This window comes from Papio anubis, chromosome 4, assembly GCF_008728515.1.
Source record: "Papio anubis isolate 15944 chromosome 4, Panubis1.0, whole genome shotgun sequence".
Taxonomy (NCBI): Eukaryota; Metazoa; Chordata; class Mammalia; order Primates; family Cercopithecidae; genus Papio; species Papio anubis.
The window spans coordinates 166108153-166166757 of NC_044979.1; the positions used below are offsets into that span (position 1 = coordinate 166108153).

Genomic DNA, 58605 nt, shown 5'->3' on the forward strand with positions numbered 1-58605 from the left:
GCTCAACAGGAACCAAGTAACAAGAACACACACACACACACACACACACACACACGATGATTATCATAATCTATATACAGGTAAAATGAAAACATTTTATAAAATGTTTAGCTTCTTGAGTAATCAACCGTAATCAAAAGAATAAACATGATTTATGGAGTTTATGACATATAAAAGTAAAATTTATAACAACGATAGCAAAGGATGGTGGGAAGTAAGCATACTGCTACAAGGTTAATATGTCACGCATGAAATGGCAGTGTGTTAATTGAGATGCATATCACAGTCCTTAAAGCAGATGTTTCTATAATAAATGTAGTCATGTCTAATAAACAAATAGTGGCAAAAACAAAATGCTAAAACATCAATTAATCTAAATAAAAACAGGAAAAAGAGGAAAAAGGAAAGAATAGATGAGCCACAAACTTAGAAAATAATCTATACTTATTTTATGGCTCATCTGTTCTTTCCTTTTTTCCCCCTTATTTTAAGCTTTTATAACCAAATAATCAGAAGAAAACCAATTCAACAAAAAGGGCAAAAGATTTGAACAAGTGCTTCACAAAAGAGGACATGTGGGTGGCCAATGTTCATATGAAATGATGCACAACATTTTGAGTCTTCAACTTAAAACCAAAATGAAAAACCACTAAACACTTTACAAAATGACTGAAATGCAAAAGCATGACAATGCAAAGTGCTGGTGAGAATGTGGAGGAATTAGAATGCTCATGCATTGAATACGGAATGCAAATTGTACATCCTCAGAATAAAAATGCAGCAAATAAAGTTAAGCATACTTTTACCATATGACCCACCCCTATATGTCCATCATATTCATATTAACTCCAACCTTTAAAAAAAGTCAGAAACAGGTGAATGGATAAATAAATTATTTAATCCATTCAATGGGATGCTTCTCAACCATAATAAGGAAGGGAATACTGACACACACCAAAATAAGAATAAATCATAGAAGTACTCTGCATTATATCATTGTTATGTACATTTAGAAACGACCAAAGTAACCTATCGTGGTACAAATCATATCAGTGGCTACTTGGGGACTGGTTTAGGGTAAGGATTTACTTCTAAGATGTATCAGAGAAAGTTTGGGATTATGGAAAATTTTGATATCTTCATTGTGGTGGTGGTGACAGTTTTACAGTTATATATTTGTCTATGTTCAGAAAAATCTGATCTTAAAGTGCATTTTATTTTATATAAACCATATTCCAATAAAGTTTATTTTCAAATTTCTGGTATTTTCCTAAATGAATAAGCCATACATATGCATTTATAGACATATATATGGTGTATAATGTGTCTATATAATATGTGTTATATATGTATATATTATATATATATGTGTTCATATTTAATATTTATTCTTTTGTTAATGCTCCTCTAGAAGGTCTTCCTAAAATGTTTATTTAAAATAGGTACAATTGCCAGGCATGGTGGCTTATGCCTGTAACTGCAGCTACTCAGGAGTCAGAGGCAGGAGGATCTCCAGAGACTAAAAGTTAGATGTTGTGGTGAGTTGCGATTGCATCAGAGCACTCAGCCTGGGCAACAGAGAGAGGCACCTGTTTCAAAATAAATAAATAAGTAAGCAACAAATAAAATAGCTATAATTATTGAAAACTGGCTCCACATGTTTATAAAATTCTATATCCTAAAAATACAATAAAACACTCATTTTCCCCATCTGTGCTTTTATATATTATCAGTCATTTTAATTTTTAACCAGTCAGTAGAAAAAAATTTGTACTGTGATTCAATATCAGTATATTTTATTACTAGATAGAGTAAAAACCTTTGCATATAATTGTTGGCTATTCGCATCTTTTCCTTTTGTAAATTGTATGTATTATAGAGTTTTTTTTAACTTTTATGTTATGCTTGGGGGTACAAATGCAGGTTTGTTACATAGGTAAATTTGTGTCATGGGGGTTTGTAGTACAGATTATTTTATCACCCAGGTATTAAGCCTAGTACCCATTACTTATTTTTCCTGGTCCTCTTTCTTCTCCCACCTTCCACCCTCCAAAAGGTCCCAGTGTGTGTTGTTCCCCTTTTAAAAATAGCTGATACATAATAATTAACTTTTTACAATCCAGGATTTTCTTTTAGTCTTGTGTAATTGACTTTGGCAATCGAGGAAAGAGTTAGTATTTTTATAAAATAAAGTCAATTAATAACTTACAGTAATTGGAGTTTACATTTTCAGTAGGCAGGTCACTCCTAGAATTTTAGCAATGTTAATATTTATTTTCTTATGTTTAGATATTTATTACCCCTGAAAATCATGGTTGTTACTGGAAGAAAAAAATATTTTTTCACACACACACAAACATATACATAAACACACACACACACGTATACACACTTTCTCAAAATGCCGGACAGTTCTTACATTATTTACCAAACTGTCCATTTTTTTTCCCCTGGAATTTCTATATTAATTAATTTAATTTTCTGTCCTATGATAGTGCCATAGTTTTAAATATCTCATTTCATTTCACTGTTTCAGTTTTTAATTCATTCCTAATATGCATATGGTAAAGGGCACTAATCTTATATATACAGCTTAATGGATTTTTATATATGTATACACCCATATAACCATTAACTAGATCAAAATACAAAACATTTCCTCCACCCAGGAGATTCCGCTGTGCCCTTTCTTATCCAATACCCTCCTGCCCAGAGGTACCGCTATTCTCACTTTTATTACTGATTAGTTTGTTCTTTTTTTGAACTTCCCATAACTCTAAATAAATAACAACATATGATGTGTATATTTAGTACCAATATGCATGTTGTATCATTTTTTATATATAATGTTTTATTGATTTTAAATCTGGTGTTCCAAACTACCAGAATGAATGTATTGATACCCATTTGTACAATAAGTTAATAATTACGAAATACCATACAAAGTATAGTGGCCTCCATCAGTCTTGATACGAGAGCACTAACTTGTATCAAGAATTGTGTACAGGAATAAACACAAATTTTCAATCCTGCACAATTTCACCAACTGTCTTTCAGTTTTACCTTTCTAAAAGTTGATTTAATTTAGCATGACTGCAATAGAAATTAAAATGTTTAACATTTAAGTTTGCTAGTCCATTAAATGGGATAATTTATGCAAATAATGAGCAGAGGCCCAAGCTATATCTTAGTTAAAATGGAATCACTTCCCTCTTATTTTCTTTTTTTACCAGAGGAATGATCACCAACCTCTCTATCCAGTCACTGATGGGGCAGGTCGGGTTGGAACTGCTAATGGATTGACTTTCTCACTCCAGGAAGGAAGGAATGGACAGCAATACAGTGTTTTTACTTCTGTTTGCTTTCAGAAAGCCTGCACTTGGGGGCCGGGGAGATACTTCGCTCGACTCATATTGATCACAAAGTGTGATCCCTACGTTGATCATTGGTAGTTCTGCTACATGTAAGAGTAGCAAATGAATGAATATCTACTATTATTTGTTTATATTTTATTCTCATTGCTTTATCATAATTAATGACTCATAATTCATTAATAATATTTAATAAGTGGATGGAATAAACATGATAAATTATCACAGGGAGCTTCACAGAAAGTCAACTCTCATAATTAAGGGTATCACCAGAACGCATTTGGGCCAGAAATGTGGTTTTCAAGATGTTATTCTATCCAAGTCACCACTTTAAAAAATAGTAACAGGAATTCTGCTAGAAGATGATCAGAGTTAGAAGAACTCAAAAGAATCATTTAGACCTATAAATGAGGTAATCTTTGCTGTGGAAACACAGGATTATCAGGCATACCAATCAGCTTCATATAGAGGATTCTCATCTACAAGAGTGAGTGAAAAGAGGTCAGAGTACCCAATGCAGGGCTGGAGTTATATCAGTACAGAAGCACATGTTTAAATGTAGACTATTAGGAGAGAGAAAATTGCAATAGAAAATAGCTTGGTGGGTAATAGTGCTACTGGTTTTGCCAATTACCTAGGTCAAACATTGAATTTTTCTAAAATGAAACTTGCATTAGATCAATATAGAGGACAGTATTCTTGAAACTGCACTTGAAAATACTTTTATACAAACATTGTTGGAAAAACATCAGTCATGCCTTGCCTGTTTTGTCACGTCACTAACTAAAATAGCCACAGGTAGCAATTTCACTCTCTCTGTTTCTCCCTTTTTCTCTCTCTCTTTCCCACACACACACACACACAGATACACAAATGATAAAGAGAAATGAATAAATGTGATAAGCAATACATATTGTGAAAGTGATTATATTCATTAAAATGCAAATTTATAAGTTTTCCTGCATGGAAATTGTTAATATTATAATAGATATAAACAAACACATAAAAGTAACAACATATCAGAGGATTTTCCTACTAACCGGTGGGAAATTTCACCAATTCAATGCAAATATGACCTCTGGTAATCAATACTTAAGATTTAGTTAAAATTGGACAGACAATAATTAATCCATAAACAACCCTGTTGATGCAATTAGTGCATCACAAGAAAATGACTCAAAGTGACTGGCAATTGGAATTTCTTTGTAGGAGCCAGTAGGAACCTTCCATAGGAGCTTGGAAAGTTGCAGGCATAACCAGAGTCACCATATTCAGAGCCATAGCTGCAGCCATAGTCCAGGCTACCATAATAGTTGTGGTAGTAGCACATGGTGTCAGAAGTTGGAAGTTCAATTGAGCAGACAGTAGTTTCTGAAATTTGACTCCCCTGATTTGCACAAATTAGTTTATCCAACCTGAGTTATATGTGAAGCAAACCACAGTCTACATTAGACTCATTCTCACAACTAATTTGCATTAAGATTAAAAAAAAACTCAAGAATCTCTTAGCCATATGTCCAAGAAAATATTAATATTGCTATGTGTCAGGATGCTAACAAGTAAAATCATGAGCCTTAAGGAGATATTCTCTTAATTTTGTGGCTTTTGCTTACTGAAAATCCCAACTTAAACTTGATGATTAGCTTCCGCGTGATCACATAAAGCTTGTATTTCCTGCCTCTTGAAACATTTCTTTTTTATTTTCCAATATCCTCCTCTACCTCCATAAATGCAGTCTTCAAACCACAGAGTGGCCAGGCCCAAGCCTCCATAGCCACAGCCACAGAAGGAGCCATAGCCTTCTGTGGCAACCTTAGGGAAGATTGGCTATGTAGTGAGGAAGCTGATGAAAATGTCTAGATTTACTTGCAAATATGTCTGTATGTTTTGATTAATTTATTTCTTAATCAATAGGACTAAAAATTTTCTTCCAAGTTCATACTTAGTTTATGTTCTTGGAGTAGTAAAGTTTTTCCTCTTCCATCATCCTCACTTTGGTTATATTAGTAGTTGTGGTGTTCTCTTTGCATCTGAGAAGGCAATTACAAACAATTACCCACCGTGTCTCAATATTCATGTTTTACTCTCCTGACACATAATATTCACATATTTTAACTTCTTTTTATATTGAATGAATTTGCTTATTTTAAAATATATTAATTCCAAATTTCCAAAAGTATTGTAAAGATACTTTTCATCTTCTAGCAGAATTCCTGTTACTATTTTTTAAAGTGGTGACTTGGATAGAATAACATCTTGAAAACCACATTTCTGGCCCAAATGCATTCTAGTGATAGCCTTAATTATGAGAGTTGACTTTCTATGAAGCTCCCTGTGATAATTTATCATGTCTATTCCATCTACTTATTAAATATTATTAATGAATTACGAGTCATTAATTGTGATAAAGCAATGAGAATAAAATATAAACAAATAATAGTAGATATTCATTCATTTGCTACTCTTAAATGTAGCAGAACTACCAATGATCAACATAGGGATCACACTTTGTAGATCAATATGAGACTAGCGAAGTATCGTATCAATAAGAGGCAAGTAGAGCATATAGTCAGAGCTGTGGAATTGCACACAGTAGTTCATAAACTTTAGTGGATATATACCACCACCTTAACAATTAGAAAAGGCATGGATTCTCAAACCAGAAAAAAAAAAAAATCACTGTGATAAATTTCTCCACTGGTTTGCATATGATCCAAAAGGATCCCAGAGTACATGAATTTATCCCCAGTTACCCCAAGCATAGAACAAAGATGGTGATTATTCAACACAGAATTTGAGTATAGAAAGTTGCATCACGTCATTCATTTGGTTATTTTTTCACTAATTCATCAAATCTTTATTAAGAATCTGCTGTGTCAGGCACTGTTATAAGAAATGCAGATTGAGCAAATGAACAAAATAGGCAAAGTCTCCACTTTCTGGAAGTTACAACTGAGACAGAAGGGGTAGAGAGACTGATTTTAAAAATGAATGAAATAGATTCTAACAGTGAAGAATCCTGTGAGGATAATACAACTCACAGAGTTACATTAAATTCAGTTACTGGAGGTAGACCAATTAATATAAGGTGGCCATTAAAAGTATCTCTGGGAAGTTAACATTTCAACTGAATAGAAATATTCAAATAGTCAAATATTCTTGGTATTATTCTAAGAAAGAGAAATCAGTAAGTGCAGAGGCCAGGGCCTTATTGTGAGAAGAAACTTGCTGCATTTTAAAAGTCAAAAAGTCAGTGGAGTATGAGCATTATAGATAAATGGAGGAGAGTAGTAGGATAGGAAATCAGAGAGATAAGTAAGGACCAGAACTTCTCAGCACAATGAAAGGTCTTTAGAGATATTTTTGCAGGGGCACGCTATGTTCTGATTCACTGAGGCATATAAAAGGCCCTCTGCAGGGGAAATGTCGATACTGAAGTCACCTACACTCCTTCCTACCCAAGGACAACCTCAACAACCAACACCATGTGGTAACTACTACAGAAATACGATGGCAGCCTTGGCTATGGGTGCTATGGCTACAGAGGCCTGGGCTGTGGCTATGGAGGCCTGGATTGTGGCTATGGAGGACTGGGCTGTGGCTATGGCTCTTTCTGTGGCTGTGGTTATGGAGGCCTGGGCCGTGGCTATGGCTCCCCTCCTGTGGCTGTAAGCCCGCGGAGAGGCCCTGGAGCCGTTAAGCTGCTTAGAAGCTCCCTCCTGTGGCTGTAGCCCACCGAGGCCTGGAGCGTGTGGCTGTGGCTCCTCCTGTGGCTGGCCCGAGGCCCCTGTGGGCGTGGCTGGCTCCTCCTGTGGCTGTGGCCACGGAGGCCTGGGCCGTGGCTGTGGCTCCTCCTGTGGCTGTGGCCACGGAGGCCTGGGCCGTGGCTGTGGCTCCTTCTGTGGCTGTGGCTATGGAGGCCTGGGCTGTGGCTGTGGCCCCTTCTGTGGCTGTGGCTATGGAGGCCTGGGCTGTGGCTATGGCCCCTTCTGTGGCTGTGGCTATGGAGGCCTGAGCCATGGCTGTGGCTGTGGCTGTGGCTATGGAGGCCTGAGCCATGGCTGTGGCTGTGGCTATGGCTATGACTCCTGCTTCTTCTGTGGCTGTGGCTATAGATGCAGCTCTGGCTCTGGCTCCAGCTTTGGCCACTACTATTGAGGACACCATGGGAGACTCTCACCCTCTATCCTGTGACATTGGGATTCACCAATTCTGAAGCCCACATGCTCTGAGCCTTTCCCTTGATTGATGATATCCTGCCGTGGAAGTCTAATGTGATCTGTTGTTGACCTACCAGGTAACCCAAAAATACCCTGAGTTTCTATCATGAAGTGGGATAAGGTGAAGTTCACCTGTCACTTCTCCTTTTATCAGGATGATGGTGTCACAGTGACTCCTTTGATGACTTTCATGCTGCAGTTTGTTTCTCTGCTGACCTAATAAACACGTTTAATCCACAAGAGAAAACTTGGTGTTTGTATCTATTATTTATTGTCCAAAATTTCCTTTTCTTTCATTTTTTCTTTTATCATTATTTTTTTCTACTCTTATTTTAGGTTCAAGGTTTATATGTGTATATTTGTTACATGGGTGAATTGCATGCCACTGAGGTAATATGTGAAAGGTAGTTTTTCAATCCTTACCACCCGCCACCATCCCCACTCCAACAATCCCAGTGTCTATTGCTTGCATGTTTATATACATGTGCACTCAAGTTTTAGCTCCCACTTATAAGTAAAAACCTGTGGTATCTGATTTTCTGTTCCTGCATTGATGTGCTTGGGATAATCCCCTTCAGCTGCACCCATGTTGCTGCAAAGAATATGATTTCACTCTTTCTTGTGGCTAGATAGTATTCCAAGATGCATATGAAACACATTGTCTTTCATCAACTATTGATAGACATCTGAGTTGATTCCATGTCTTTGCTATTGTGAATAGCACAGCGATGAACAGACAAGTGCATGTATCTTTTTGGTAGAACATTTTTTTTTCCTTTGGGTATATACCCAGTAATGGGATTGCTGGGTCGAATGATAGTTCTGCTTTAAGTTCTTTGAGAAATCTCCAGATGCTTTCCACAGTGACTGGACTAATTTATATTCCCATCAACAGTGTATAAGCATTCTCTTTTCTCCACAACCTCACCAGCATCTTTTCGTTTTTGACTTTTTTAATAATAACGTTTTGACTGGTCACTAACGTTATGCATTTTTTATATATTTGTTGGCTGATTTTATACAGCCTTGTGAGAAGTGCCTGCTCATGCCTTTTGCCCATGTTTTAAGGGGTTGTTTTTTGCTTGCTGACTTGTTTAGGATTCCGATAGATTCTGGATATTAGACTTTTGTTGGATGTAGTGTTTGTAAATAATTCCTCCCATTCTGTAGCTATGTGTTTACTCTGTTGACAGTTTCTTTTGCTATGCAGAAGTGCTTTTGTTTAATTAGGTCCACTTCTGTTTTTGTTGCAATTGCTTTTGAGAACTTAGCCAAAAATTCTTTGCCAAAGCCTATGTCCAGAATCATATTTCCTAGGTTTTCTTCTAGGACTTTTATAGTTTTAGGTCTCACATTTAGATCTTTAACCCATCTTGAGTTAATTTTTGCATATGGGGGAATGTAGGTCTCTAATTTAAATTTTCTGCCTATGGTTAGTCAGTTATCCCATCACCATTTATTGAATAGGGAGTCCTTTCCCCATTGCTTGTCATTATCAACTTTGTCGGAGTTCAGATGGTTGTAGGTGTGTGGCTTTATTTCTGTGTTATCTATCCTATTACATTGGTCTATGCATCAGTTTTTATACCAGTATCATGCTGTTTTGGTTACTATAGCCTTCCAGCATAGTTTGAAGTTGGGTAATGTGATGCCTCTAGCTTGGTTTTTTTTTTTTTTTCCTTAGAAAAGAAAGGAAAGGCTCCTATTTGATTCCACATAAATTTTAGAGTAGATTTTCCTTATTCTGTGAAAAATGATGCTAGTAGTTTTATAGAAGTGACACTGAATCTGTAGATTGCTTTTGGCAGTATGGACATATTAATGATACTGATTCTTCCCATACAAGAGCATGCAATGTTTTTTTCATTTGTTTGTATCATTTATGATTTCTTTCAGCAAAATTTTGCAGAGATCTTTCACCTTCCTGGTTAAATGTGTTCCAAGATATTTTATTTTGTGCGAGTGGCTATTGTAAATAGGATTGCATCTTTGAACTGTCTCTCAGATGGAACATTTTCAGTGTATAGAAACACTACCGATTTTTTGTGCATTGATTTTATATCCTGAAATTTTACTGAAGTCATTTATAAGTTCTAGGTGGCTTTTGGTAGAGTCTTTAGGGATTTCTAGGCACAGAATCATATCTTTAAAGAAAAGAGATAATCTTACTCATTCTGTTCCTATTTGGATGCCTTTCATTTTTTTCTCTTGCCTAATTGCTCTGGCTAGGACTTCCAGTTCTGACAGTTTTTGGACTGACTTTGCAAGAAAAGTGAATTGTCCCCCTATGGAGATATTTTTTTCTTACTATTTCTAGGTTAGTTTCTTTTCAGGTCCAAAATAAATTGTCTGAGAAAAGTGACACAAGTTTTGTAAACTTCAATTTCTTTCTCTTATTATTCCTTCCTTACTGAGGAATAATATTTGTGATGTGGATAAGTATCACCACTATATGCAATATTAGGTACAATTTAGGTTAAGTATTGTAAGGCACATGGTAAATAATAAAGAAAATAACTTCCACAATTTTTGTATTTATGGTATCTCCAAAATAAATGAATGTTGCTGTGATAGCCTTCTGTTTTATAATATGAAAATATATTCTAATGAAAAACCACCTCAGGAATATTTTTACAATCTATTATTTCATAAGGTAGTAGTAGGTTGTAAATCTATTTGTCCTACACGATGGACCATAATAATTAAAAGCAGCATTTTCAGGTATGGACTGAAAGTTTCAGGGTCTCACAATGAAGCAATCAAGGTGTCGGTCAGGTCTGCAGTTTTATTTGAGGTTCACCTGAGGAAGGACCCACTTCCAAGAGCATGTACTTGTTGGCAGAATTCAGTTCCTTGTGGCTGAATAATTGCAGGTCTCAGCCCTGACCGTTGGCTAAGAGTGTTTGCATGCTGTCTGCTGGAGAGCCCAAGAGGCTTCCTTAGTTCCCTACAATGTGGGTTACTAAATATGGTCATTCATTTTCTCAAATCAAAGAATAGAGGAAGAGAGAGATTCTAACAAGATGGGTGCTGCAATCTTTTGTGGCAATCACATACAATCATATATACATATATGTATATATACATGCATATTCAATCACCTTTACTATATGCTATTTGGTTGAACCAAGTCACAGGCATTGATTAGATCAAAGTAGATCACAGTAGCCCTTGGATCTGCTCATGAAAACACATATGAAAAAGGCACTGGTTAAATATAGTTAATAGTTAGGACTGATACATGTACGTTGACAATTATAGAAGCCAAAGTATCAATAATCTCACACACATAAATATACATACATACATACACACTCATAAAAATTGAAATAAATAAAAATGCTGTAGGTTTGCAAAAAAGATTATCTTTAATAAAAAATAGATTTAAATATTTTCCTTAAAAATGGCTAAAATTATTTATATTTAATGATAGAGTAGCACAACATGAAAGAAATATTTTTCTAAAGTTTTCGTAAACTCCCAGTAATTTAGATCAAAAAATTCTGATGTTGCTAAGATGCAATTTTCATTGTTTGAACAGACAATAACATTGTTATTATAAATAATGCAGAAGTAAACACAGCGCCTCATAAGAGAATGATCTAAAGAGATCACCAATCTTGAATTTCTCAGAAGCAGCTGAAAGACCAGGACCTTCCCTAGCAGCATGGGCGGTAGCAGGCATATCCATAGTCACCATAGCCACAGCCATGGCCACAGTCCAGGCCTTCATAGCCATAGCCCGGGCTACCATAGTACTTGCTGTAAAAGCCCACGGTGTCAATAAAGATAGGCTCAGTTGTATAGCAGGGTCACATGCTAGAGCTGTAGGTTTCTAATCTGCACAGGGCCTTAAATAGTCTCCAGAGTAGACTATAAGAGGCAGACCACAGTGCACTAGCTGGAATCATCTTTCACACTAATTGACGGCAAAATCATGACAAAAATTTAAGAGCAGCTCAAGATATGCCTGCCAACCAATGTAGCCAAGACTGGATGACTGATGTCAGGATATCGGTAAACCAAATATGTGTAGCAGGATGAAGGGAAAGGTTGTAGAGATTTCAAGAGTGAAAAGAGAGATAGGCAAATCTGAGTGCTACTCAGAGACTTAGTAAAATTAAGAAGAATTAAACTATTCAAAATCTTGGTTCAAATTGAATGTCTAGAATATATCCTTGTAGGAGTCTGTATATCATAGCAGCCTGGTGAGAATCAAAAGGATGACTTCAAAAAGTGTTTGGAGTTAAAGAGACTAGAAATCCAACGTGGAAATACATGTGAAATTTTGCAAATGAAGCAGAATAAGACAACAATGGGAGATTTTTCCTCAATCTGGAGAGCATTGAGGAGTCCAAGAGGGCTTGTTTTGGTCTTTTCTTATATGGAACGTACTTAAGAATTCATTATAGATCAAAAAATTACAGCACACGATTTTTTTTTAAAGGAACCTCATCGTGTACAAAGCTCTCCCTATTAAGATTAGAGAGAGAGAAAGTCAATTCTTCAGAAGACACAAATTAACTTCAGGAAGTAAATTCTATGGAGAAATAACTTAGTAAGCGTTATTAGGAATGTTGTATTGCACACACACATAAAATATATTTAATAACTATTTTAATTGAATATAGCAATTTATTTATACCAATTTTAGGTGATTTTCTAAGAACTTAGATAGCTTAGAGAAAGTCTGATCATGTTAATTCAATTACTTTTTAACTGAAAAGTAATTCAAAGTTATTTTTTGACTGACTTTGCACTGTGATAATCTGAGTCTACTGTTACTTCTGTATGGGAGTTTGAAATAATGTAGAGAATATGTCCACTAATACCAATATTTCAATCCAGCCAGTAGGGAATAAGATGTTATAAAAATGTGTCCATTTCATAAAAATGAAGCTACCAAGACTCTCACATAGAAAGAACATTCAAAAACACATATTGGACAAATAGATGAATCTGTTTGATCTGATCATTAGTATGAAAATATCCTATTTTATTAAGATACTTTTTTGTTTTACTTATTTGATATATTTATCAAAGGAAATGTGTTGGGAAATTTAAAAATTTTTGCATTTCATTCCTATGATTTCTAGAGGGGAGTTGATTAAAATACACAAGGTGTCCAATATCTTGTAGCTGCTTCACTGCTACAGAAACTGTTACTAGATTCTACTCTCCATACTGCCTAAGATTATATAAAAAGATACATAAAAGTATTTTAGCTCAGAACCATCATCAGAATATCAAAAATCAATTGATAGATTACACATGGGAAAGTGGATAATGTCATCTCCCACACTCACTCTCTTAAAGACAAGAAAGCATATTTTTAACTAAAATCTGATACTACTCCCACTTCGCTTGTGCCTCAACTCTGGAAAATTATTATACTAATTGAATGAAGATAGTACTAATTCTAGAGTTACGCAAGGGAGCTCAGCATGTCAAGTCACAAAGAGAATAATCACTAGATATCTTGATAAAGGAAGAGACCTCTGTCTAATACATTGATAAAAATAAGTATATCATCTTAAGCTCAGTGGGTAGTTACTTAGAATATAATTCTAATATTAATTAGAATATTAACCAATCAAAATATTGATTAGAATATTAACTAATCAATGTATACTTAATTTTGGAGGAAAAGGTGGAAACATTAGATTCCAACAAATAATTTATTTTGTAGTAATTCAGTACAAATTGAACATAAATTAGAATTCGACTCATTTGTATAAATAGAAAAGTATAATGCATTTTCCCAGAGTTGTATTTCTAAAAATACGAATTAGTTGAAATATTATAATCATCATGAGGGACAAAAGACACATTCAGTAAAAAAATGAAAATGAATACCAAAGGAATAAAACTAATTTGCATCAAGAGAGAAGAAGAACTCATGAATCACCTTTTCTTGTGAAAGCTTTTTTAAAATAATGAAACTATTGGAACCAAGAGTAAATAAGACTGTGACTAAGGAGAGTATTGTTTTGTAGTATAAGGAATGGTTATAGAATGCTAAAATGAAAGTCTACTTTGAGGCAGGATTACATGAGTGTGAACGTGAGATCTCCTCTCACTGAAGCCCTCAACTGGATAAGGGGAGTCCAAACTGAGAGGCCAAACAAAACAAGTTTGCTTGATACTTCCGAAGCTTTATTTCCTGGCTGAGAAACAACAAACTAAATAAAAGCTTGCCAACGGCATGACACCTCTAGTGGATCCCACCCATTGTGTAGCATATAAAAGGCCCTCTGCCAGGGAAGTGTCCATACTGAAGTCACCTACACTACTTCCTACCTAAGAACAACCTCAACAACAAACACCATGTGTGGAAGTTACTATGGAAACTAGTATGGCGGCTGTGGCTATGGGTGCTGTGGCCATGGAGGCCTGGGCTATAGCTATAGAGGCCTGGGCTGTGGCTATGGCTCCTACTGTGGCTGCGGCTTCCGCAGACTGGGCTGTGGCTATGGCTATGGCTATGGCTCCCACTCCCTCTGTGGCTGTAGCTATGGATGAGGCTCTGGCTATGGCTCCAGCTTTGGCTACTACTATTGAGGACACCATGGGACACTCTCACCCTCTATCCTGTGACACTGGGATTCAACAATTACAAACTCCATGTGTTTGGAGCCTCATGCTAGGGTGATAATTCTCTCACATCATAGGTTTCTGATGTGACTTTGCTGAAGACTTTTCCTCCGATGTCCTCTGGATCTACTCTCTGAAACTTTTATTTTCCTGAATATAACTCATGGAAAATGGGAGAAGGTGAAATTCATCCTGTGAATTCTTATATGGGCTTTCATTGGGATGACACAGTCACAGATCCTGTCTTTTTTAATGCACAAGTCTTTTCTCTGTTTTCCTAATAAACTTGTTCAATCTAGAACAACAAATTTGGTTTTCTTTTCATTTAAAGCTCAGTATTTATCCTTTTTTCCCCAGGTTAACTAAATGAAACAATTTTCCTATTTGGGTGATATCTTCTTTTAACATATACTATTTTTTATATTTTTATACTTTACAAAAATGATTCTACCAAAAGATACTTATAGAAAAAACATTGTACCACATGACATCCTTGATTTGGGATAACAAGAAAATAACAACCTTGAAACTCTCAGTTCTCTGCTCTGGTAAGGCAATGATGACATGTGTCATGGTGGGTTGTTGCTAGAATTTAAAAAGGTAATATTTGTCTATTTAGCTAAGCAGTGCCTAAAACCACTATATATTCCAAGTGTTATGATGCCAAAAACTTCATTTCTCTAAAGTCCTTTAGAATATGTGATTGCTGACACGATTCACACCTTCTAATTTTTATTTGGAGCATATTTAAACAAGAAGTTTTTAAATATTTTTAGAACAAGAGGTAAAGGAATTTAAATCGACCATGCATCCACCTAACTTTTACATGCCTTAAACTAGTTTAATTTTTTTGTAAAGGTAAAATCTTTTCTAACATATGTGTTTAAGTTTAAAGCTATTTGATGTGATTCTATACTTTTGTTTGTCTTGAGATTTTAAAATATAAATAGAGCCTCAGGAATATGTAAAACATATTAAAATTTTTAACATTCATGGCACTGAAATCTCAAATGGAGGAAAAACAGATTTGTACAGAAATCATATTTGAAGAAATAATGTTTTAAAATATAAATTTGATAAAATACATATATTTACAGAGTCAAGAAGTTGTAAATCCCAATCAGAATAAAATCAAATGAAATTATGTCTGGATGTAACATAATCAAGCTTCTAATAACAAAAATTTTGAAAATTGGACATAACACATTATTTATAGAAACAAATATATTACTGAGCATTTATCATGAGAAATAGTGGAGTCCAAAAGACAGTGGAAGATATAGCTGAAGTGCTGACAGAAAAGAACCTCATATTTTATATTTAACAATAATATCCTCAGTAACAAAAGCAAAATAAAATCATTCTCAGATAAAGGAATCCAGGAGACGTTTCTAAAAAAAAAATAAATAAAACCCTAAATGCTAAAGAAAGTTTGTCAGGAAAATGGTGCTAAAGAGAAACTAGTAACTTCATGAATAAAGGAAAAGCAATAGAAAATTGTAAACAGTTGGGTAAATAGAATTTTTTTCTTTTAAGTCCTTTAAAATTCATATATCTGTGGAAATTAAAAAGTTTTAATGTTGAATGAGGGGGTTTGAAGGTATGTTGCTCTAATATATGGATGACAAGTGTAACAAAAAGAGATAAAGAACTTTTTGTAAGACTAATCTCTTTTAGCTAAAGTAGTAAAATGTTAACTCTGAAAATATTGTAAAAGATTAGTTACATATATTGTAACCTCTGGATTAACCTCAAATACTAGGTTGATGCAAAAGTGATGGAGGTTTTTGCCATTGAAAGTAATGGCAAAAACTGAGATTACTTTTGCACCAACCTAAAAAGCCACCAGATAAATTAAAACATAATACTAAAACTATTAAAACACAAAATAAGTCAGTAAAGTGAGAAAAGAGAAACAGAAAACAGAAGCAAATAATAAAATGTTAAACCTAATTTTGATCATTGCAGTAATTACATAGCATGTAAATAGTCTAAATGTACAATTTAAAGGCACAGATTGCCAAATTGCATAAAATCAGACCCATCTACATATCATGTATAAGAAAATCACCTCAAACATAAAAGTAAAAAACAGAGAACTAATAAAAAGAGGAAAAGATAGAGAAAGCTACACTATGCAAACAATAATGAAAATAAAGTGAGAATGACTGTCTTAATATCAGACAAATTATACTCAGGACACTGAAAAATGCCAGCAATAAAGCAGAATATTATATGACTATAAAAGGGTCATTTCACCCAGAATCCATAAAAATCCTTAATGTGTATAGACCTATCAAAAAAGCTAAAAAATACATGAAGCAAAAACTGATAGAATTAAAAGAAGAAACAGTCACATCTACAATTACATTGGAAACTCTAACTCTCTTTTCTAAGTAATCAATATGAGAGGTAGACAGATGTTCAACAAAAAAAATAAATAATTGAACACCACCAACAACCAACTTGACATTATATTTATAGAACACGCTACCCTCATTATCTCAGAATACATATTCTTTCCAAGTGTACATAAAACATTCACCAAAATAACCTATTGTGTAAACAACCTATAGAAAATTTAAAGAATTAAGTAGAGTATGTTTTCAGACCCTTAAGAAATTAAGCTACAAATCAGTAACAGAAAAAAGACACATGTGCAGGTATGTTTACTGCAGCACTATTCACAACAGTAAAGACTTGGAACCAACCCAAATGCCCATGCCCATCAATATTAGACTGGATTAAGAAAATGTGGCACATATATACCATGGAATACTCTGCAGCCATAAAAAAGAATGAGTTCATGTCCTTTGCAGGGACATGGATGAAGCTGGAAACCACCATTCTCAGCAAACTAACACAGGAACAGAAAACCAAACACCGCATGTTCTCACTCATAAGTGGGAGTTGAACAATGAGAACATATGAGCACAGGGAGGGGAACATCAAACACCAGGGCCTGTCAAGGGATAGGGGGCAAGAGGAAGAATACCAGTAGGAGAAATACCTAATGTAGATTGTGGGTTGATGGGTGTAAAAACCATCATGGCACATGTATACTATGTAACAAACCTGCATATTCTGCATATGTATCCCAGATCTTAAAGTACATATATATATATATACACACACACCTATATATACACTTTTATATATATAGGTATGTGTATATATCTAGAAAGACTCAACACAGATTAAGTTGCCAAGAGCGTGAGTTGCTCCACATGAATAAAACCCTGGACAAGTGAAAAAAAATTCCCAAATATATGGTAATAATTCAAGAGTCAAAGGGAGAATATCTAGGGATACTAAAACTATTTTGCACTGAAGGAAAATGAAAATAGAACATATTAAAATTTGTGAAATGCAAATAAAGCAGTGCTTAAAGGAAATTTTATTCATTAAATGCTTGTGTTAGAAAAGAAAAAAGTTTTCAGATCAGTCATGCAAGCTTTTTCTAAAATAATTAATACTTTTTGAATGAAGGAAGGAATACAGGTAACATATGAAATCAGTATAATTTACAACGGAAAATAAGTGGAGAACATAAAGGAAACCAAAAGCTGAGTCTATAAGAAGTTCATTTAAGTTGAAAAACCTCTAGCAGGGCTGGCAAAGAAACAAAGAGAAAAGACACATCTTACCAAGAGTAGGAGTAAAAGAGGAGCATTACTGCAAATTCTAGTCATGAAAAGCATAGTCAGCAAGCACAAAGAGTAATATCTTGCCCGTAAATGCAACAACTTAGACAAAATGGATCGATTTTGTAATAAGCAGAATGTGTTAAAACTTGCTCAAGAAGAAGTAGATCATCTGAATAGTAATTTGTAATTAAGATTTTTTTCAAAAAGAAAACTCTTGACCCATATGATTTCACTGGTGAACTCCACCAAACAAATCAGAAAGAAATAATACCAACTCTATGGAAACTCTCTAGGAAATAACAAATAAATAAATAAATAAGAAAGAGATAAAAAAGAAAAAGAAATAATTTTAAAAAGAAGAAAACAGTTTTGTCTCCATTTTTTGAAATCGGTATTATTTTAATACCAAATGTAGAAAATTGGATTTCAACAGTATTCCCACCATTCTCTAACTGATAAGGTTGATTCACTGTGCGTAAGCCATTTGTACAAACAATATGGTTTTTTGCTGGAAAAGTGCTTGCTTTATGGGAGTCTAGAATTTTCCTCATGCCTTTTTGATCCCTCCCCAGGTAAAGCTCTGGGTGTTGAGTGTTTACTGGGTTTTCCCGGGCAGAAATATTGCACACAGATTGTTTATTTTGCTGGGGAAAGAGTGAACTCTGGGTGGGAGAGACCGCAATCACGTGCATATCCATGGACGGACGAGTGGCTTTTCCTTTTATAATATAGCTATGTATCCTTACTACTTTGTAATAAATCTTAGCCATGAGCACAGCTGTATCCATCCCATGAGTTTTTCTAGCAAATCTCCAAAAATGGGGTGGTTATGGGGACCCCCAACAAAATATGACCTTCTGAAAAAGGCAAAACTACAGGATATAGAAAAATCAATCATTGTCAGAATGTAGCGGTTTGGGGAGGGTAGCAGGAGAAATTCTAGGAAGATGGGGATGACACGGTTTTGTATTTTGATTATAATCGGTATACCATAATACTATGCATTTTTGTTGAAATTCACAAAATTGTACACCAAATAAATTTTTCTGTCTATAATTTTAAAATAATACTTAAAAAAGAATTGGGAAGACACAGAACTTGACTGATGATGGTTTGCAGAAGAAAAATATACCTAATATTTACTAGACATTAAGCATCGATTAAACTAATAGACAAATGTTATCTAATTTGGTGCTGAAAACTTACAGCAATGGAGAAATGATTCCCCCTTTAACATAAAAGGAAATTTACAAGTATTACAATGGTTTTGGACGGACAGAATTCTAGAACTGGTAGAGCTACTAAAGTAGAAATATTAAGATAAATATGTTAACAACAGGCAATTACAAGCTTTCTTAGAAATAAGCAAATTTAAAAGTCCAAAAATATAATAAATTATATGTAATAAAATAAAAACCAAGTTTTATATTTGAGGTTAACCAAATTTATTAAGAACACTGCAAACAGAATGATGTATAAAAATCATCAAGGTAGGAACAGTGACTGCTTCACTCTGGTAAAAGAGATAAGTGGGTTCACAGGGAAAATACCACATTCTCCCAATTGTCATGAGGGAGAGCTTGGGAATAGATCATTTAGAATAGTAGATGCCGATAGGGGGCACCACATTGCAGGTCGTCAGCAAGTCACAACAGAAATCTGTAGTGTATGATTATTCTATCCTAATGTGGTGGCACAGGAGCATGGGATTCAGGGCTGGTCAGTCTTGATGTCGCACGTATTGGAGATGAGTCTCCCATGGCGTCCTCAATACTAGTAGCCAAAGCCGGAGGCATAGTCAAAGTCGCATCCATAGTCACAGCCACAGAGGGAGCAAGAGCGATATCCATAGCCATAGCCATAACCACAGCCCAGTCTGCAGAAGCCACAGACCTAGCAGGAACCATAGCCACAACCCAGGACTCCATAGTCACCGCCCAGGCCTCCGTAATAACCGCCCAGGCCTCCGTAGCCACAGCACCCATAGCCACAGCCACCATAGTAGTTTCCGTAGCAGCTTCCACACATGGTGTTGGTCGTTCCTTGAGTAGGAAGGGGTGTAGTTGGCTTCAGTATAGACAGTTGTCCCTGTAGAGTCCATTTATATGCCCAGTGTGGATGTGACCAACCACAGGTTTCATGCCATTGGCTAATTTTGTGACTAACAGAATTAGTTTGTTGTTTCTCAACCGTAAGAAAAAAACCTCATAGGTATTACGGAAACTCATTTTCTTGGCCACTCAGAACTCTCCTGAAACAGTTTCTGTGCCAATAATGAGAGGAGAAAATGATACATATAAATCCCTGCATAACGCCACATATTCATTTTAACTTCTATAAACATAAATTATTTCAATAAATAACACTTGCTGCAAACCTTGTTTGCTTTGCTCTTGGCACAAAATAAAATCTATAATCTCTTCTTTGTCTTTCCACAGCCAACAACGCTTTTTAAACAATGAGTTGTGACTGTAACTTGTTTTAAGACATTTTTTTCCTTCTTCACTGTCTCAGCTGTCTCTTCTCCTATGAAAGAATGTGGCATAGAAAGTTGCAGTGCTCATTCATCTCTATAATATAATTAACAAAAAGCCACCTTATTAAAATTTCTTGAAAAACTAGCCTGAGTTAGTTGCAGCTACTCTGCACCTCTAGTTTTTTTATTCACACAAATCATTGCCTTATTTTTATATGCCTAATTCTTATTCAGGACACACAGAAAATAGTTTCTTCTATGGATTCAAATTTTTTTCAGAGTCTTCCTCCAGAAATAATGACAATATTTAATCCTGTTTTATTGAGATTTATATCAATTGCCATTTTTCAATAATGCCCCCCCGCTTTGTTTTTTTACTGTTTAGAAAGTTTGCCAATTAGGTGTTTATGGGATTTGCTATCTCTGAAATATCAGTGCTTTCCAGAACTCAGTTTTGGTTTTGTTTTTTTTTTTGTAATTCTGCACAAATCAATGGGAGAGCTCTTGGTATTTTGAGATATACAATGATCAGCTAATATTATGACTGAGTTATTTTCTTTAGCTGTTTGATTTTACCAATGTATTAGACAACGGTATGCTCCTTTGTAAAGATATGCAACGTTAAGTAAGTAATCTATTTTTAATCAGGCACATGATACTCTCCTGAATAACTATTGAAATATTTATGATCATCCATTTTGCTATGACAATTCAGGCTATTCTGAGACCCAACAAAGTCAAAAGAATTTGTGATTATCTCAAAACACTTAGAGTTTGTTTTTTTGTACAGGATGCATGAAGGAGGTATGATTATGTAATGATCAGGATGCTGATACTTCAGTGATGTTCTGTGTTCAAAGACTGTTAATACATTTAATATAGATTCCAAATAGAGTAAAAAATGGGGGATTAACTTATGCAGCAGTGAAGAGGGTGCAAGAAAGGAAACCACTTATACTTCAATTAACCTTTCTTTAGAATCAGGACACAAGATCCTTACAATCCATCAATTAGTCTGCCTTGATAAGTAATTCAAATTAGTCAAAAGAAAACAGTCTCAATATAGTAAAGTTGTTCCTATTAACAATCAGCTCAAACACATTTGCCATTCATCATGCATTTTAATACACTGTATATTTATTTTTATTGGCAACTGTATTTCTGTAAACTAGACTCATTATTATGGCTACATATTATTTCAGTCCCTCCACAATTGAGATTATAACTGTTAAGAAATCTCAACAATATCACATTAAATTTTTCCCTACAGAAAATGTTAGTTGCCTTAAATCTCATACTTTACACTCCATCAATCAGTTTTCATTCAACTTAGAATTATTGTTAACCAGCATTAGTTGAAAACATTTAACAGCCATTTTTAGGCTTACAGACTGTATGTTTTGTGAATTAATAGACCAAAAAGGTGTAAAACTAAACTTACATTAGTTAACAAAAGAATTATTCAGCAGGTAGTTTTGTAACTGATTAAAATGACTGTAAAAGATACAATCTATCATATAACTCAATGTCCTCAATATAAAAATGTATAAGGCCAATTCTCTTTGAATTTATTTCAGGAATTATTTAACTCTTATGAAGAGCTGATATTTATTTTTATAATCGGAAAATTAGTACCTTATATACTATTGTATTGCTGTTTTCTTAATAGAGCAGTTTTCATTTCACAGCAAATTGACCAGAAAGTACAGACAATTCCCATATACTGACTCCATTCCTTCCCAACACCAAATCTCCCCCATTATCCACATTCTGCACCACAGTGGTACATTTGTTACAACAGATGAATTCACAATGACAGATCATCATCACTCAAAGTTCACAGTGTATATAAGGGTTCATCCTTAGTGTTGTGCATTTCATGGGTTTTGACAAATGTATGAAATGTATTCACCACTGTAGTATTATGCAGAATAGTTTCATTGCCCTAAACATCCTCTGTGTTCTGTCTATTTATATACTATAACACTCCATTAAAAATATATATTTACTTCCTTGACGCTCTGAAATATCACGCATGCTTCAGTATATCCAATGAAAACAAATTAAACAATCTAATCTTTCCCTAAGAAAACCCCCTTGGGCTCCCCAGGGTACTTTCTTAATTCACTTTTCCTCTTCACAAGAAATTTCAAAAATGTGTTTCTGAGATTACTGCTTCCACTTTCTTATCTCCTTTTCTCTCAATCTTTTGAACTTTTGACCCACCACTCCACTGAAAGTTTTCTTAGAAGTCTTGCCTGATCCAAATATGGTTTGTTTCTCTGTCTTCATTTTACTGAAGCTCTGAAACAATATTCGGGTCAGTGGAACCCTGTCTTCCTTATTGACAAATTCTGTATCTGTTCCACTGCACAATCTTGTTTGTCTCCAACCTCACCCTTTTCAGTAATTTCTTCTTCACAACTTGACTTCAATCTCAGAACTGTGTTATTCACCTTTTATGTTCTTTATCTTTGTCCTTTTATAGATGTAATCTAACATCACTAAGACAGAACCCATGATCTCTCCTGGCACCAAATGTTTTCTCTTCTGATATCTCAGTCTCATGGCACAACAGAAATCACATCACAGCCTTTTCCTGGAACATATCTTTCATACAATTCCCATTGCATTTAGAAAGAAATGTCTTCCGATACTCTATCCTACCTCTCGGACATCACTTCCTACCACTTTCCTTTTTATTTACCATGCTTCAAACACAGGCTCTTCAGTAACTCAGACAGACCAAGTTGTAACCCTCCTTAATAGTTTTACCTTTGTACGGCTGATTTCTCCTTTTGAAAATACCAGAAACAATAACAGAATCCTTCATCTCATTCAGGTGTCAACTTAACTGCCGTCTTCTTAGATCTGTTTTCTCTGACCACCCAATTTAAAACTGACTTCGTCGAGAAATGATTAAAAGTTTATTTAACTCATTGATTTTTACTGTTTTACAAATACTCATCACTATCAGAATTTACTGCATTTATTTTAGAATTTACTTGCCTATTGTCTGTCTCTCACTGTCTATCTCCCTCCCTGCCTGCCTCATTCAAGAGTGTAAGTTCCATGAGAAGAGAGATCTTTGCCACCCTTTGCATGTCTACATTCCATATTCTTCAAATGAATGCCTGACTTGGAGCAGATTCATAATAGATATGGAGAATAAGTGGAAAAGAATCCATAATGTGGAAGAGCTCCCTAAAATGAGACATCTAGTAGAGTAAGTATTTCCTTCTCATGTAAGGTCCATAAAAATAAACAGCACAGACTATATGATCACCCTTGAAAATGATGGGTATTGCTAAACAGGCAAAATAAAATTAGAAGTATTAACACTTTTTCTTTACAATTGTTTGTATGCAAAAGATTTAGCAGATCTACACATAAGTTCTGATGGAAAAAATCTTTATCCTAAGTAGCAGATCATTCTTTTTAAGGGTAAAACCATATGAAATAAATAGCTATGAAAATCAAAGGATCGATCTAAGCACTCACAATGAGCCTACTTTTCAAAAATAGTACTGTTGCAAAAGGAGGAAAAACTCTTCAACACATTTTTTTTTTCAAATTCTAAAATGTATAATATTTGAGAGCCATGAAATGCATGGAGCTACAGCAACTATATAAGCAATTATTAAAATCTAAAAAGAGGCAATATGTATTTGTCATGATAAAGTTAATTTAAAGAAAAAAATGCTGAAGGGACAAAAGTTAGTAAGAGATGAGATGGGGAAAAGGGATTGAGAAATGTTCCTAGAATTTGGAGAAAAGGCATAAAACGATTTTGCCAAAAAAGTAAGAGACGTGCATAAAAGATTCTAGATGTCTAATGTGTGAGCTGAAATTTTATAGAGTGGTAAGCATATATTTAAAAAGCAGAGAAAAGTAGAATGAAAGATTTTTGTTGGGTAAAGGGGTAAAAAACAAAATTATTCTTCAGATAATTTTAATTTAAGTCAATAACATTAAATGTCAGTAATAACTAACCTTATCCTGGGAGATAACTTTGCATTTAGTGGTTAAACAATCCCTGCAATTATCTAGAGTCAAGGAAAATAAATACTTTCTATGAATATGCAAAGAGACAACAAACAGGTGGGTATGAAATATCTCTTCTGCCACACCTGCCAATGAGAAAGTTACTTTATTCTCTTTGCTTCTATTCAGCTCTAAAATGGGGAGTTTTTCTTGAAACAGAGTCTAGCTCTGTCGCCCAGGCTGGAGTGCAATGGCACAATCTCGGCTCGCTGCAACCTCTGCCTCCCGGGTTTAAGCGATTCTCATGCCTTACCCTCCCAAGTAGCTGGGATTACAGGTGTGCACAACCATGGCCCCCGGCAGATTTTTTGTATTTTTAATAGAGACGCTTTCACCATATTGGCCAGGCTGGTCTTGAACTCCTGACCTCAAATGATCCACCTGTCTCCGCCTCCAAAAGTGCTGGGATTACGGGAAAATGGGGAAAATTTTAATGCATCATGAATTTATTATGAGGCTCATTTGAGATGATGTACATTAAAGACTTGGCACAGTGATTGCTCTATGCTAAATGGCTAATAAATGCTACTTAATTATGGTTATTTAGATTATAAATACAAATTATTTACATAGAGTCGTGACATGAACTACATAGAACAAGTCTGACAGTAAATGATTTTTATATGCGAAGAATCAACCCATAAATGATGCACGGTTTTCTGCTCTGTTCATGCTCAGTTTTCTATGCTATTGAGGCAGTGATAACATGGGTTACGTTGAGACACTGTTAGGATAATATAAATAGGGAAAAAAGCTAAAAAGATAAATACTGGATACTAATGAAAAGAAAATCAGGATGCTAATTCCAGATTGAAAAACTGTATTAGGGAAACAGAAAATAAGTTCCTGCATGAAAATCAAAAAGCAAGATCTATAACAGCATCTTCTTGATGAGAGACCATACCGAAGTTCATAGGGTGAATTTTACATTATTATTTTACATTATCATGCATTAAATACAGAAAAGGAAGTTGAAAATATTAGATCCAGAGGGTACTGGGGTGGTGGGGGGAGGAGGGGCAAGTCTTCAGGAAAAAAATCACATCAGAAACTTTTGATATAAGATAATCTTAATCCAACCCTAAGCTCAGAGCATGTGGGGTTAAGAATTGGTGAATCCTGATGTCACGGGATAGATGGTGAGAGCCTTCCATTATGTCCTCAATAGTAGTAGCCAAAGCCGGAGCCGGAGCCAGAGCCGCCATGTATAGCCACAGCTGCGGAGGCAGCAGGAGCCATAACCATAGCCACAGCCACTTCAGGAGCCATAGCCACAGCCCAGGCCTCCGTAGCCACAGCCCAGGCCTCCGTAGCCACAGCACCCATAGCCACAGCCGCCATAGAGGTTTCCGTAGTAGCTGCCACACATGGTGATGGCTGTGGAGGTTGTCCTTGGGTAGAAAGGAGTGTAGGTGACTTCAGTATGCATACTTCCTGTAAAAGGCCTTTTATATGCCTCAGGATGGGAATGATCTAGCAGAGGTAGCATACCACTGGCTAATTTTTGACTAATATAATTAGTTTTGTTTTGTTTTTTTCCTCAATTGTAAGATAATGCTTCTGAGGTATTAAGGAGGCTTGTTTGGTTTGACCTCTCAATTTGGGCTCCCCTTGTGTGATTGAGGGCTCGGATGAAAGGACACCTCACACTCACATTCATACAATCCTGCCTCAAACTAGACTTGCATTTTAACCTTCTGTAGCCATCCTTTACATCAAGAAAGAAGACTTTTGTTAGTTACACTCTTATTTGCTCTAGGCCCCAATTAATTTTACTCTTTTTTGCACAACATTCCACAAAGAACAACTTTGACTTTTTAATATTTCTTCTCTCTTTATCCAAATAATACTTTTTTCAGGGATTTAGTGTCTTTTCTATACTAAAGCCATGATGTTGATAATAATTCAACTAATTAAAAATCCTAGAATACCAAATCTGAGAAAAATTTGTTGTATTTTTCTACTTATACCAGTGAGTCTAATTTTTATTTATGTTCAAACTCTACTGAGAAACAAGCAAATGTACGTTATTCTCTTCATTTATAAAAGAATCAATAAATGACCAAGTCAATGGAATGGAACAGTGGTTTTATATTCTCTTTTAACTTCTTATCTTAAAATAATTTCTGGCATAGAGACAGTTGTCAAAATAGTACAGAAAATTTCCATATATCCATCATTCAACATCCCCTAATATTAATATCTTTTATAACCATAATCCACTTATCAAACCAAAGAAATTAACTGTGTATGGTGTTCTTAACTAAACTGTGGACTTTATTTTACCATTTTTCTGTTTTTATTAACTTATTTTAAGTCCTAGGACCATCGTTCATTGCAGCACTATTCACATTTTTCTTTTAATGTTCTTTTTTTCTGTTCTTGAATCCAACTCACATTGCTTTGGTTTTTGTACCTCTCAGTAACCTCCAATTGCTCATGGTGTGTTGGTCTTTTCTTGACTTTTATGACCTTGACAGTTTTAGAGAGCCAGATATTTCGTGGAATATTCCCCAACTGAATCTGCCTGAGGTTTTCTCATATGTAGACTGAGGTTATAGATTTGGGAAGAGATGTGACTCTTGTCATGTGCCATCTCAGGGAGTCATGATGTTAATAAATCTTTGAGTAATTACAGAATTGTTTTAAAATTCAGGTTTCTAATAGAAGTCCTTTCCTTACTATGTACCCAGAATCAATGAAGTTAAAAATCAAAGTCTCTGCCATGGTTTGGGATCCTATATAAAATGATAGTTACATGTGACGTATAAGCCAAAGTGAATGATATTGCTCCACAAAAAGTGATGATACACCTTGTCACTCAACATTTTACAAGTGAATGCTGCCACCATGACTTCTCTTACAAGCTTTTCATCCTTCCTCATCTCTTTGGGGCTACACTTTTATTCCCAAGTCTGCATATATGGAGTCAGGCTGAAGGGCGAAATTATTATTGGGTGAAATTGGGATTTTTAAGAAGTGGAAGCCATCTCACCTGTAATCCCAGCACTTTGGGAGGCCAAGGTGGGCAGATCACAAGGTCAGGAGATCAAGACCATCCTGGCCAACATGGTGAAACCCATCTCTATTAAAAATACAGGTCGGGCATGGTGGCTTACGCCTGTAATCCCAGCATTTTGGGAGACTGAGGCAGGTGGATCACAAGATCAGGAGTTCGAGACCAGCCTGGCCAATATGGTGAAACCCCATCTCTACTAAAAATACAAAAATTATCTGGGGGTGCTGGCGGGCGCCTGTAGTCCCAGCTACTTGGAAGGCTGGGGCAGAAGAATCGCTTGAACCTGGGAGGCAGAGGTTGCAGTGAGCCGAGATCATGCCACTGCACTCCAGCCCGGGTGGCAGAGCAAGATTCCATGTCAAACAATAAATAAATAAATAAATAAAAATGGAAGCCATATGGGTTACTCTTGGTTGCTGGTAATATAGTTTAAATTTGACATCTGGAATAAAACAAGTCATCAAAATAGGAGAAGAATCTCTTATTAAAAGTACATTATTTCATTACATTCAACATTCCTGAGAAGCAGCAATGTTGTCTTGGATGTATTGGTTACAAGGAATATTTTAGATGGCTTCAGTGCTAATTAGTGTGCAATGTGAATCCACCAGTGCCTGTGGTTTGCCCCATATACCACTCATGAGGTATTTAAGGCCCTTATTATAAACTTAAAACTTTAAACTTAAAACTCCAGAATCTGACTGTGCTATACAACTGAGCCTACCTTTCTTGAAACCATGAGTTTTTATAACAACTCCCATAGTGGCCAGGGCTATGCCAAAGGAGGCCTGGGCTGCAGCTATGGCTGTGGTCATAGTGGCTATGGCTATGCCTTCTACTGCCCATGGTGCTATGAAAGATCTTGGTTTTCTGGCTGCTTCTGAGAAATTCAACATTGCTGATCTGTTTAGGCCATTGTCTTACAAGCTATGTTTTCTTCCCGTGTTATTTATAATAACGACATTTTTTCTGTTCAAAGAGTGACAACTAAAATTTAGCCCACATTGCCATATCAGAATGTATTTGATCAATTAGCTGGAAGTTCCAACAATTTAATCAAACAAAAACAGAACCTTTCATGTTGTGTTACTAGTATATGATTAAGTACAAATAATCTTAAGTATTTTCATTTGGGAAAATGTCTAAATTTATTTTTCATCAAAAGTAATCTATTTTGCAAAGCTACAGCATTTTCCTACCTATATTTATTTATCTAGACTACCTATGTTATTTGTGATTGTATGTGTGTGTTCATGAGCACATGTGAGGTTGCTGACCCATTGGAAACTTATAGTTGATGATGTGGATGTGTTAGGTCTGACCAATAGCTATATTCAACCAGGACTTTAATAAAATGTGTTTTCATGGGCAGAGCCAAGTGGTACTAAAATTTACCTTGATCTATCAAAGCTTCATCTTCAGTATGTCCAATATTTGACTAAAATCATTGGCAAAAATAGCACCCCCTTTCTCATCACTTTATTCTATTTCACATACATTATATTTCTTGATACTTAGTTGCATTTTTGGCTCTAGATAGCTGTAGCTTTTTCTCTAAATGCTATATTATGACTGTTTCTTTTAACTCTGTCAAAATATACTCTTAAACTCATCCTATGCCTTGTGGCTGCATAGACAGCTCTTCCAAGTGTCATTCCCATGTGGCCAGAAAGAGTCCATCAAATTTAAGTATGTTTCTGCGAACCTTTTATCAATGTCATTATCTGCCACCTCAGGTAATACTTTGTTCATGAAAACACAAGTCTGATCCAAAATACAAGCTGAAAAGTATAGACTTCAGTTTGCCAGCCTTGGTCAAGTTAAGTGAAGCTGTTCTTTATTCACTCTACTTGTTATTTATCAGTTGACATTGATAAAATATAAAGCAAAAATATCTGTTAGTGACTAATGTTAGAATTTGGAGTTTCTACAACTGATAAAATATTCATACAAAATTACTTTGTTAATGGCTGCCATAGTATGAAGTTGGCTAAACTCTTAACTAGCTTCCAAATACATGATTTTTAACACATCTAGATGAAACAATAATGAAGAATTTTTTTAATTCTTCATCAATTAAAGGCAGATAACATATAGAGCCATGTCACTCTGACATCTCCAAGTATTGACAGGCAGTGAAACTGAAGGGAGACTGAAGAAAGCATCTTTGTTAGAGCCTTGGCTTTAATTCTGCCATAGTGGGCAGGAATCTTAAGAGACAGATCCCCAGAATGTCCTATTTTAGCATAGTCAAAAAAGTCAGAGTAAGAATTCTGTAAAACCTATGACTTTGGACTCAATAAGCCAACATACTCAGAAAACTGCTCATCAAATATCAGGCTCTTATCAGACTTATTACATACTTTAGAAAAATTAAAGTCTTTGGTAATTGTTGTAAGGCCCCACAGCAAATAAAGACACATTTATTCAAGAAAATCTACAAAATCTAGGATTAGTGAGAGACTTGACTCACTTGTTCACAATCAGCTCTTTTCATACTTCCTCCTCCAGCTCACCATGACAGACCCATCAGTCTGGATAGTGAGACCAAGTTATAGTGCTTCTTTTCTCCCCATCTGAAGGGCTACAGTATCTCTCCTCTGTGTGCAGGTGATTAGCATTATCTCAGGCTGTCTAGTTCTGTGTGGCAGTGGCTAAAGTCCAAGTGAATGTGACCAAGAGGTATGTGTCTCCATTCCTCTACCTTTTTCCCACTTGTAGTGCCAGGGATCTACCAAAGGCATGACAGGCCAATTATCTTAAGCTCCTATCACCCTTTCCACCACCCTGATCATTAATAAGAGGCATGTTACATGACAGATATTGCAAGCTTAAAAAACTAGAGGCTCCCAAACCCAGAGAGTGCTAGTAATGATGCTATGTCTCTATAAGAGAATAAGCAAGTAGTTGTTCCTATTCCCAGTTCTGGAGTAGTTGCTTCAATATTTTGCACAGGCAAAAGGCAAGCCATCAGAACACAGAGACCTGAATCTTTTCTCAAGTGAGCTAGCTGATTTATAAGAGCATGTAGGAGATGTAAACTTAAGTTTATACTTTGAAACAATGGCGATGGTGATAAGTAATTAAAAGAAAACTGGTTTCACCGTGTGATACGGTTTGGCTGTGTTCCCACCCAAATATTACCTTGAATTATAGCTCTCATAATTTCCATGTGTTTGGGGAGGGACCCAGTGGGAGATAATTGAATCGTGGGGGTGGTTTCCCCCATACTGTTCTCATGGTAGTAAATAAGTCTCACAAGATCTGATGATTTTATAAGAAGTTTTCCCTTTCACTTAGCTTTCATTCTGTCCTGCCTGCTGCCATGTAAGACGTGCCTTTTGCCTCCTGCCATGATTGTAAGGTCTCCCCAGCCACATGAAACTGTGAGTTCATTAAACCTCTTTTTCTTTATAAATTGCCCAGTCTCTGGTATGTCTTTATCAGCAGTGTGAGAACAGACTAATACACCCTGAAAGCAACCAACTAAACCATAGGCCAGCAAGTGTATCAGAGAGAACCAGAAAAGATAGCCAGGAGAAGCCCTCTGGGTTCAGAGCAGATTCCAGACTGGCCTCGAAAACTCTGACAAAGAATTCAAATTTATTCATTTTTTCCAGCTTAATTGAGGTGTCATTGACAAATAAAAATGTATGTATTTAATATATGCAATGTGATTTTATATACACACACACATATACACATAGTAAAATAATTACCACAAACAACCTAATTAATATATCCATAACCTTACATGATTACCTTTTCCACCCCTGTGGTGGGAACCCTTAATATCTACTCTGTTAGTAAACTGGTAAGACAGAGTAGTATAGTAATTGCCAAGACTGGAAGTTGGGGGAAATGGGACATGGTAGTCAAAGAGTATTAACCTTCAGTTATAAGATGAATAAGTTCAAGAGATCTAATATATAGCATAGCTACTATAAACAATAATTGTGTATTTTATACTCAAATTGTGTTATGAGTCTAAATTTAATTGAATCAGGTTGTGAAGCAGTTTATATCCAAGAGCATTGTCAAAAATAATGACACAATCCCCTAAAAATTATTGTGCCTAACAGCTGAGTGTAATACCAACAAAGTCCAACTGCTTATCAGAGAGAGGAAGGAAAGAGAAAATCTAAGAGGGTTCAGACGAAACCTCAGAAATACAGTACACATGCTGTAGCTGTGCCTTTTAAGGAATAACAACAGAAGTTTCATGCTGAACTCAGTAACACAGCCCAGCCTAGTCTGTAAGCAAATAAGCAAACAACAAGCTCGGGAAGGGGGAGGAGAGAATATCTAGAGTTTCTACAATATAAAATCTAAAATGTCCAGTTGAGAGAGAGAGAGAGAAGATGTAAGAAACAGGAAGATATGACCATATACTAGTGAAAAACCAAGCAACAGAAACTGTCTCTGAGAACATCCAGATGTTAAACATACTAGACAAATATTTTAGCCATTTACATATGTTCAAAGTACAAAAGGAAACCATGCTTAAAGAAATAAATGAGAGTCAGAGGCAGAGCAAGATGGCAAAATAGAAAGCTCCACCAATCGCCTCCCCCGCCCAACAAGGACAGCAAGTTAACAACTATCTACACAGAAAAAAGCACCTTCATAATAACCAAAAACAAGGTAAACACTCATAGTACCTGTTTTTAACTTCATACTGCTGAAGGAGATCCTAAACAGATAGAAGATACAGTCCTGAATTGCGGATGCCACCCCTCCCCACATCTTTAGCAAGGGCAACCTGGTGTAGGGAGAATCTCTGGATCCTGGAGGATGGAGAACACAGCAATTGTGAGGCATTAAACTCAGTGCTGTTCTGTTAGAGCAGAAAGGAAAGCCAGGGCAAACTCAGCTGACACTCACAGACAGAAGGGAGCATTTACACCAGCCCTGACCAGACGGGAATCACCAATCCCAGTGGTCCAACTTGAGTGCTTGCAAACCTCTCCATCAAGGGCCAAAGTATTCTCTCTCTCTAAGTAAACTTGAAAGGCAATCAAGCCCATAAGGACTGCAACTTCTAGGAGAGTCCTAGGGCTGACCCAGGCCAAGAGCCTGTGGACTGGAGGGCAGGGGAGAATGCAACATACTGAGACGCCGCTTGGGCAGCGAAGGGAATGCTGGCTTCATCTCTTCCATAACCTTAGGGGCTACAGAGCTCACAGCTCCAAAAGAGTCCTCTTCCTTCAAAGTCAGTGAGGTTTATCCCAGGCATGATTATTGCTAACTAAAACTTTTTCCTATACCCTGCCATGATGACTTGAAATAGTATTGGCAATTTTTGACAATCTCTAAAATGACTGAATTTAAAAGGAGATGATGTGAACTGACAGAAGTAAGGATATTTGAATGATCATAAAATAAATTAATAGAGATTATATAATCTGAATAATAAAGGTTAAAAAAATAAACAGAGCCTCAAAAAAAAGTGTAGGAAACCTTTAAGTGTGCCAATGTACACATAATGACAGTACTAGAAGAAAAGAGAATAAGGAGCAGGATTATTTGAAAACATAATGGCTATAAGCTCCCTAAATTTGATAAAATATTAACATAGAGCTCAATGAACTTCCACAAAATTAATTTCAAAGAGATCTACACCAAAACACATAATAATAAATAGGTCAAAATATAAAGACATAAAGAAAATTTTGGAAGCACCAAGAGAAAAATTATTTGTCACAAAAAAGAAACTCCTAATAAGATTAACAACTAACGTCAAATCAGAAATAATGGACGTCAGAAGGCAGTAGGATGACATATTCATATTGCTAAAAGGAAAAAAAAAGTCAACTGGGAAAAAACTTACGTCCAACAAAAGCTACATTTCAAAAATGAGGAAAAAGCCATTTGATAAATATCTATATATGTAACATACGATATAGTCTCATTGTTGGGCGATTTATTCTATATAGACCCTATTGACTATGTTGTTCAGATAATCTGGATCTTTGCTTATTTTCTGTATACTAGTTTTATTAGTTTTTCAGGAGCTTTGAAATATCCAAGTATAATTGTGGATTTGTCTATTCCTGTTTTTAGTTCTATTAACTTTTCTTCATGTATTTTGAGGCTCTGTTACTTTTTGCATGAAAAATTAGAATTTTTGTGTTTTCCTGGTTGAGTAATCCATACATTGTGTTATATTTTTTCTTTGATTCCTGTAATTTTCTTTAGTTTGAAGCCTATTGTATCAGGTATTAATATGGCCACTTCTGTTTTATTTTATTAATGATTGCATGGCATACTATTTTTATTATTCTACTTTCAGCCTACTCATGTCAATGAACATTAAATGAGTTTTTGTAAACACAATATAAATAGGGTGATGCTGTGTTTTTTTTAAATCCATTCTGCCAAGTCTGTCTTTTGATTGGTGTATTTAAAACATGAGCATTTAATGTTAAGTATTGTTATGTTTGTGTCTAAGTATGTTATTTATTTGTTTTTCTATTTGTTTGCTTTAAGTCTTGTTGCACTGTTTACTTCTCTTGCCTTTCTATGCTTTTCTTGAACATATAGCATCCTAAACGACTCATAGTATCATCGATTGTATACATTTGCACAGTTTTTCTAATGCTTCCTCTGGGTGGTATAATATACACATGCAACTCTATAAGAGTTTACTGGTATCAACACTTACTACTATAAGTGAAATGTGAAAACTTTATTTCCAATTAGGTCATTTTACAATGTCTACTTTTATGTTATTTTTCTATAAAATAGTGTTATAATTTTCACTCACCATATATGATTTCTAAAACTTATGAGGAAGAGGATAACCTACTGTATGTAATCATAATCTTATTCTTGAAATTATACCTTCTTGATGTTTCAGGATTCCTTCCTTTAGCATTTTCTTTCTGTTTCAAGAGCTTTTTCTAGACAATCTTTTAGTATATGCCTGTTCATAAAAAATTATTTTAGTTTTTCTGCATCTGATGTTGTTTTAATTGCCCCTTTATTTCTGAAGGATAATTTTGCCAGCGTGAAATATCTCATGGCAATTTTTTTATTTCAGCACTTGAAAAATATTGTGCTATGTCCTTCATTACTGCATAGTTTCAGAGGAGAAATCAGTGGTCATTCAAATTGGTGTTACCCTATAGGTAATGGTAATGTGTTATGTCTCTCTGTCTCTCTTGTTGCTTTGGGTTTTTTTGTTTTTTGTTTGTTTGTTTTTTGAGACAGGCTCTCGCTCTGTCACCCCGGCTGGAATGCAGTGGCATGATCTCTTCTCACTGCAACCTCCACCTCCCAGGTTCAAGAAATTCTCCTGCCCCAACCTCCCAAGTAGCTGAGGCTAGAGGCCTGCACCACCACACCTGGCTAATTTTTGTAATTTTACTGGAAATGGGGTCTCACTATCTTACACAGGCTGGTCTCAAACTCGAGGCCTCAAGAGATCCTCCCACCTCCACTTCCCAAAGTGCTGGGATTACAGGTGTGAGCCACCGAACCTGGCCTTTCTTGCTGCTTTCAAGATCTTTTCCCTTGTCTTTACTTTTCATGGTTTAGCTATGATACTTTGGGTGTTAATTTTGTTTTGTTTTGTTTTCTTCTTTGACCTGAATTACTTATGGACATGTCCTAAATAGGGGCAGTGAATATTAATCTAGAATTACCAATTATAATATAAATACCATTAAAATATTAGATTTCAATGATAAACAAACTTATTCAAAGCCCCCAGGAAAACAATTACGCAATTTACAATAGGGAAAGAATTAGGCTATTAATAGGAATTTTCAAAAGTGACATTCAAAGAAAGACAAAAAGAAAAGCATTTTAAAGAACCTAATAAAAGAAAGCTTTATCCAAGGTCTTTATATCTAACAAAGCTGCTTTCCATGTATCAATGGATTAGAACAACAGTTTCCTACATTCAAAACAGTAGACATTTTTGCATCCACAAGCCCATGTTGAGTAACACCCTAGAGGGTGAGCCTCATCCAATCAAGGGATGAATGAGAAATGTTAAGCAAAGTATTGAATATATATATGGGTACATGTGTGTCTGTGAGTGTGTGGGGTACAAATATATGTGTTTTGGTATGAATATATATGTGTGTGTATGTATGTATGTGATGATATGAATTTGGTGTGCTACCAAATATAGTGATTAGATGGGAGGATTAATAATACATAAATAATGTATTTTGTGATGGAAAAGTAGTTATAATCCAACTAAATGACAAAGGGATAATAGAAGAAGAATGGAAGAGGAAAAGAGAACAAGTTAATTGTTGTTTTATAGACAAGAGAGGAAGTTAATTAATATTAATATAAGCTGTTATGTCAGATAATAATATGTTAAATTTAAAAAGAGGTAACTAAGAACATTAAAATTGGTATATATACAAAGGTAACCAGACAGCCACTAAAATAACTATAAACCATCAAAATACCATTAAATTTTTTTAAATTTTTGTGGGTATTCATTAAAACATAAAGAATAGGAGCAAACATAGCAGTCAGAGCAATACATGTGAATTTAATTAATTAAAGTAAACATTTTAAATTTGGCTGTTGAACTAAGCCTAACTATTTGTTTTATATAAACACCTGAAACAAAATGATTTCGAAATGCAAAATTAAAGCTATGCACAAAGGTGTCTGGGAAAAAATGTCCCAGTAAAAAAAAATAACAGCTCCACTATCAGATAGATAGAAATGAGGGAAAAGGCATTAAAAGTGATAAAGAAGAAAACTTACCAAGCAAGAGACACGCAAATCACAAGGTATCTATTATATTTATGTATATTTATGCACCAAATAACCCTAACACCCCCTTTTTGAAGACACAGATACCAGATATATGCCACTGAGAGACATAAGTAGAATCACACTAATAAGCAACACTCTTGGAACAAGACAGATCAAGTGGAAAAAATAAATAAGCAGAGATAAGATCTAAACAATATATTCAAACGGTAGCTCTCATTTATACAGATTGACCTTTATATCCTGATAATAATGACCTTTATACCCTGATAATAAATAACATACCTTTTTTCTCTGGTTCTCATAGAACATCCACAAAAAGGTCATACATAATGTCCGGCAGAAAAAAAATTCATTTTATAAAACAGAAATAATGGGAAAGGTACTCTCTGATGTCACACAACAATATTAATAACTACTAACAAGAACAAAGAACAGAAAAATTCTTTAACCTGGAAAGTGACAAGCCTTATATTTAAAAAAAATTCTTGGATGAAAGAAGGTACACAAATATAATTACAGATTGTCAATAATTAATGTTAGTTTAATCTGTAACAGAGCCTATGAGAAATATTTTTTAAAGTGGTTAGGAAAAATTCACAGCACTGACACATTATCAGTAAAAATAGAAGAAAATAAATTAATATTATGAAATATTAATTATATTTCATTAATTATATAATATGAATTGTGTTTTAGCTCAAATATTTTCGCAAGGGACAATTAAGTCAATGAAAAATCCACAAAGATTAACATAATAAACAGAGAAGGAGATATTAATGAGGTACAAAAAGAAAAAAATACATGTAATGACATGAAATGCTATTATTTGAAAGATTAACAAAACTTATAAACTACCTGCTAACTTGATCAAAGAAAAAACTGAGAAACCGTATGCAAAATTAACAGTAAGGGGAAAATAAACATTTAAACAGAAGACATTTGAAACACCATATGAGACTGGTTTACAGAGCTCTACGTACGTAAACTGCTGATGCCCTGGAGAAGTGAAGATGACCAAAATGAACACCTTTCAACTTAGAAACCATAAACAGACTCATTTCCTTAAAATTAATGAAAAAAATTTACAGACCCTCCTCAAAAAAGACATATATGTAGCCAACAATCATATGAAAAAAGTTCAACATTACTGTTCATTAGAGAAATGCAAATCAAAACCACAATGAGATACCATCTCACACCAGTCAGAATGGCTATTATTAATATTAAGAAGTCAAAAAAAAGATGCTGGCAAGGTTGTGGAGAAAAAGGAATGCTTTTATACTGTTGGTGGGAGTGTAAATTAGTTCAACCATTGTGGAAGACTTCAGTGATTCCCAGAAGACCTAAAGATAGAACTACTATTTGACCCAGCAACCCCATTACTGGGTATATATCCAAATGACTATAAATCATTATATTACGAAGACACATGCATAGATATGTTCATCACAACACTATGCACAATAGCAAAGACGTGGAATCAACATGAATGCCCATCAATGATTGACTAGATAAAGAAAATGTGGTACACACACACCGTGGAATACTATGCAACCATAAAAACGAAGGGGATCATGCCCTTTGCAGGGACATGAATAGAGGTGGAGGCTATTATCCTCAGCAAACTAACTCAGGAACAGAAAACCAAACACCACATGTTCTCACTTACAAGTGGGAGCTAAATGATGAGAACACATGGACACATAGAGGGCACACAATGGGACTACGAGAAGGTAGAAGGAGAGAGAGCAGCAGGAAAAATAACTAATGGGTACTACGCTTATTACACGGGTGAAGAAATAATCTGTACAACAAACCCCTGTGACACAAATTTACCTAAGTAGCAAACCTGCATGTCTACCCTGAACCTAAAATAAAAGTGTTTTTTTTGTTGTTTTGTTTTGATTTGTTTTTGCTTTGTTTTTTTGACATGGAGTCTCGCTCTCTCCCAAGGCTGGAGTGCAGTGGCGCAATCTCGGCTCACTGCAAGCTCCAACTCCCAGGTTGAAGTGATTCTCCTGCCTCAGCCTCCCAAGTAGCTGGGATTACAGGCACGTACCATCACACCCAACTAATTTTTGTATTTTTAGTAGAGAAGGGGTTTCACCATCTTGGCCAGGATTATCTCAATCTCCTGACCTCATGATCTGCCCGCCTTGGCCTCCCAAAGTGCTGGGATTACAGGTGTGAGCCACTGCACCCGGCCAAAGTTTTTTTTTAAAATGACTTTAAGGGACAGAGTTTTTAAATGAAAAATAAAAATAAAAATTAACAACAAAAAAAGCCCAAACCCAGATGATTTCTGAGGAGACTTCTACCAAATATTTAAAGACAAAGCAATCCCAATATTGTATAAACTGTCAAAGAGCACTTAAAATGAAGGACAACTTCTTAATTCCTTTTATGAAGGGTGTATAGTGGTCCCCCTTATCCGAAAGGATAAGTTCCAAAATGCCCAGTGAAGGCTTGAAACCATGATAGTAACAAAGCCTATATATAGTATGTTTTTTCCATAAGCATACATACCTGTCATAAAGTTTAATTTACAAAATAGTAACAGTACGAGATTAACAACAATATCTGATAATAAAAGGAACACATAACAATTACTGTAAAAACAAGTTATGTAAATAAGGTCTTTCTCTCTCCCCTCCATCTCTCTCTCTCTCTCTCTCTCTCTCTCTCTCTCTCTCTCTCTCTCTCTCTCTCAGAATATGTTAATATTTTCTCACAGTGGCTGATCTTGGGTAACTGAAACTGCAGAAACTGAAATTATGGTTATGGGAAAACTACTGTATGCATTGAATTTGCAGTGAGAAGAATCAACATGCCCCATGATTCCTGCCTCCAGATGTCAATACTCTGTGTAAGCCCCTCCCTGTGAGTGAGGGCGAGACCTGTTGCTTTTAGCCAATAGAATATGGTGAATGTTTACGATTATGTGTGCTTATGTGATTATGTTACATAACACTGTAGGACCCATCTTGCTGGAGTCCCTTGCTGGCTTTGAAAAAATAAGCAATTATGTTTCAAAACCTCTTTGACGAGGAACTGTGAGCATCCTTTTGGAGCTGAGGGTAGCCTCCAAAAGACAGCTTCCAGGCACTGCAACAAATGGCCAGCAAGAAAATGAGCCCTTTAATCCCACAACCACAAGGAACTGAATTCTGCTAACAAAGGCATGACCTTGGAAATGGGTCCTTCCTCAGCTAAGCCCTGGGTACAACCACAGCCCCATCTAACATCCTGAATTGCAGCCTTGTGAGACTTTGAAGCTTCTTGGTTTATACCTGAAATAGTGTTTTTATTTAATTATTATGGCCCACCATGCAGGCCAAATAGCTTTATAACCTATTACTAGCTTAGAGTATACTAGGTTGTAAAACTATTCCTTCAGTTATGTCTCATTAAAAAATAGTTTCTTTAAAATGGAAGATTCAAAGTGAAGGATATAGTAACAAGCATTCATTTATTTTAAGAGATATTTACAATAAGGCTTGGAAAAATTAATTTTTTTCTTTGTTATGTGACAGACAGCAGGCAATGCATAACCCAACATATAAATGATATGTACTTAATTTAGTGTTGAGAGTTACCCAGCACAACATATATTCTTCCCCTAGAAGCAAAGGAGGAAACTGAAGTTTATTAAAAGGGTTACTTTTCTAAAACAATTGAACTTTGAATTGGTAAAGAACCCTCTCTAGAAATTGCAAGAAAAAATATCTCCCAAAGAACTTAATTGTTAGCTTTCATGCAAACCGAAACAAAAACTATTGGTAAGAAATTTAAAATATTAAACGATTGACATAAACACCAGGTTTCCCTTCTGGATTAAAAGTGTTTATTAGGTGAACAGAGAAAAAAGCTCCAGCATAAAAGTCATCAAGGCAGGTGCTGTGACACCATCATTCTGATGAAAGGAGAATTGACTGGTGAATTTCACCTTATCCCATTTCATGATGAAAATTCAAGATATTTGTAGGTTAGATGGTAGCTCAACAACAGACCATATTAGACTTCTCTTGCAGGATATCATCACTCAAGGGAAAATCTCAGAACAGATGGGCTTCAGAATTCATGAATCTCAATATCACAGGATAGAGGGTGAGAGTCTCCCATGGCATCCTCAATAATAGCAGCCAGAGCCAGAGCCGCATCCATAGCCACAGCCACAGAGGGAACGGGAGCCATAGCCGTAGCCACAGCCCAGTCTGCGGAAGCCACAGCCACAGCAGGAGCCATAGCCACAGCCCAGGCCTCCATAGCCACAGCAGGAGCCATAACCACAGCCCAGGCCTCCATAGCCACAGCACCCATAGCCACGGGTGCCATAGTAGTTTCCGTAGTAGCTGCCACACATGGTGTTGGTTGTGGAAGTTGTCCTTGGGTAGGAGGAAGTGTAGGTGACTTCAGTATGAACACTTCCCCTGCAGAGGGCCTTTTATATGCCTCATCGTGGGTGGGAACCACACACAAGTCATGCCATTGGCTAATTTGAAGGACCAGCATGAGTAATTTGTTGACTTTTGGTTTTCATTCGTGGCCTTGTGGCATTTAGAACATTTTCTATTGTTTAGCCACATCTGAAACATTTGTGCATAGCTTTAATGAGCATCAACTGTCTGATCTTTAAAACTCTACTCACACCAGACATTCAAATTACCATTTTCCAACTAGCCTTTATGGCAAGAAATAGCATTTTAGTAAACAAACTGACCTGTTCTAAACAACCAATAATTTTGCCTTATTTTTGTTGACATTCAATAGGTCATGGTAATCTCCCTTTGAGCTTGAGTTTCTCCATCTCTTTCCTGCTGCTCCAAACCCATTGTTTTCCTTTAGGAATTCTTCTCATTTTCACATGAGAGATGGTTTTCTATTAAAAGCCAAAAAGCGTCACTCAGCTTCCAGAGACTGTTGACACAAAGCCAATAGTCTGAAATTCTGAAATACCAGGCATGAGAAAACTATACTTTTTTTTCTCACATCAGTATTTTCTTTTGTGACTCTGTTTTAAAACAACAGTTCTTTCCCGTAGTTGCAAATTTGTAATCAATGAGATTTCATTGTATTTATAAAATTGTATTTTTGTAAAAATTTTCCTGAAATTTGAAGACATTTGTTGTATTTGTGTTCTGGCTCAAACGTGAATATGGGTATTTTCATATTTAAGACAATAACACCGGCAGAAGTATCTTTTCATGCAAACTAGTATATTTCCACCATCGAACAAGAAGTCTTTGGCAAAATATGAGACTATGAGGAACATGTTACTATAGCCTAATCTTTTTTTCAAAGCAGTGAAAATCTGAGCTGAAATGAATGATTAAGTCAAATAGCCCTCTAGACTTATATTCTTAGTAAGATGACTTTATAAGAGTGAGTTGAATATAGTAAACAAGAGTAAGATATCTGCAATAAGTTTTCCAGGCTCAAATTTTGCCTCTACTATCCATAGCTGTCTGACCACTGTTAACCACATGCTTCAGCTGCCGCATCTGCAAATGGGATTGTAATAATGATACCAACCCCACAAGGAAATTTTGAGACTCAAATCTTTTGACACATATCAGACACTTAGAATAGTGTTTGGTTCATAGTGGGAACCAGAATACTAGAATAAATTTTGCTGTCTTTACTTATTTCATCCCATCCCTGTTTTTCTGGATAGAAGCTTCAGTAGAGAGTTGATCAACTGAATGAGAGAACTCAGGCATGCTTAAGTTCTCATTTAGGGGCATTATGTCCTTGAAGCTGAAGGGAAGAGAAGCTCTGCATTGAGGATGTAAATCTAAAAATAGAGAAAGTCACATCCTGGTTTTACTGAGAAGGGGCAAGTCCTACCGAGTTCCTCAACAAACATAGCACAAGCAGGTGGAGATACAATGATTGGTTCTCACCCAGGTGGATCTGAGTGGAGACTCATTGATTTCCTTACTACAACCAAAGACTATTCTGGCTGTAGAGCCCCAAGGATGTAACACTTCATGCCAGGTAATGGATTGAACAGAGTTTTATTTTTATGGCAATGGAAAATGGCAATATGTGTTATGCCATCCACAGGTGTCAGTGCGGAACAGGTATGGTACTCCTCAAAACAAACAGCATACCTCTGCACATCGATGTGCATCTCGGGCAGAGAATGAGGAGTGGTAATGTCTTTATGGCAGTTGTAGTTTAATACTGACAACCAGAAAGTGATTGAATTTTGTTGAGTTTACCTGGAAGGGACAAGAATAAATGTTTTGCCATTTAGTGGAAATAATGAATCAAGATAGAATTTGGTATAACAGTAAAATAAAGTGTGTTTGTACATTTGTAAAGTTGTATCTTGTAAAACTGTTACCCGAGTTGTGTATTTAAAGTGAGATAAACTGTTCTATCTCTGAAGAAATATTGGGCAATATTACAGATCTCATACTCTAAAGACTTGCCCCTTAGGCACATCTATCCCCCCAAAGCCATGCAGACAGACTTCTTCAACTGCAACTGGTAGATGAATATGAGGGAATTAACAAACCAAAACCAATTTGAATCAGATGAGATTTGCATAGTTTCTACTATTTCACAGACTTTCATCATGAAATTTTAGCATGTGCTCTCAGGATAAAAGGATTTTAAAACCAGGTAAAAAAAAAAATATCTATCATTCAAATCACATTCTTTGATAGTGAAAATATTGACACAACAATAGAGGAATCCTAGCTATGAAGGCTTCACTATGCCTAATGAAATAAGAGATTTATGAGAGTGTTGCCTTGGTGGTGTTAGTGGTCAACCCAAAATAATTCATAATAAGAGCATCATTGCCTGTGATTTGCCACACCTACTACTGAGGAAGTATAAAAGATCTGTGAAGATGGAGATGTTCAAATTCAAGAACATCCTCTTCTACACCTGAACCATCCATTTCTGACACCATGATTGACTATACTAACTACTATGGTGGCTATGGGTATGGTGGACTTGGCTGTGGCTATGGCTATGGCTATGGCTGTGGCTATCGTGGCTATGGAGGCTACGGAAATGGCTGCTGCCACCCATCCTGTTATGGAAGATACTGGTCATATGGTTTCTACTGAACAATTCTAGAGCTCACCAGATTTGTCTGCTTGTGAAATTTGGATTCTCAGGCTGCTCTTGTTCATCTGATCCTGTGTCTTCAAATTAGCAGAAACCTAAATCTAGGCTATTATCAAAGAACTACAGATGTTATCTTTCTCTGGTTCTGTTGTGCAGGATGATAAAGAACATGTTTTAAAATGGAATTAAATTTTCCCTTTGATTAAGTCCTTTAAATAAATTTAGTCTGTTTGCAAATATAGTGTGTTTTCACATTTATTATGTGCATTGTCAACTTTGCATGTGGATGATGGTAAGATGGAAACCTATGCATAATTAATATCCCAAGGGGTTGACACTACATCTCATTTCATTTTCCTATTTTTTGTCCCTCTCTATATATCTCATACTGTTTAAAACTGAGTTTCCATAGGGACATAGTTGATTGCTTTCCTTTCAAATTCTACTTCTAGCTTGACAAGCTACACACCTAAGTCTGGTGGCTGCATACTGCTGACTGTCTGTCCTTGTTTCTCCAGAGCACATAGAAACACACATGCATTTTAAGTTGTGGCTTCCATTAGTTTTCCAAGTTGTCTGCCTTCTGGTAGCTTCATTACTATGAAGCCTCTCAGTTGCCTGATGTTGTTGATATAGATCTTATATCCAGTGTGGAATGGTATACAGGAAGTGCTGTGCCATATCTGGGAACCCGGATGTCTTTATAGGAAATCTGTTTATGATAGGAGATTTTGATAATGAAGTTCATTTCATATTTCATTGCATTCATGCAACAGCTCCTAAAGTATTCAAGGCATGCTGCTATATTGGGAGAGAGCATTTTTTCATGAATATTCAAGATTGTTTCTGTTGTAACATTACTAAATTTTATCTAGTTGTATACTTTATAAAACTCTGGTATTTGTGTACTATTTGTACCTGGTAACAGAATATTCTAATTGGTCTTTCATTTTTCCAAATGAAAGAGTTTCAGCGAGTTTTGACTACATTGTATGAAAATCAAACTTCTCAGTTAATCTGTAAAAATAAACTATTGACATTAAGGAAACTATATTTATTAGGGAAATTTAAAAAACAAATTATACAACTAGATAATGGGATTAAAAGTTTGTATCATGATTTAATGAATACAGCAAACAATATATCTTTTCCAGTAATTAGAATAAAATGAATTTGAAACCAGAACTCCAAATCTATGCATTGCCAGTTCTTAAACCAAAATTTTCTAAAATATCAAAACATACCAAAAATAATATATTTACCATTATAAATATTGTATATGTGTTATTGTTAATGATTATTAGTAATTAACACAGGTATAAAATTTATAAATGGTTGAATTGAAATTGGAAATGCAGGTTTAAAATATTTACAGTATGGTTTTCTCATCTCACAGTTTGAAGATCACTGCTCTCGACCAAAGTTTCTCAAGGTGTGGTCTAGGGACAGGTGTAGGAACCAAAGACCCTTTTGAGGTCTCAATAAAGGCAAAATTATTTTCATAATACATTTTTCATTTTTACTGCCATACATTCATGAATGAACAGTGGAATTTTCCAGCTATATGCATGCTATCACAACAGACTAAATGCAAAATCAGATATAAGCAGCTGTCTTCCATTAAGCCAGACATTAAAGAGATTGACAAAACATGGAAAACATTCTACCACTCCTAAGAAGTTTTTGGTTTAAAAAATATGTTTTAAAAATATGAAATTATTACTTATTTTGAAATGAATTAACTCATATTTTAAAATCATCAATTTTAATTTTAAAAGAAGGTGCATATCAGTAAACATAACACATAAACAAAGGCTTTTCAAGATCCTCAGTAAATTTTTTTTATGATCGAAGAGTTTGAAAATCATTACTCCAAAGAAACTAATCCTATCCACCATTATTTCTTCGAGGTAGGTTACTTGAGGCAATAGCATGCCTGAAATATTTTGGTTTAAATCCTCAAATATGTGAGTTATTTAATTAGGAAATAACACTATACTCTGACTCTCTGTGTATTGGTTTTAAAAAGTATAGTCAAATAATAGATACATATTCTAACAACGATTTTAAAAGAAAGGTGGTGAAGTCATCAATACCTCAAATATAAGAACTCAAGTGACTAATCCCACTTAAAATTCACTTTCTAGAGGCAATTAATGTGTATAGAATAAATGAGGTTCTTTTCAAAGAGAATAATATAGCCCATGGCTTTCTTTTCTTATATTTGCTGCCATCGTTCCCAGGGATATATTTAATTTTTAAGGGGAAACACTGTCTAAAGTTTGGTTCCTAGTAGAATTTTTCCATTCCTTTTTCTATATTGTTTTATTGGTTAGGAGTAGAATTTATTGCAAGTGATAGATATAGTATACATTTTAAGAATGTGTTTCTCTCTCACATAATCAGAGTCTGGATCTAAGTCATCTCTCACTGGGTTCCAGTCCTCAGTGACCCAGACTCATTCTAAAGCATTGCTTCATCATACATAAGATGTGACCTTCATCTTCATAGTCAAAGATGGTGGCATTTATGTCCTAAGGAAGAAGACCAAGAAATACACAAAGAAGATGGTAGACTCCATGCAACTTGAATCTTAAGGAAGGATCCATAGCCATCATATAATACCTCAAATTTTATGCATTGTTCAGAACTTCATCACATGACTAGAGTGGGTTTCAAAGAAGCTTGGGAAATTTAGACATCACATGACTAGAGTGAGTTTCAAAGAAGCTTGGGAAATTTAGAGGATTTTTCTCCTAAGTTGATCATTCCCAGCATAAAAAAAAAAAAACAACTATTATATTCAAAGAAGGGGAGAATAGTGATAACAAAGCAACTGTTCATCTTTATTACCGCTAGAGTCCATCAAGTTTGGCAAACAATATTGGTAACCAGCATAGTACTATAATGAGCATCTCAGGTCAGTTATATCAAAACATCATAATAAAATTCTTTTTAATATATAAGCATCTTTTAAAATGTGCATATATATTTATGCATGTCCACTTGCTTGTTACTGTGTTTTAGTGCGTGATCTTGTTTAGGCAATAAGAGATGCACTCCATGTTTCATTTTTTTAAAATAACAACATCTATTGGTTTTAAGTTTGTCAGAAAAAGCACCAAACTATTAAATTTAAATGTTTAAGCTAAAAGTTGGAGCAGGAAGTCCTCTAGGTCAAGCTTAGTACTCAGATGTGCGTTTACTTAGATGTGTGTACTTAGCACTCATCTTAGTCCTTAGATGTGTGTCCTTATTTGTTTACAACAAATATTCTTTATTCCTCCAGGTGGCTGCTATGTGGATCCACTACCCTATTTCACATATTTATTTTCCACTGTCTCAAAAACACTTTCCTGGAGAAGTCCAAAGACAACATCAAAACAAATGTGAAAATATGGGAACCCGAGAGGTGAGATGTGGGAGATCTCACACCATTACTTCGATTCCTAAATAAATGTTTACAGCGATCTCACACAGAAACAAAGTCATGCTAACAAATAAATAAAACTCTCCAGATAAAAAAACAAATACATATGTGACTTTATGTCAGCATTTTATTGTAAATGTGGTCAGTTCACTGTTAATAATCAATAGAAAATATTATTTGGGATGAAAAGTTGTTTACCCGAAGGAAATAAATTGTGTAATTTACAAGATATTTTACTTCAGATAACTTTCCACTTGTGTCACTTCCTCACTCAAATAAATATACTTCCAGTTTCTGATTGCATATTTGACTAGCCAGTAGAAATCATTACAAGTAAAGAAAAAAAATTGGATCAAAGGGCTTGCATATTGTTAACATTTTAAGGAACGTGAGTTTAGACTTTAATAAAAAAAGAGTGAGAAGATCACCAAGACACAGGAAGCATCTTCTAATTAAGGGCATGTAATACTATTATTGAGTTCAGACAAAATAGTTACATTTTTATAAGGATATCTGTACTTACTGAAATAAATTTTGTCAAGTTTTATTATGCAGCTTTCTCTGAAATATGAAACCAAGCTGCCTCATACACTATTGAAGGTGTATAAAATTTCATTTGCAGATGGTGACATTCAAATTGAGAAAAATAATCCCTGATCCACAACTGAAACATTCACTTCTGAACACCATGTCCTATTACAGCCATCTTTCTGGTGACCTGGGCTGCAGCTGTGGCTGTGGCTATGGGAAGCACTGTGTCTGTGGGTGAATAAGGCCGGTGCAGACATGGCTGCCACCCATCTTACTCTGCCAGGTAATAACACCATGGATTCCACTGAGGAACACCCAGAGCAGTTCAGTCTACTGTACTCCTCCACTTTGATTTCCTGATTCTGTTTCTATAATTTTTCTTTTTTTTTTTTTTTGAGACGGAGTCTCGCTCTGCCGCCCAGGCTGGAGTGCAGTGGCCGGATCTCAGCTCACTGCAAGCTCCGCCTCCCGGGTTCACGCCATTCTCCTGCCTCAGCCTCCCGAGTAGCTGGGACTACAGGCGCCCGCCACCGCGCCCGGCTAGTTTTTTGTATTTTTTAGTAGAGACGGGGTTTCACCGTGTTAGCCAGGATGGTCTCGATCTCCTGACCTCGTGATCCGCCCGTCTCGGCCTCCCAAAGTGCTGGGATTACAGGCTTGAGCCACCGCGCCCGGCCTCTATAATTTTTCACGTAAGTAATTATATTTGCTATACAAACTCTGATAGCTCATCCCGGTGAACCTGAAGAACACAAAGTTCAAATCTGTCATGCTTCTGAATTCATTAAAAAAAGCCAAAAATGTGTCAAAAATTATAGATAAGTTTTATCTTTAATATTGTGCTACCAATAAATTTCTTTTATATTTTCAGTCAGTATCTTTCATATGAAAAAAGTTTAAGTTCTCTTTTAATGGATTGTTTTCTTATGTTCAGGATGGTTCTACTTTATTCACATTAATTTGTATAGAACTGTGAGAAACTGCTTTTGGGCACTGCCTTTCATGCTATTCTGAGATGACACTGTTTCAAAAGAGATAAGAATATAACCATCAGTCCATTATAATAACATGGGTATAAAAGCTACTTTTAAATGTACCTACAGGCAGCATTATTACTATACATAAGCAAGCTAAATGTCATTTCACACAATAATAGTCCCATTTCCTGTTAGCATATGCTAGGGCTATCTTTCTAAAATCCCACAGCTAAGTTGTATCATTCAGATCTGTGCCTTCAGGTGGATAGAAATTGTCCATTCTGCTTTCCACACTTCTTGCTGCTCCTGTCAGTTCTATAGCAAAAGAGGACAACATGTATCTCAGGTCTGCCTTTCACTTACATTGGGATAGATTAACCTTGTTCATCCAATTTCTAATTTAAAGAAAACAAAACTGCTTTTCTGAATTATTCTAGCTTTTTTTTTTTTTTTCCCCCCCGAGACAGAGTTTCGCCCTTGCTGTCCAGGCTGGAGTGTAGTGGTGAGATGTCGGCTCACTGCAATCTTCACCTCCTAGGTTCAAGCGATCCTCCTGCCTCAGCCTCCCAAGTAGCCGGCTAATTTTTTGTATTTTTAGTAGAGACTGGGTTTCACCATGTTGGCCAGGCTAGTCTTGAACTCCTGACCTCAGGTGATCCTCCTACCTTGGCCTCCCAAAGTGCTGGGATTACAGGCATGAGCCACAGCACCTGGCCTTAATTATTCTAGCTTTCTTCTCCAAGCCAACATAATAAGGAATAGGAATCTCCAATTCATAAAACATCAGTGACGAGCAATGTTTCTCAACATCCTATGTATGAGTTACACAATATTCTTAAATATCAACACACGTGATGCAAGCACTTCAGATAGTTCAAAGAAAAGTATTCATTAAAACTTTAAATGGCATGATGTGGGAAATGTATTTTCTCCCACATTTTAAGAAGCCCTATTTTACCACATCAACAACTGATTAAAAATATCCTCCTCCAGTGTTTTATCTGATACAGTGGATTTTTCTCAAAGTCTCTTGCCTAACTGACACATTATCAAGTGATGAATAATAAAAAACACATTATTCCACACACTCTCATTGACAAAGGATCATAGCCCTGCAGCTAGAATAGTTGCCACCTAATAAATATTTTGAATAAAGTAACGACAATGAATCATGCTGAAAATTTCATGTCTTGCTAGAATTTCTTATTTTTTATGGCAGAATGTGGAAGTAGGAATGAACTATCATGAGTCTTGAGATACAAGTAACGTTATTTTGCTCAGAGAATATTGGCTGTCTTTATGCTCTGTGTGGAGTACTCAGGATAGAGCATAGCTTTTGCATAAGAGGAAATATGGACATTCCCAGTGTCTCACTCATCTATATTATGACTGTGAATTATATGCACAAATTATGTGCATCCCTGTTTGACCATTCTGTTAAGCAGATCAAAACCATTTCTTCCAAATGGAATACAATAACTGCTTAATACATGATGTATATATGTATTACTTCAGCCATATTTAGCTATGCTATCCTTCAAGCAATTCCATGTGAATATCATTGTGTAGCTATGCTTCAGTCAACTAGACACATCACTGCGTCCCCTTCTATTCGCTTTTTTCAAATCCACCTCTTTTGCTTCCTACATCTGCTATCCAGCCTGTCAGTGAGAAGTACTTCAAATGCTGTTCATTGTAAAGCCTAATCTGACTCATAGCTTCTTCTTAGACAGAATCTAAGCTCTTTCATTAGAGAGATGTTCTATGGGCTGGGAGTAGTGGCTGATGCCTGTAATCCCAGCACTTTCGGAGGCTGAGTCAGGCAGATCACCTGAGCTCAGGAGTTGGAGACCAGCCTGGCCAACATGGTGCAACCCCATCTCTACTAAAAATACAAAACTTAGCAGGGCGTGGTGGTCCACACCTGTAATCCCACGTACTCTGGGAGGCTAAGGCAGGAGAATTGCTTGAATCTGAGAGGCGGAGGTTGCAGTGAGCCAACATTGTGCCACTGCACTCCAACCTGGGCAACAGAGTGAGACTGTGTCTGGAAAAAAAAGGAAAAAAGAGAGAAGTGTTCGCTCTCTGCATTAGGCACCTGCTTCATCCAGTTGCCTTCTGAACAGAATTCAAAACTCTGTAATTATGTGTTCCTTGTGTCCATTTTCAACTGCTTTATGCAAATACCTCACTCTATGGTGTGTACAACACTGTGCCAGGTTTTCAATACCAGGGGAGGGTTCCCACTACCTCGAGGACAGCAAAGCTCATCACAATGCCAGTACTAGCAATAAAGTCCAAACACTACTACCCACCGCATCTTGGTATCAGAGTTGCCAAGGGAACCACAACAGCATCAAGCACAGGATGGAGCAACGCTTTTACTCACATCAGAAGAGACAAGGTGAGATCAGCTCCAACAGCATGTGCCCATCCCTCATAGCTAGCGGGTCCCCAGGTTGCCACACAAGACAATGAGACTATGCACACCCCTCTGGAGCCATGGTAAAAGGACCCCTCCTCATCACCCATGGAGCCTGAGATACTGAAAGCTAGAGCATGTCTTGCCTGAGAGCCACTGACTTACTACCTTAGGCACACACTGAGCTTGAAACAGGGAATATATCCCCATACAAGATTATAAATCTGGCGCTAATTACATAGGTTTTTTTTTGTTGTTGTTGTTGTTTTTTTAGTTGGAGTCTCTGTTTCCCAGGCTGGGGTGCAGTGGTGCGATATCGGCTCAGACCCATTTTTACAGGGTTAAGTGGGAATCAAAAGACTGCACGCAAGTGACCAGCTTTCCCAACACACCAGATCACCAGGAAAACTGTAGACATTAGGAACTGTGTTAGGCAATTTTTGCATTGCTACAAAGAAATATCTAAGACTGCATAACTTATAAGAAAAGGGGTTTCATCATCTCATGGTTCTGCAGGCTGTACAGGAAGCACGGTGTCATCTGTTTCTGGGGGGTGCCTCAGGAAGCTTCCAATCTTGGCAAAAGGTGAAAGGGGAGCAGGCACATCATGTGTCAAAAGCAGGAGCGAATGCAGAGCAGAGAGGTGCCAGATACTTTCAAATGACCAGCTCTCATGAGCACTCGCTATCATACTATCACTAGTCTCAAGTGAAAACTTCCACAGATCCCTAGGGCATGAACAGAATGCAGCCAAGTTCTTTGCTAAGGCATAACATGTGTGACCTTTGCTCTAGTTTCCAATAATTTCCTCATATCCATCTGAGATCTCATCAGCCTGGCCTTCACTGTTCATATCACTATCAGAATTTTGGTCACAGCCATTTAATGATTCTCTAAGAAGTTCCAAACCTTGTCTTATCTTCCTTTCTTCTGAGCTCTTCAAATTCTTCCACCCCCTACCTCTTATCCAGTTTCAAAGATGCGTCCACATTTTCAGGTATCTTTATAGCAATGCCCCACTCCTCAGTACCAATTTTCTGTGTTAGGGCATTTTTGAATTGCTATAAATAAATACCTGAGGCTGTGTAATTTATAAGAAAAGAGGTTTAATTGGTTTATGGTTCTGCAGGCTATACAGGGTATAGGAAGCATAGCAGCATCAACTTCTAGAGAGGCCTCAGGAAGCTTCCAGTCATGGTGGAAGGCAAAGAGGGAGCAGGCACATCATGTGACAAGAATGGAAGCAAGTGAGAGAGAGAATGAGGGGAAGGTGCTGCACACTTTTAAATGACCAGACTCTGCAAGAACTCACTATCATGAAGACAGCACCAAGTCATGACGCATCAGCCCTCATGATCCAAATATTTCCCATGAGTCCTCAGCTCAAGCACTGGGGATTATAATTCAACATGAGATTTTGACAGGGACAAATATTCAAATTACATCAGGAACCAAGTGAGAGAATGGTTGGAGGATTCTCCAGACCCTTATTTGTACTGTTGAAAGAGGAACCCCAGGTTGGTGCAAATAAATTTGACATACTGTGACAGAGAAAAGCAAAAAGTTCTGCCATAGACTATCCATTCTCTGTGGAACGATCACTCTGTTAACATAACACCTGGTTAGAGAAACAAATATATATCAATGTTTCTTTTCTTCTTCTTCTTTTTTTTTTTTTTTTAAGATGGAGTCTAGCTCTGTCACCCAGGCTTGAGTGCATTGGCACGATCTCAGCTCACTGCAACCTCCACCTCCTGGGTTCAAGTGATTCTCTTGCCTCAGCCTCCCGAGTAGCTGGGATTACAGGAACGTGCCACCATGCCCAGCTAATTTTTTTGTATTTTTAGTAGAGACGAGGTTTCACCATGTTGGCCAAGCTGGTCTTGAACTTCTGACCTCGTGATCTGCCTGCCTCAGCTTCCCAAAGTGCTGGCATGAGCCACCGCGCCCGGCCAAGCTATGGATTCTACTAAGAAGCTTCTAGAGAAACCCCAGGACTCCTTTCCCTGTGTTACCCGACTCCATATTCTGTGTTGTTCTCTTTTTAAAATGCTGATTATCTCATCTTAGGCTACTTTGGGAAGAGATTCTACATCCATCATCTAAATTGAACATAATAATCTGGAATAACTTACTTTATAAAAGAAATGTTTTCTCTTCATACTATATTACAATTATTGCTCCACATATATTTTAGTTCAACATCCTTCAGGTGAGAAAAACTTTTGTGTTAGTTTTCAATAAAATCTCCTGCATTTACAATATTGCTTTTTAAACACTACTTTGTTAGATCTGTTACATGCACATGTGTGTGTGAGAGACAGAGTATTATTGTGACAAAAATATTGCTTACATGCTGAGAAACTAAAAATTCAAAGGCTTAAAATTAGTTATTTCTAAATGAAACTTGCTTTTGATGAACCTGCAATTACTGCAGCCTTGCCTATCTGATCATAAAATATTAGCCTATATGCTAAGTTTTTACCTAATGAATAGACCCCCACAATAGCACCCCTATTTCTAATCACTGTATTCTATGTACCTTGGTCTTTGGCTGCTTTCTTGTACACCACATTTGAATATTTAGGACTGTGGCTGTATTTGGAATTTTCATTTCACATTATTCTAAATGATCCTCTTCTATTTCCTAGCATATATATTTAAGCCACATCCCATATCTAATCATCACACACAAAGTGGGTCTGAACATCATTTTTGTCTTTGAGAATCTCTGGAAAGTATCACCGTTTACCATATCAGCACATCAACCATACAAAATTAGATGACTGCTTTCTGGGAACAGTGGTTTTGAGTTTTATGTTTCCAATTTCTATTTTGAAGATATACATACAAACTTACTTTTATATTGAATACAGCTTTCCCTCAGACTCTACTTAAAGAAAAATATCAGAGTTATATTAATTCTACATCATTCCCTTTAGGATTCCTTTTGATTTAACATTATATATTATTGTGACCTTTATTTGAAATCAAAAGCTTTTGCTCAAATGATTGATAGAGGTACAGCAACTCTGAAATACCAATATGTCTCATGTTGCAGACATTATTCTTTAAAAACAATATGTGTGCCCAAGCAACTCTTTCAAAGTCGCAAATTTATATGAATTTCTTAAACAAGGTTATGGTATTAAGGACATTTGTGATTTGCCCTAAAGTATTAGAAATCATGCCCCTTTTTCTCAGCTTATAAATTATTTTAATCTATCTTTCCTTCTGGGATAAAGCAATTTTCTCAAATGGCATTCTACACATATCCTAGGCTATCTTATAAGAGAGAAATTAAACACTAGTCAGGGCACAATACCATTGACAGAATTCACATGGTTCAGTACTGAGGACAGTCCCCAGCCACAGTAAGGATTTTAGGTTTTGTTTTGTTTTGTTTTGTTTTTTAATAAATGAATGAAAAATAAATTAATTAATTGATAATGTTTATAAACTTTTGTTAAGGTTTTATATGATTTCCATACTTTTAAAATTAAAAACACATGCGAAAACATGACTATTAAGATGTTCACACATTTTTTTTTTTGAGACGGAGTCTCACGCTGTCTCCCAGGCTGGAGTGCAGTGGCGCGATCTCGGCTCACTGCAAGCTCCGCCTCCTGGGTTCACGCCATTCTCCTGCCTCAGCCTCCTGAGTAGCTGGGACTACAGGCGCCCGCCACCGCGCCCGGCTAATTTTTTGTATTTTTAGTAGAGACAGGGTTTCACTGTGGTCTCGATCTCCTGACCTTGTGATCCGCCCGCCTCGGCCTCCCAAAGTGCTGGGATTACAGATGTTCACACATTTATCTCGTTCTAGAGCCCCAGTGCCCAAATTATTTTATCCTGTCCAAATGGTACTATTCAAATCTTTCCAAGGGTAAGCTCAGAGGGAAAGATAAATTCACTAGAAGTGGAAAGTGAGGAGGAGTTTGTACCCCATCGTCCTTCACCTTATGTTACTAGGGCCATGAATACGTGGAAAACAAATACTCTATACCAAACCTTCTGATGTTTCTGATGAAAAAAGTGGATTGTACACTTAAGACTGCCTAACAAAATAAAACAAATTACTTTTAATGTGTGGTTTTTCATCCAATTGCTCACATGTTTCTGTACAATTTGCCTTTAAAGAATTGCTTCAGTAGGTTTCATGAAAATACAATTTTGTAAATAAAATGAAATCTCATCATTTCCAGTTTCTGGTAATAGTTTCAGAAGATAAATTTGAAACCATGAAGAAAATATTTGGTGTTTTAAAAGTAGTCAGAAAAAGGAACATTAAAACTATTGGAAGGATAGTTTTAATGGAAGGAGAGTTTTAAAGGAAGTTTTATTGGAAGGAAAAGTCCAGTGAATCTGGTAATATCCAATTTTAAGTATTGGCTTTCTGTTGATAGTCTCATGAAGCCACATGATATCTTTTGCCTTTTAGTAGTAAATAATTAATCATGTAAAAATGAGGATAATCTCTTAAGGGAAAAAAAGGTGGAAGGGGTTGATGTAGCAGGGAAGAGATGAAGAAGGTCAAGCTCAAAGAAGATTATCATGACTTGCTGAATATCAGCACAAACAATAAACTTATGTCAACTCTACTGCTTGTCATGAGTCTACTTGTCAGCTGGGAAGTTTTCTGTTCATGGACGACTCCACTCATATCTCTCCTGTTAGCCACAGATTAAGTAGCCAGTGCTCTAAGCTAGGAGAATCCCTCATATGTTTGAGGTTTTCCTGGCTAGAGGCTTAGGTGTCTGTTTCCTATCATGTGGTCTGTTATTCTCTAGGAGGTTTAGCAAGAGTTGTTCTCATGGAATCTGTGGAAGGATTCCAAAATAGTGAGGAGAAAAGCTTAAGATCTCCCGAGGTCTATTCTAGAAGCCTGGCACTTCCAATGTATTTTATTGGCCAAAACAAATCTCAAGACCAGCAGGGATTTAAGCAGTGGAAACAGGCTGCAGTCCTTGTTAGGAGAAGCTGTTAAATCACATGGCAAGGTGCCTAGATACAAGGAAGAATGAAGAATTTACATTATTTTAGTAAGTAACCTACAACATGACAGAATATCATTAATCTCTTTATATAATTTGTTAGATGGGCAGAGTAGTTTGAGAGACATATGGTTCAGCAGCATGGTAAAATAATGTGCTCTGAGAAACCTATGACTAAGAATAAGGAGAAAACAAAAAATAACAAATTTATTTTTATGTCTACTTTGATTAAAAAATCGTTAGGTACAACAAACATATAACTAACACTGAATAAAAAAGCATTTGTTTATGTACACATTACTTATAAACATACCTACATTGAAAAATATGGTGTGTGTGTGTGTGTGTGTGTGTGTGTGTATATCTGCAATAAACAACAGTTTAATCAGAAAAACTAAATGAATTCGACATATTGCAAGCAGAAAATAATACTTCATAGTCATTGGAAGTGTAGGAGAAGCAAAGACGAGAGAAGACCCTATGATATCATGCATTCTTTGCTAGGCTTCAAATCAAGAAATTGCAGGAACCAGGGGAAAGCATATTTTTTTTTTTTCCTTTTAAGATAGAGACTCTTTCTTTCACCCAGGCTGGAGTTTAGTGGCATGATATTGGCTCACTGCAACCTCCGCTCCTGGGCTCAAGCGATTCTCCTCCCTCAGCCTCCCGAGTAGCTGAGATTACAGGCATGCACCACCATATCTGGCTAATTTTTTGTATTTTTAGTAGAGACAGGGCTTCTCTGTGTTGGCTAGACTGGTCTCAAACTCCTGACTTCAGGTGATCTGCCAGCCTTAGCCTCCCAAAGTGTTGGAATTACAGGTGTGAGCCACTGCGCCCAGTCAGAAAGCATAATTTTCAATAGGTGGACTTCTCTCTTTCCAAGGCTAGTGATTCATAAGGAAATGTTCAGAAGATGCTGCAAAACCTTCCATCCATGAAAAGCCATGAATATCATCTGTTTTCACCACAGCAATGATATAGCTTTGGTCTCTCATATCTCTCAAATCTCTTAAAGCTACTCTTACTGACTAAGAGTAAACACAATTCTTGTTCTGAGTAATCAAGTTCCTGAGAGAGTATGGAAGGGTGCTAAGCTGCCTAAATATGATCCCACTAGGATTTATAAAATTTTTAATTTTTACGGATAGATAATAGTTGTACATATTTATGGGATACATGTGTTATTTTGATTCAAGCATACAAGGTGTAATGATCACATCAGGGTAATTGAGATATCTCTCACCTTAAACATTTATAGTTTGTGTTAGTAATATTTCAATTTCACTCTTCTCATTACTTTGAAGTATACAATAAGTTGCTGTTTCCTATGATCGCCCTATTGTGCTATCAAATACTATACATTATTCTTTCTATGTAACTATATGTTTGTACCCATTAACCAACCCCTTGTTTATCCTCCCTGCTGTCTCCCATTCTCCTTCCAAGCCTATGGTAACTATCACTCTATTCTCTATCTGCATATACACCATTGTATTCATCACTTTCTCCATGAATATCCCTGCTTCCACCACCTGCGTTTGGATGGTGCTAGTAAGGAACATCTCAAATGTTAAATTTATTCATCTGAAATACACCACGCATTATAGTTTTCTAATACAGCCTAGAGTTTTCACGAGTGGGACACTGTTTTCTGTCTTCGTAAGGTACTTCTGACTCCCACAGGCAGGTGACGGCCGAGTAGGACTAAGACCCATCCCCTGGAACTTTTGGCTACTTTGCCATGGATCAGGACCATGAGGGAAATCCCTTTCTTCAGAACTGGTAGAATAACTGTGAGGCCAAAGGAGGGTCCTAGATTCCAGTCAAGGTAGGGTTAGAAAGTCCTTCCACACATATACCACTTCAAGTGGAGGACCCAAGGAGCAGATCTGAGAATACCAGCCAAAACAGGCCGTAGGCTAGTGCGACGAGATGAAAGAAGTTCAGAAGGAACTATGAGAGCCAAGGCTCTCTGGATCTTAAAAAGACACAATGAATGGGAGGTTGAGGCTGGAGAATTGCTTCAACCAGGGAGGCAGAGGATGCAGTGAGCCAAGATCACACCACTGCACTCCAACCTGGGTGACAGAGCAAGACTCTGTCTCAAAAACACACACACACACAATGAAAAGATGAAGACTCATAAGGAACAATTCTGAGTACAGAAAGTACACAAATTAATCATGGCAGGAGCAAGAACCGAGAGGTTTCAGATCTTTTGGAAGTGAATTCAAACAGACAGACAACAGTGAGTACTGGCAAAACAGTATCTGGGTTTTTTTCTTTTTCCTGTAAGAGTGAGGGTTAATGCAAGGGTAATTTATCAAGCATGTGATTCTATGAGCAGTGAAGGACTATCTCACCATTTTACATATTCCTCACTCTCAGCCAGCACTGGAGTTGGACTGTTTCTTTGCTGCTAGGTAGACCCACACCTTCCTCCTTACTGGTGAGATCCTGTTTCCGAAGCCATTTTAGGCTATGGTTGCTGCAATTTCTGATTAACAATTACGTCTGGAGTTGGAAGAACACAGAGCCCTTCAGTGAGATCCCTGACTTTCAAGTTTATTTCCTTGCACACAATCACGTATGCCATCATCTATTGTCTAAATACAAAGGAAATAGTTCTGAATAAGATATATTATACTTACACAGTGAAGTTGTGATAGTATGTTCAAGGAGACCTAGCTTCCATAAGTATCCACTTTTGCCGTCAATATATATTATTAATAAATCATCTTACATATTATATTGGTAATTATATTCATAATTTATAATGTTAAATATACCGCAGTGACGTTGCACATACATACACAATTAAATTGACGGCCCCATTCTCAGTCCTCCCAACTTAGGTGGGACAGCCAATTTATTCCTCTACTACGGACTCAGTGATATATGTGACTTGTTTTGATCAAAGGGAAGTTAGCAAACTTGATGTAAATAGAAGCTTTAAAAAACGTTTGTCCATTTAAAAAACCAAAAAGCTTAAATCAATGCTCTATAATTTTTATTTGAATTGAAATTTTTAGTTTGAACTCAT

General features: G+C 36.2%; 5 protein-coding genes across 5 annotated transcripts; 3 read left to right on the forward strand and 2 right to left on the reverse strand.

The window, feature by feature from the left end:
- Positions 1–4438: 4438 nt before the first annotated feature.
- On the reverse strand, positions 4439–5659 carry LOC108584906 (keratin-associated protein 22-2). The gene has a single exon (XM_017956480.3). It carries the CDS (start codon positions 4699–4701, stop codon positions 4525–4527), a length of 177 nt encoding a protein of 58 aa, XP_017811969.1. The 5' UTR covers positions 4702–5659; the 3' UTR covers positions 4439–4524.
- A 22134-nt stretch (positions 5660–27793) lies between these two features.
- On the forward strand, positions 27794–30765 carry LOC116274434 (keratin-associated protein 22-1). The gene has a single exon (XM_031664947.1). It carries the CDS (start codon positions 28109–28111, stop codon positions 28253–28255), a length of 147 nt encoding a protein of 48 aa, XP_031520807.1. The 5' UTR covers positions 27794–28108; the 3' UTR covers positions 28256–30765.
- An 8068-nt stretch (positions 30766–38833) lies between these two features.
- LOC103882638 (keratin-associated protein 6-1) lies at positions 38834–40510 on the reverse strand. Its single transcript, XM_021935546.2, has one exon. It carries the CDS (start codon positions 40480–40482, stop codon positions 40249–40251), a length of 234 nt encoding a protein of 77 aa, XP_021791238.1. The 5' UTR covers positions 40483–40510; the 3' UTR covers positions 38834–40248.
- Positions 40511–43016: 2506 nt separating this feature from the next.
- Positions 43017–45977, forward strand: LOC116274598 (keratin-associated protein 20-1). Its single transcript, XM_031665705.1, has one exon. It carries the CDS (start codon positions 43043–43045, stop codon positions 43202–43204), a length of 162 nt encoding a protein of 53 aa, XP_031521565.1. The 5' UTR covers positions 43017–43042; the 3' UTR covers positions 43205–45977.
- Positions 45978–47088: 1111 nt separating this feature from the next.
- On the forward strand, positions 47089–47518 carry LOC110742778 (putative keratin-associated protein 20-4). Its single transcript, XM_031665704.1, is given in 2 exon segments — positions 47089–47361; positions 47363–47518. Coding segments are annotated over 2 exon segments (195 nt in total). The 5' UTR covers positions 47089–47257; the 3' UTR covers positions 47454–47518.
- Positions 47519–58605: the final 11087 nt, after the last annotated feature.

What these genes read in the sequence shown, in the direction of transcription:
- LOC116274598 (XM_031665705.1), top strand. Translation starts at nt 43,043, where the DNA reads ATGATTGACTATACTAACTACTATGGTGGCTATGGGTATGGTGGACTT.
- LOC103882638 (XM_021935546.2), bottom strand. Translation starts at nt 40,482, where the DNA reads ATGTGTGGCAGCTACTACGGAAACTACTATGGCACCCGTGGCTATGGG.
- LOC116274434 (XM_031664947.1), top strand. Translation starts at nt 28,109, where the DNA reads ATGAGTTTTTATAACAACTCCCATAGTGGCCAGGGCTATGCCAAAGGA.
- LOC108584906 (XM_017956480.3), bottom strand. Translation starts at nt 4,701, where the DNA reads ATGTGCTACTACCACAACTATTATGGTAGCCTGGACTATGGCTGCAGC.